Below are 68,527 nucleotides of genomic sequence, written 5' to 3' on the forward strand. Positions count from 1 at the left end.
AAATTTAGAATTCAAGACTTTTGAATCTCTTGAAAGTTAGTGATCACTATTTGGAAAGCTTATGGATGGGAGGATAATTGACAATTCAACTCCTTTTACTAGTGGGCATATCTCATGGAAAAGCTCGACAAGGGTTGCAAAGATTTCATCTTGGGCTCACAAAAAGAGATAATTTTTAAAACACCTTTTTTTATTGAAAACGTGATACTCCAATGTGAGTCAAAACTAGCCATTACTTTTCAAACAAGATTTGAGAAGAAGATAAGGCTGGCCATTTTTTTTTTAAAGAAGGTCTTTAATGGGTATTGGTCCTTCAAGAGGCTTTGTATCGAGACCTTTTATTTCGAATAGAACCTTGGAACTATGAAATTCATTATGAGGCCTCAAAAATGACTTTAGCTCTAAACTGCCCTTTTGAGGTTTTCACCTTAGAACTATATGTATATATATTTTTATCAATGAAGAATTCAACAAGTATATACAAATTCAAAGATATTGCTCTTCAATCCAAGTATCCACATTTGATCAAAATGGAATTTTTAGGGTGTGTAATGTAGGCTGAGGTTAAGGGTTCTGAAAGAATGGATAAATAGGCTCAAAATATGTTATTCAGGGTGATTAGGCCAAGGATCCTGATGAGCACTCTCTGACTTTCTTCTTTTGCCTTTTTTTTTTGGAAACATTTGGCTTTAATTTCATCAATTTTACTCACCCCTTTTTTTTTTCCTTGAATTCTCATTTTCAAGGTACATATTTTCTCTCTTTTTTTTTATTTAATTTTTTTCGAATTCTAAATGAAGCTTCAGATTCTTATCTCTAAGGTTTCTTTGTTTTGCCTTAGAAATACTTAACTTCATCTTTGGCTATTCACTTTCTTGAATCTTGAAATTTCAATTGAAGTCTTGTTCACTTTTTACCCCAGACTTTCACCTCCGAAGGGCATGTTAGACGCTTTCAATATCGGATACTTTTCTTGAAGTTAATCTTGAATGTATCCCAATTTTGCCTTCTAATGTAGAAAATGATCCTTGGCTAGGGTTTATTTTGGAATAAAAAATTTAATAGGCTCAAATGGGTAGCAAATGGATAATTTTTATTTACGAGAAGGATAGAAAAAGATGGCCATTCATCATTTCAAACATGATCACTTGGCTAGAAGAGCAAATCATTGAATATGTCCCTTTTTTTGCTTGTTTTGTTTTTTTTGTTTTTTTTAATGCCTCATCTTTTTTACTCAAGGTTCCAACGACGACCAAGTCCATAGGATCGATCGCATAGTTCAAAAGGCTCTTTGGGCTCTAAAATGTTTTGTCATTTTCTTGGTGAAAGGAAGAGAAAAGGTATAAAGGTATGAAATAAATTATCTTAGGTAGAAAGAGATTCTTTTTTTTTTTTCTCAATGTGCCTTAAAATATGGAACAAAGGTTATTTAAGAAAAAGGTTCAAGTGTTTTTGTATCTATGGTCATAGCAAAATTTTGACACACATTGAATTATCAATTGAAAAATTTGAAAGAATATCTAATTTTTGAAATTCAAAACAAACTTTCAAAATTAATCTCTTTTGTTCTTTACCCAGGAAAAGATTATCGGCCTTTTAAGGTCTGAACTCAAACTCACATTCCCTGAAAGGTTATGGTTGATGAGTCCAATCATTTAAGTGATTAGGGATATGAAAGTATTTGAAAAGGTGTGGAGGTATTTGATGAGCTTTTTCCTAATAGTCATCACCATTTCTTTTAAGAATCCTTTCATCTTTATTGCAAAATAAAACTTCTTTTTCTCTTTTTTCTTTTTTTTTTGAAAGTTACTTATGTGGGACTTTTATCCAAACAATGCATAAAGAGAAAATTTCATGAAAAAAAAAATCCAAAGTATTCAATTCTTCCAAAATAAGTTAAATAACTCCTAGAGATACAATGCACATGTCCTACATACATAGTAAAAAAAAAATCATCCTATCATGATTTTCAAAACTTGACACCTCCCTCTTCATCTCAACTTCTCACATCTGACAATTGAATGGAGTCAACAACTTCCATTGTTCTATTGCCTTTGGAGTCAGAATACCATTCTTGATAAGATCTTCAACCTTTTCTTTTAATTGCCTGTATTTTTCAGTTGAGTGGCCAATTGCCCCCATATGGTAATCACACTTATCATTGGGATTGTAACTCCTTGCTGATGGATTTGGTGTTGTTTTTAGAGGCACAGGAGTAAGATATCGACCTTCTATTAGCAAAGGCAAAAGGTAAGAAATAGGGATGGGTAAATTCTCTTAATCATTTCTTGGTCTCTTTCGATTCTTTGTTGGTCGGGTGGTGGATTCAAATATAGAACAAGATCATGAATAACCACTTGAGGATGAGAGTTTGCTGGAAAGCTCAAATGTTGGCTTGGTTGGTAAATATATGGATTTTAAGAGATATGGCTTATGGTAGGGTGATGGAGTTGATAAGCAAGATAAGGATTGTATGGGATAAAGCTATTAGGTAGATGCCCCTCCAATGTGATTGCTTGCACCTCTTCTTTATTTTATTCTGATATACTTTCTTCTTTAACATCTGTCGCATCTTTTAACTTAATCATGCCACTCTTAATTGCATTTTCCATAATTTCACTAGAAATCACCATGTCCGAAAAATTTTTGGAAAGATTCCTAATCATTTTTTCATAATAGGGAGTGTCTAAAGAATTGACAAATAGAACAATAATTTCTTTCTCTGACAAGGGTGGTTGTACTTGAGCTGCTATGTCTTTCCATCTATATGCATATTCTTTGAATGTTTCAGTTAATCTTTTCTTCATGTTCTGTAAAGACAACCTATTTGGCACCATATCTTCAACATGCTTGTATTGTGCTAGAAAAGCCCTAGCTAATTCATTCCAAGAGTAAATCTTACCTTGGTCTAACTGGGCATACCATCTTGCTGCAGGTCCAGTGAGACTATCTTGAAAGTAATGGATCAACAATTTATTATCATGAGTGTAGCCTGTCATCTTTCGATAGTACATGGTAATGTGTATTAAAGGGCATTTCGTTCCATCGTACTTCTCAAAACTTAGGGCCTTGAATTTTGATGGAATAACATGATTAGATACTAGACTAAGTTCACTGGCGTCAACATTCTCGTACACATCGTGGCTTTCAATTGCTTTCAATCTCCCTTTCAACATATCATACTTATCTTTGATCACTATATCTTTTGATGGATCTGGCACCCTTTTTAATTTTTTCAATTCTTTATGATCATCCACATTAGGCACAGTAATGAAGTCGTGAGGAGTATGCCCAGGATTGACATTTGTCTGAACTGATGGTAACTTGGCAAAATGGCCAATATAAGGTTGATGAGTTGTTGGAAGTGCTTGTGACACATGGGGATCTTGAACATATGTGAACCTAGATGGATACAATGGTGTCTCGACAGCTGTTTCCTCCCTTATCCTGTGTGTTTCAACAACTTCTTTTTCTTTTGTCAATTTCACTATCATCTATTTTAATTCTGCCAATTGTCTATTCACGTTTTGTTACATTCCCGTAACTGTTTCATCGATCTCTCCTTGGGCCTTTTCTACTCTGTCCATTCGACTGGCACCTTTATTTTCATGATTATGGTACTGGCTCGAGTGCTATAAATATGTAGACTCAACTGATCTTGTTTCCTAGAATAGCTATCCTTAAACCTTTTATTAATTACCAAAAGTCAGAAATACATGGCATGAATTCTATTATATATATAAAAAAAAATTGCTTCGAAGGTTTGACAAAAGTATATTTATAATTATCATTCCTTATCCTTAGCTGGCATGAAAAACAATGAATTCAAGCAAATGATGCATGATATGCAAGTCAAATTTTGTTACTTTGGTGAGGGGAAACTTGAATTCCATCCTATATTCAAAATGGGTCATCTAGATATATCCCTTCTGTCTCAAAAGTTTGGTGAAAGCATACTTGCAACCATCATTCTTTCTTACACTCTTTTAGGCATGCCAATAAAATAAACAGATGCATTAATTCATAAAAAATCTAGGTTAAAAAAATGTTTTCATTCATTTCCAAAAGCATCAAGTTTACACATCATGAACCATTCTAGGACTGAGGCCAAAAAGTGCCAAACATGCTCCCACTTCCCTTTGTCTTTCCTAAAAAAATAGTTGACTATGATTACTAGGAAGGATAACTCTTTGCTTAAAAAGCTTTTTATTCATCATTCTGACCAACTTTACTGTTACCTGCAGCACTGCCTACCATTTTGACATGGATCAAAGAAGGGTTTTCGTGAATAACTGGCTCTATTTTGGCATCAAAACTCATATATCTGGCTTTCATCAATCCTTGCACCCTATGTTTCAAAGCTGTGCAATCTTCCAGAGAATGGCCCACAACACCAAAATGGTATTCACATTGGGCATTAGGGTTATACCATTTAGGGAAAGGTGGTTTATGAAGTTCAGCAGGGATAAGGGTAATAAGGTAGTTCCCTAGGAGCAGCGAGTATAACTCTGTGTAGGACATGGGTATTGGATCAATAGGAGCTTTTCCTTTAGTGTTACCAGAGTTTTTCTGTCCTATGGTTGGTTTGCTTTGCTGAAAAGGTGCTGGTATAGTTGGTCTCGAGGTGAATTGAAAAACTCTGGGTCGAAGATCAGGTTCAAAAGGTAGTGACGGGATAGCATGCTGAACAGACGATTGTGAAATATAAGATGGTGGATATGGGTTCAGGTGTGAAATTCTTAGTGGTTGCATGAAAATTGGGGGTTTAATCCTAGGTGCTTAGAAAGGAGGTTGAAAATGGTCATAATGAGGATTGAGGTATGGGTTAGAACTTGAGATAATTGGTAATGGTTGTTTGAAGCTAGGTGACTCCTTATTGGAAATCAAACTCTTGAGCTCAGTCATTTGCGTGGCTAGTTCAACCATTCCTCTCTTAAGTTCACCCAAACTTCGATCACTGTTCAAATCACCCAATGCTTTAGCATACTCTGGTAGAGTGTAGAACTAACGGGAGCTAATTGACCTTGACTTGATGGTAGTGACAACGGTCTTTGAGGAGGAACAAACTCAACTCCATCACTACCTTTAACCATTTCTATCAATTGAGCCATCTGTAGTTTCATCTCTCAAAGCTCAAGCCATAATTCCTCTTGATTCAACTCCAAGGCACTAATCCTTGCTTCCATTTCATCTCTCATTTTCGTCACTCTGATTCCCACCAAGACAGACATTTTATTCCAGAACTTATACCAAAAATTTTAGACTATTACCCTTATTAAATGAATATCACAAAAACAATGACACACAAAGTATGTTTATGAACACATGAATATGAGAATGTCACAGAATGCATATATACTTATGACAATGGATTTTTATATGTATAAAGACCCAAATAAAAATTTTCATCAACCATGAATGTGTATGCAAAAAAAAAAAAAATGCAATGTTATGTTGCAAGAATGGTGGGATATAAAATGCAATGTATGTTCCATACGACCCTATTATTCATGAATCTATATGCATGAAATGCAATGACATATTTACGTGAATGATTAGATGTATTCCTATGACTAATGTAGCATACTTGTATGGAATGCACGGACCTACTGTATGTATGAGATATGTATGTATAAAATGCAGTGTATGTGTTGTGCTAGCTTAATAAGGTAAACACTGCCTTAAGATATGTAACAAGATAGAATGCATGTACTACTTGTCAAGAAGTGCACGGGATGCATGTGCAAGAAGTAAAATGTGTGTGCTACCTATTGATATGGATATGATGGAATGCACATATTATCCTATTATAATGCACAATGGGTGAGATACATGTATAATGTATGAAATGCGAAAGATGAAATAACATATGAAATTTTTTATTTTGAGAAGGAAAAAAGAAAGAAATAAGGTTTGAAAATTAGTCTTTATTCGGCCAATAAACAAAGGATTTAAGAAAAATCGTTAATCTTTGAAAATGTTCTTTTGTCTTTTTTTTTCTTTTCAATGATTGACCTAAAATAAATACCACATATTCAAATATAATGCACACAATAAAATAAAACAAAATAAAATAAAATGACTCAAGAATTCAAAACAAACAAGTAAGAAAAGTAATATAATAACCATACAACAAAATAATATAACGTATAATGTCCTAATTTTTGGTAATTTTTTAAAAGGTGGCATGGCTCTATCCTAGGCAGGCTTTCTATGGCTCACGATATGCTGGGTTAGGATTTATATGTTTAAAGGTTCCCAAACTATTCCTCACATCATTGTCCATTATAGACTAGTAAGGTTCCCCGATCTTTGCCCATTATGGGTTATTAACGGAAAGGATTCAATTTAAGTGGAAGTGTTTTGCTAGCAAATGCGGAGGTTATCACCTCACAAGAGCGTAGCTACTTCACTTCCTCCTAAAAAGGATGGAGCACGGGTATAGAGCTCATACATGCGAGTGAATATGCAAAGTGTGTGCAAAGTAATGTATTGATCAAAATAATATGAATAAATCGTAACCACAAAATCAAAATAAATTAATAACTAACACATAATTTATTTTATTTATTAACATGAATGTTTTCGAAAGATAAAATAAAAGAAATTAAATTAAATATCAAATAAAATCAATTAAATCCAACCATTGTCAATAGCACATAATTAAAATTTTGGCCTGACTCTCAAACAATTCCCCAGTGGAGTCGCCAAGCTGTCGTAAAGGTTTTAGGACCGCCAGATGTAAAAGATGATGTTTTAAAATAAAAAATAATAAAAGGAAAGACTCACCACCAATCTTTGTTATGGTGTGATTGGTCACCCAAAAGTTTATCCTTTTAATAAAACTATAAAAATTGGTTTAAAGTTTATCAAAAAGATAAATTTTGGTCTATGAAAAATCAGGTTGGGTCCGGGAGTCGGTTACGTGTGGGGAAGGATTAGCACCCCCACAACGCCCATAAATTGGTACCATTTAATTATGTGTTATTTTCGATGTTGGATAAAAATGATTTTAATTTGAAATTTAACACTAATTCCCTTCATTTAAAAAAAAAATATTTTTGCTACAATTTTTATTTAGGAATATTGAGAAAATCTTTAAGTTAAAGAATTATCTTGAAATTCTCCAACATCTACGGAGAATTTGAAATAACTCTTTTCACTTAAGATTTAACACAACAATCCTTAAAATGAAATAACACTCTTTATAGAAAATTGTTGGTGACTCTCTAACATCTAGGCAGAGTACCAAGAATTATTTTTTTTGGAATGTTATTTTTATTTTATTTTGTAATATCATAATTTTTTTTTAAAATAGTACAAATAAAAATTAAAGACAGAATAGTACAAATAAATACTAATAATAACATGCTAATGTGTGTATGTCAATGAATGTTATGTAAAATGAAATGTCATTTAAAAGTTGGATTCTTAAGTATAATGAGACCACCCTAACTCTCCAACATCTGGGCAGAGCTTAGGTGCGATTGTTTATATTTAAAATCCCAATTTACTATTATACTTTTTATTTATTAATCTTATTATTAATGCAAATTAAGAAATCGTGTGGAAAGACTTAACTAAGTAAAATTTCCTAAATACCCCATAATCTAGGCAGCATTTGGGAACAAATTACTTCAAATGGAATTTTCACACGTGTCATTAGGATTTTTAGAAGATTTTGAGTAAGGGCTTGAGTAGAGGTTTTGAAGGTTTGGTTTTAAGGTTTAAAGGGTTTTAAGGCTTGAATTTTAGGATATGGAAGGTTTAGGGTTTTGATTTTAGAGTTTGGAGATTTTAGGGTTTGGGTTTTGAGGTTTAGGGTTTTGATTTAAAGGTTTGGATTTTAAGGATTTTGGATTTTGGGGTTTGGATTTAAAAGTTTAAGATTTCGGATTTCGAATTTTGGGGGGTTTTGGATTTTAGGGGTTTTGAATTTTAGGCGGTTTGGATTTAAGGGATTTTGGATTTTTAGGGGTTTCGGATTTTAGGATTTTGGATTTTTAAGTTTCAGATTTTAGAATTTTGAATTTTTGGATTTTGGATTTTAGGAGATTTTGAATTTTAGGGAGTTTTAGAAACCTAGGATTTTGAAAATTAAGAATTAGTGTTTAAAGGTTTAAGTAAAACGTGAATATCTCTAAAAATCCCCACAATCTATGCGGACTTTCGGAGCAAGTTCGATTTTAATGATTTTTGAAAATTAATTTAAAAGTTTATTGTATTTCTTTTTATGAAAATTTATTAATAATAATTCTCCAACATTTAGGTGAAATTATTTTTTTAGAAAAAATATTTTTTATTCCCTCCAACATCTAGGCAGGGAAAATAATAATAATAATAAAATATATATTTTTTAGCATTTTTAATATATATTTTTAATTATTACTTGTTTTCAATTTTATTATTATTAAAACAATTAAACATTTATTCTAACAAATTTAAAAATTTATCATGCATAAATATAAAAATATACTTAAAATAACAAAAATAATAATATAAAAAAATTAGAAAATTTAAAAAATATATATTTTTTTACCTAATCGGACCAGTCAACGGTCTGGTCAACGTTGGTCTGGACCGGTTCTGCAGTTCAATCAACGGTTCGGGTGATCCAGCGGTTCAGACCGGTTTACTGGACCGGTTCAAAGTTGGCTGAAGTGGGTTGGCGGGTCGGTTCACATAGATCTCGGGTCGAATTTGGGTCCACGCGCGGATCCTCCTTAGTTAAAATGGCGTCGTTTTGGGTTTTTCCCTAAACGACGTTGTTTTGAGTTTTGCTTTCCTATATATAGCTAAAAAAAAATTTTGGTTCATTATTTTTTATTTTAGAAAAAAAAAGAGAGAGAGAGCTCTTGGGGGAGAGCTCCGGCCTCTCGCCGTTCGACCGTCGGAGCACCGCATCGGCCGCCGCCTGGTCCATTGTTACCGGTGACCAAAAATTTCAAAAAGTGACCAGGAAGCTGCTTTCAACGCGATCTTTCCAGATCCGAAGTTCATTTTACCATAAACAGCCCCGATTTACGTAGTTCAGGGTTGAAGCTTTCGGTTTCTTTTCTTTTCTTTTTTTTTTTCAAAAACTGACTTTTTGTTTTTTGGTTTTTGCAGGGCTTGCTCGCGCGCTGATGGTTCCTCACCGTAGGTGAGGACTGTGTTGTTTTTTTTTTTTTTTTTGTTTTCTTTGGTTTGGGTATTTGTTTGGTTTTCTGATGGGTAGGAGGTTTCGTGAGAGGTTTGGGTTTTTCTGAGTATGGAAGGCTAGGATTTTGGATATTCAAAAGCTTGTTCAAAAGAGGGGGGCTGTTGTCCAAAAAAGCTTTCGAAAGGGGGTTCCAAAGAGCGGTTGAAGGGGATTCGAGTTGTTGATTTTAAAGAGCTTCAATTAGGGGGATTTGGGTGGCTATAAGGTGGTTGTAGGTGGGCTGAACAGGAAGCTGGTCAAGGGGTTGGTCAGGAGGCTAACAGAGGGTTGGTCCGGTTATAGGGCGGTTGGTCGGGGGCGGTAGTAGCGCCAGCCACCCTACTTTTTGTTTTTTTCTCTTTTTGTTTTGTTTTTCTTTTTATATGTTTTTTTTATATAATTAATAATTATATATTTTTTAAAAAATTATTATTATTATTAAAATTAAAATAGTAGACTAGGACAAAATCGGTGTCTACAAATACTACCAGTGTATTGGAGTATTTATAAACAAATTTTTAATACAATAAAATTTTCTTTTCTTGATAAAAAATAAAATTAATTAATTTAAATAATAATATAAATAAGAAAAAAGAAAATTTTATCCAATAATGGGATTCTAAAAGTATTCGGAGTAGAGATGCTTTACGAAATCTCTAGGTGAGAAGATTTTTTGTAAAATATTATCAGCGTATTGGAATATTTGTAAAAAATCTTCAATATAATTAAATTCCTTTTTCTTCAAAATTTCAATTTTAAATAAGAATATTAATAAGATAATTAATAAAATTTCTAACAAAGGAGAATAAAATGTGTGTATAAACATGGTAACATTTTTGCATTACATGCATGACATTTTTTTACGAAAAATAAATTCGAGCCACCGAAGATGAGATTCTAAGGTATTCCGAGAAGCGATGCCTAAGAAATCTCTAAGTGAAAAAAAATTCTTCTAATGTTACCAACGTACTGAAACATTTTAAGAATTATTTCAATAAAAAGGTTTTAATCGAGAATAAATTTTTTTTAATAAATAAAACAAATCAAGGAAATTATTTTTCGAACACCAAAAATTGGACTATTTTTATCAAAATCAAAGGATAACATGTTGTTAATTGGTACCGTTTTTAACGGGCGCTGTGGGAGTGCTAATCCTTCCCAACGCGTAACCGACTCCCGAATTCAGACTGTTTCGCAGACCGTAAAATTATCTTTTTAATTAATTTTAAAATTTTTTTTAAAAGGATATGTTTTAGTAGCTGGTCAATTGCACCTAGCCAAAAAAGATTGGTGGCGACTCCATTATTTTTTATTTCGTTTCTAAATTCGTCGGGCGGACACAAAACCATTACGATATTGATAATGTTAAAATGTTAGACCACTTACATATAATTGATAATGGGTTGGTTTAGCTTAACATTTCCCATGTTAGGGCAAACAAGGTCCCTTATTCACACTCACTACCCATCTATAGAATTAGAGATATTATTATGTCTCCAGATATAGTATGGACATTATATTTTATTCACATGATATTATATAAATTAATATCGTAAAACATTAATAAAATTTTAAATTGCTCAAATTTTTTAGTAAAATTATTGAGAATCATATATAATAATAATAATAATAATAATAATCTTATTCTAAAGAGAAAACTACAAGTGACTAATTCTAGCAATTAAGGGTTGGGATAACAGACTGGGGAGTATTACTGCCTACTCTGACCATCTTTTTACTATGAAGAAAGACCTAAGTTTTAATTTTCCCACACGTATTCAGGGAGTCAAATTCAAATGACAATTACGGCTTAAGCAATGACCCAGCGGGTTGAGGCCCCAAGGTGCCCTTTCGAGGCACCATTGTTGGAGATCTAAGGACAAAATATGAACTTGCGTTTCTATAGATTTACATATAATAATTGTTAGATATCGTACCTGTTTTACCAAAAGAAATAGTATAAAATTGAAAGGTAGATGCGTAGTTAAAATATTATAATATTCTAATCATCCTAATTAATTTGCCTTAACTTTCCATCCTAACTCTTCCTAGCCATGATACTCGACCGAGTCCCAGCTGTCATACTTTTGTTTGTGAAATGGCACCACCATGTTCCCACTTTGGGCTTACATCAATGGTGGATACACTTACATAGTCATATTCATCTTCAATTCAGAATTTTGTTTTCAAGATATCCATGATATAAAAATTATTGATAGATTTATTAATTTTATCGATTAAAAATATGTCCAAAATTTTTTTTGAAGATATTTGAATTTTATTAATTTTTTAATTTTTAAAATAATCATAAATAGTTGAATACTTTATTTATACATATGAATCTGTCATTGTCCATCCTGATAATGAGATATTTAAAAGAAATCAAACTAATAGAGTTTGCATTGGATATTTGTTTCAATTTTGCAAATTCTATTTACCTATAACAATCATTAACACCAAATCACCCCCAACCCCACCTTTATTTTTTAATTTTTTTTATCTTTTTATTAAACGCATCATCCTTATTAAATCAACAATTATCATAATTTACCCTCCCATTAAAAACACGTATGAAGTTCAGAAAAATCTCTAACAAATTGATCTTCAAAGAAATGCCAAATCTTACATCCTTTTGCTTAATACTGATGCATCCTTTCATCCCTTTCACAAGCTTCCTCAAATCCGTACCCAGAAAAACCTTCCTCAAGTCAAACTCTAAAACAATTTCACAGAAACATTTTGGCTTCAAAAGAAAAAAAAAAAAAAAGACTTCTTTTTGTTCTAATGCTTCTTACTTTTTTATATAATTTATTATAAAAAATTATTTTATACATAGAAAGTGAAACTATGTTATAATTTAAGATTAATTCTGTTAATAAGGAGATGAGTTTCATTTTCTTGTCAATTAAATATCATTCATTGTGAAAAGTACTTCGAAAATAAAATTATAAGTGTATCAATTGACGTGAAAGAATATACTCGTAAAATTATCTGTAAAGAGGATTAAATTCATGTAAACCCTCAAAATACGATCGTACTATCAAAATCAAAATATTTTTTATTACGAAAATCTAAATGGATTTATAACGTGACTTTGGAATCCTTTAAAAGAAAAACGATGAAGGTTTTTAACCATATCAGCAACTATAATCCCAAGTTCTAAACAGATTAACTTGGATAGAGAAAAGTTCAAATGAAACCCAAGATAAACTCAAGTCAAGCTCAAATTCAGGTCCAATCTCAGAATCCAATAATGAGTAAAATTACACTGTTTGACCTGGTAACTCTTCTTCAAATCCTCAAGGCTAATTTGGCTTGAAGGTTATTTGAGGTAAGATGGAAAAAACGAATTCCAAAAGTCCATAATTTTTAGTAATGCTTTTGCTTCTGTCAATCTGTCTGTTACTAATGCCCAGTATCTCAATAATCAGTGACATTTATTACGTTGTTCTTTTTGTAAATTTTGATTTCATGAATGACAATTATATGGATGTTGCTTCATAGCTCATACCAATTTGACAGGTACCTGTAAGTTTGTAACAGTTGGTGACATTTTTAAAATTTCTGGTAGAACCTTGACATGGTGGTGACACAGATTTAAATTATCTGTGGTTGTAATCTCTTATCGTTAATGTCATCTTGCAATATCGATGGATTCAGAGCAGTTGTGGAAAGACATCTGGTTTGGATCGTGATGGCCAGCCTATCAAAGTAGATGCTTCAGGGTGGCAGGCACGCATTTTGCAGCATGATCAGTGCGATCATTTGGGTGGAACGCGCTAAGATGGTTCCTATAACTTTCAAAACTGTTCAAAACTTGGAGATGCCTCTTGCTGAAGCTTGGTGCCCGCTATCTCATATTTTTACAGACAAATCCAGTCGGAGGATGATGCAAAACAAATGAGGCATATATAAAAGCTAGTCTATGAAGCTTCAAAGTAATAGATTTGTTATTTGGGAAGATCTCTGGTTCGAGTTGAAAGCATTGTAGTTCTTTGAATGGAATGCAAAGTCCATTCATTTCACGGCATTCTAAACAGTTCGGTTTGAGTTGTTCATTCACTGCGGCTAGCGCTTGAATGCTCTTACCCCTAAATTCATGGTTTGTACTTTCGTAAGTAAAGTTTATTGAAAATACACTTTCCATAATGTAACTTGATCATATTTTCACATTAGGCGGAACTAATTATATTCTTAATTAAAAGTACTAAAGCCATTGACTTTTGTTCATTGCCGGCGTGATAGGCTAAATATACATGGCTGCAAAGACATTTATCATTGCCATTATCTTCTTCGGTACAAGGACAATATCTTTTAATTAAGATTGATAAAATTACAGTAGTTGAAATTTGAGTTTTGCATTTGTTATATATTATTTTTTAAAAGTGATTATATATCTCAATTAAATTGATGGGTTAATTATGATTATTTCATTTCAAACAACTTAAGATCTTTATTAAAATCCCATTTCATTTCTTTTACCACTTGATTTCGCACAAGTGCATGGCCACTATTGCAATCATCTATCATTATCATAGAATGAAAGTTAGCAACTTAAGTGGTGTAGTGGTGACATATGTTGACAAAGACACATAATTTATCAATATTTAAGAGTAGTATTGCGAGAAATATTGAGAATTAAATTTTGGGACCATTTTTGGATGTTTAATGATTTCTTTTTGAACTTTGTGTTTGGGCTTTCGTTATTATTTTTCTTCTTATTTTGAATAGAATTTTATACTCTATAATTTTTTGTTTATTTAATGTTTTAATTTTAATTTTTTTATAATTTAATTTATCTCCATATTATTTTTTTTTAATTGACTCATTCCAAAAATGATGATTTTTCACCTAAAATATGTTGATTCATGAAGAGATATTTTAAATATTATTTGCAGTTTATAAATATTTTTATTAACGTTCATTTAACATAATTTTACGTCTTATCTCTTAAAATTTAAATCATTATCTCTCATATATATTCATGTGTGTTTATGTGATTCATGTTTAAAAAATTCTTGAAATGTAATGCCGAATTTCTTTAACTAAGCACTATGTCATTGGAATAACGATTTTAATAGTCAATTTGTATTATAGTGAGAAAACTATTATCCTAGATAAAATTTCTGAGAAGTGTCTTTCCTAAATTTCTTCCTTTCTTGTTCCTATGGGTTGCATTAGTAGCAAACCATCACTTACAACATTATCCCTAGTCATTGTTTCTACTTTTTTTTTTTTCCCTACGATTTTGAAGGTACACTCATCTTCATGGACATGATGCATTTAAAATTATACTTTTTTTTTTTTGGTGTTGTTATGATTAGATGAATTTGATTGAAAGAAAAGCAGGTGTAAAGTAAGTTACAAATAAATATGTTACGGCATTAAGGTTGTAATAAAAATGTTTTGAAAAAACTAATTACAAACTCCAATGATAATACCATTTGACATTTAGCATTTAGCATCTGTCGGGGACATATATGGCTAAGAATTTATCAGTTATGCATATTTAGGATAGAGTAGGATTGGCCTGATTGTCTTTTTCCTTCAATTTGGAGAACAATGGTTGCCTACTTGCTTTCAGCACACGTGAGAGAGGAGGCAACTCTTTTCTCTTTGTTGCTTTTGTTTTATCAATTCAATTATTAGAGGTGGACATCATGTCAAAATGAAAAAGCAAATATCCCCTCAATAATGCAAAGTATTGTTATAAATGTTGCTATAATAGAGAATGATATATTGGCATAAAAAGAAAAAAAAACGCAAATAATTCTAGATAAAGTGATCGTATTTAAATAAAGCATTAGATCTTATGAGGTTTTGGCTTAGTGAGTTAATGGCAAAAATGAGGTTTTAGAATCCTGAAGTCCTAAGTTCAAGTTTCATTGTATGTAAGTTTTGTTCAATTTTATATTGAATTTGTTTAATAATATTCTAATTTATTAGTTGATTGTTTATTATTTTTTATATATAAATGTAATATTGAATTATAATTATAAATTTTCTTCGATTGATTAATTTTCATTGAAAAAATAAAGCATTAAAAATTAAAAAAGTCTATGTATATAAAAAAAAAAAAGTTGATAGTGCTTCTCTATCCATTTGTCATAATGCTTGACTTGAACCCTAAATTTGCAACTTACTCATTGCCTGAAATAAACATATTATTGTAGTAATAATTTCCACCTAAGAAAACTAGACTATGAACATCTTTCCAACAGAAGACTCGAAAACATTTTTTTCCCTTTAGGATGTGCTATGTGAACAAAAGGTATTGGGTGGATTAAAGTTTCACTTTGATAAAGTAAAGCACCACTGAGATTAGTTTCATTCGAACAGAATAAATTTGAAATTAATTTCAGAGCTAGCTTTTTATAAATTAACAGAATAATTTTTTAATTCTAAAACGAGATTAAGAGACTAACATTAGTTTTTTTTAATATATCCTATAAACTGAGCTTTAGATCAATTGATATGTCAATAGAACTGATGTTTATTGTGGGTTCAAAAATGTTTATGCGCAAAATTTTTTTTAACCAAGTAAATATTATAGTAAAGAAAATTTACAGATAGATTAGGGATCTCAAAAAATATTAATATATCCTAAAATATATATCATATTGTTAACCCCATTTATAAAATTTAAAAACTTCACTTACAATGGATGAAATAATTTCTTCTAGTTTCAAGAGTTCTTCGAACTTTTGTATGAATTGCTTTAACCAGTTTTTAGTTAATTATAGGATTGAAGATTGGAGTTTTTATGGCAAAACTTGTTAGGTAGTTAAGTTGGGTTCTACAAACTCCTTAGTTAAAAAAAAAAATTTTTTAAATGAATTCACAATTTCTTCAGCTTTGGAAGAAACAATATAAAGAAAAGAAGGCATTCAATAATTCATAGATTATTCTATCAAAAAAAAATTCATAGATTAACCTAACCATAATCTTCTTTTCTTATGGCTCGAAAATACCCTTAATCCCCTTCCTAACCAGTGGCCAGTGGACCTTCAAGGACATCTCTGAGATGCTAAGAAGTAACTTTAATGCATGTAAAAGAATTAAGAGCAAATTGGGGGCAAGGGTCCATTCCCCCATATTTGAAGATCCCCTGAATTCCTGAAATTTTCTGCCAGAGAATAACAGAACAGAACCGGGGAGAGATTCTCTTGTAAACTTACCCTTTTCCCACAAAATGAGACTAGAGCTCCCCAACACCCCAGGAATTTTGAAACCTACTAGAAAAGAATCTTAAGGAATCCAAAGGAAAAAGAATAACCCAAAAAAAATAAACTTTTGTTCTTATTCGGGAAAACACAAAAATAGAAGTAAATCAAATCAAACCCAAGATGCCAAAAGTGCCTTACAATGAGAAAGAAAGAGAAAGGAGAGTGAAATCAAGATTTTGCCTTTCGTACATGTGAAAATTATCTCAAGAAAAACCAAATAAAACATTTACAGATTAATTTAATTACATCCACCCAAACCACAAAATTCTGAATGAAACAGAAACAAGAAACATTATCAGAATAAAAAAAAAATCAAAACTTTAAACATCCCCTTAAAAAAAAGGCATCCAAAGGCATCCATCTGTTTTTTTTTTTTTTTAAAAAGAAACTTTAAGCTTTAAAAGAATAATCTTTTTTTTCCTTAAGTCCCACATCTCAGTTTATTGAGTTGGATTTAAACTTAAACTTAAACCCCCTATGTTCACCGGAATTCCTACCTCCGGTCACAGGAAAATACGAGGAAAAGAACAGACAAAAACCTATCTTGATCTACGCTTACCAGGCTTTTTTCCTATGAATATGATTCTTGGTTTGTTTCCCGAAAGCACTGCAAAAACCACAAGCTGAAACCTTTGGAAAAGGTGGCTCAATAGCAACGGATACCTTACTAGTACGGTAACCTCGTCTTTCTCCATTAGATTGGTTTCTTTCAATGGTATTGATCGGTTCAATGTTTCTTATCGGCTTAACATCCTTAATAACTGTTAGGAAAATAGGTCCAGTTTCATGTAAGTGGTTTTGGACCAAGCAAAGGCCATGGGTCTTGATCTTTCATTTTACACAGAGCCCTAGCTACTTAATAAAAAAGAGGTGGAGTTATTTTAAGTGTATGTTGAAAACCAAGTAGAGAAAGAAGAAAAGCCCGAAAAAGTAGAGAGAAAAAGGAGAAGGGAGAGTTGGTTGAACGGAAGTCGATCCGTAGTCCGATTGAATTGGAACCTTGTCAGAAGGTTTATGATTCAGAGTTCTACATTCTGAACGGTGAAGATCGGGTTTGAAGCTCTCTAGGAACAAATCCAGGGTGTATTTGTTGAGTCACTTATTTGGCGAGATTTCTCCAATTGTTTCTCTAGTTGTTTAGCTCTAGTTTTAGCTAGAGAAGAACATTGTATACCTATTATTTGATAGTGAAGATTTTTCTGGTGGTCCGTAGTTTTTTCCCTCTACACTGGAGGGTTTTCCACGTAAATCTTGGTATGCTTTGTTTTTCTTGCGTTTTTTATTATTGATTGTTGTCTATTGCTTCTATATTATTGTGATTATTGCTTCAAGCGCAACAATAACATCAATCTTTTCTGGGTTATTGTCTTGCAGCTATCCTTGTTCTTCTTGCTGTAGTTGCTTGGTTTCTTCTTGTTGTTCTTGTTCTACTTGGTTTATCTCCTCTGACAAAAACCTGCCGTCCCAAACATGCCCTGAAGATCCTTGCCTCCTAAAAGACACTGCAGATCTTTGCAAACCAGCCATGGTAGATGACAGCTGGATTTTTTTTCTCTTTTCTCTCGCTAATGAAATTAGAAGCTTTCCTTCTATAAATTCCAATTCGCTGTAAAATTTAAATAAACCTTTATATATAAAGAGAGAGAGCAGGATAAAGAAATCTTGAAGATTTAGTTAAGAAAAAGTCATACTAAGGCAACTCAGTCAATATTTCCAAGTTTTTTCATAAAAATAATTTTCTGTCAAGTGTTACCGTTGATCAGTAAATGGGATTTGGTTAAATTATGAATTAAAATATTTAACTAATTGCAAAAGTTCATAATATAAAGTTGTAAACACCATTTTTTATTTTTATTATTATTTAATTTTTTTACCGTTTTCTATTTTTTTTCTTTCTCTTTTTTCTTTCTTCTTTCTTTCCTTCTTTCTTTTTCCCTTCTTCTTCATCTTTATCCGGTTCAAATCTAGTGCATTAAATGCACAATCCCTAAAGTCCAAAATCATCGTCGCTAGCTGCCAGCGGCCGACCGACAAGCCGCCAATCACGAACGGTAAACCTGAATTTTCAGTTGAAAAAATGGGATTCAAATCCCAGAAGATCTGGGATTTGAATCCCAAAAAGCTCTATAAATAGAGCTTGTTATCTGCAAACGAAATAAAAAAAAAAAAGAACTGAAAAAAAAAAAAGCAAAAAATATTTTACAAAAAAAAGAGAGCTTCTGTTGAAAATTTTTTTTTGCAGAAACACAAAAAAAAGTAAAAATAGTCCCTTGAAACAGGGAACCCAGTGCCAAAATATACCTACAAAAACATACAAAAAAAAAAACCAGAAAAACACATAAAACAAAAAAAAATTTTTACGAAACTTTGAAGGTCGATCTGGGTCGTTTGTGATACTTTCAGGAGAAACCAAGCCCAGATCTGTGTTTAGAGGGATGAGGAGGATTTTTTGGGTTTTTTCAACCATCGGTGACGATGACCTGTGATCGGCGAATGGTGGCGACGTGGCGGGGATGACGGTCAGTCGATCCCTTTATTTTTTTTTGCTTGAGAGGAAAAGCGGAGATTTTTTTAGGAGAGAAGAAGAAAAATGATCGAAAAAAAATTTTGGTTTTATATATACAGTCAAAACCCAAAACAACGTCGTTTGACTAATGCCCAAAACGACGTCATTTCACTAATGCCCAAAACGATGTCGTTTTAACCTCTAAAGATCTGCGCGTCGACTCGTGACTCAACCCGGGATCCGTGCACCCGACCTAACGACCTGTTTCTCCTTCAAGCTCTAATCGATCCATCTGAACTGGACCAGACTGAACCAGACCATGCTTGAACCGCTGAACCGCCAGACCGAACCTTGTCAATCGGACCCGCGTTGATCGGACTGTTGACCAGTTCGATTCAAGTAAAAAATTTTTTTTTAATTTTTTAAAGATTTTTTAAATTATTATTAATATTTATATATGTAGAAATGTTTAAATTTATTAAAAATAAATTTTTATTAATACAAAATTGATAAAAAAACAATAATAAGAAAAAAAAAATTTATCCAATGATGAGATTTAAAGGTATTCTGAATATTGATGCCTACGAAATCTCTAGGTGAGAAGAATTTTTTTAAATACTACCAGTGTATTGAAGTATTTATAAAAATTTTTCAATATAATAAAAATTTTCTTTTTGTTAGTAATAAATAAAAATTGATTAATATAATAAAAATATAAATAATAATAATAAGTAGAAAAAAATTTTTATCTAATGATGGGATTCTAAAAATATTCCGAGTAGAGATGCTTTAAGAAATCCCTAGGTGAAAAGTTTTTTTAAAATATTACCAATGTATTGGAATATTTATAGAAAAACTTCAATACAATGAATTTTTTTCTTCAAAATTAAAAATAAAAAAAATTAATAAAACAATTAATAAAATTTTTGAAAAAGAATAAAATGTGTGCATCAATATGTTATTATTTGCATTGCATACATGACATAATTTTTTACGAAAAGTAAATTCGGACCTCCAAAGATGAGATTCTAAGGTATTCCGAGAAGTAATACCTAAGAAATCTCTAGGTGAGAAAGAGTTGTTCTAATGTTACCAACGAACTGGAACATTTTAGGAATTATTTCAATAAAAAGGTTCTAATTTATTTTTCTCAATTAATATTTGAATATAAAAACAATAAACAAAAAAAATCAAAGAAAATTATTTTTCAAACATCGAAAATAGGACTGGTTTTTATCAAAATCAAAGGATAACACGTAGTTAATTGATACCGTTTTAAACGGGCGCTATGGGGGTTCTAATCCTTCCCCATACGTAATCGACTCCCAAACTCAGACTGTTGCGTAGACCCTAAAATTATCTTTTTAATAATTTTTAATTAATTTTAAGATTTTATTAAAAGGATATGTTTTAATAGGTGGCCAATCGCACCTAGCCAAAAAAGATTGGTGCGCGACTCCATTATTTTTATTTCGCTTTCAAATTCATCGGACGGACACAAAACCATTACGACAAAAGTTAATCATGCAAAATTATAATATAATTATTTATATTTTGTTGACTTTTTTAGTATCTAGTATAATTCATATTAATAGGTGGATCTAAATTGTGATTAAGATAGTAATTAATTTTTGTAACATTGATGGTCTGACCTTAATTCACAAAAATTCATTTGAGTGCTCGATTAAAAGGCTATCATCATATTAAAAAGTTCACTTTGCAACTGGACATCCATCCATAAAATGCAGCAAAAAATATAAATATAAATAATTATGGGGAATATATTTATAGGGGTAGTTAACTCTAAAAAGGATACTATTTTAATTTTAAGTTGATGTTCGGTTTACGAGATTATAAATTGAATAGAATAAAATTATATATGATAAGATTATATTAAATAATATTATCTTATTTCATATTTATTATGTATAAGGATTAAAATATAATAATTTTATTTATTGATCAAAATTATTTTTTAAAATTTATACAATTTAAATTATTGATGTAATTTTCAAAGATATAATTGGATTATTAAACCTCCTTACAATTTTATCCTTTTTTTTAAATACAAACTAAATATAACATAATATAATTATCATTATATCCTATCATCATCCTATATACTAAACATTACCTTAATTGACTATAGTAAAGGATTGAAGAAGATACAAGATATGTTTATTTTATTGTTGGGAGAGAATATGAAATTTTGGATCATATAGAAGAATTTGGAAAAATCTCAACCTAAATGAAACCTAACATATTCTACCCTTCACTTCTTTTTAGTTTTATGATTGAAAGCTTAAATTTAAGTTTTATTCTGTGTGAATTTGATTATTTAATTATATTTTAATTTGTTAGTTAATTATTTTGTGATTATAATTTAATTATAATATAGTAGTTGATTATTTAATCCATTATATGAATGTAATATTTTGTAACAATCTAAAAAAAATGCATGATCAAAGGGTAATATTTTTATTGAGACCATGCCATCATGGTCCTCAAGCGTGCTTAATTGATCATGACACATATATATACAAGAGATCTTTTATTTTTTAGTAGTTATATACAAGAGATCTTGTTTACAGACCATCTCATTAGGGGAAAATTATCTTGAAAGAGATATAGTCAAAAGTCGTTTGCTAATGGGCACTAACTGTCGAACTAATCTATACTCAACAAGTCAACTAATTTAAGCTAAAACAGAAATTTAAACACTAACTTCTAAGTGGGTTCAGTTGAAACCTACTGAACTGAAGGTGTCCGAGCCACTGCTGGAGGGAGGTGACTTTGTCGATGCCGCCTAACTCACTGGTAGTTGTTGGCTTCATGGTGGTCGGTGATGCATTGAAGGGGATTTTTTGGTCGTTAGAGAGACACTTCCTCTCTATTTCCTTTTTTGAATTGAAATTAGTTTTTTTCTTGATGGGTCAGAGAACTACTTTATAAGAAGGAAAGCGGGAGTCCATTGTTAGCAAATCTTACACTATCCCATTATGAGTATATACAAAAATAACTTAGGTCATACTTTAATTAAAATCATACTACATGATTGGATATGTCATAATATAGTATCACTATAATTAGTAATTGATTTGATATTAACCAAATTTAATCCGGATCTAAATAATTTTGGTAGTCCATCAACATGAGATTACTATAATACCAACTTGACATAGCTTACTTCCTACGTTAATAAGTTTTGGCACATTGTTAATGCTTAATATAATTGCTTATAGCTCTAGTAAAATATCAAGAAAGGAAAAACTTGGATTATTCAGTTCGTCGAATAAGCCAGACTTCTTATTTAATTGTTCTAAAATTTTTATGTGGTATATTGGTTGGATATGATCAATTCATTGTACAAAATGCCACCCAAAATTTGTCTGTGAAACACGTTATGAGTTCAACTTTCATTTATATACATGTTTTGTTTGAGGACAACAAGCAAATCAGCATGTGTTGCGCCTGAAGCAATAATCACAACAATACAGAAGCAATAGACAACAATCAATAATCAAAGACGCAAAAAAAAAATAAAGTACACCAAGATTTACATGGAAAACCCTCCAGTGTAGAGGGAAAAAATCACAGACCACCAGAAAAATCTTCACTATCAAATAATAGGTATACAAAGTTCTTCTCTAGCTAAAACTAGAGCTAAACAACAACTAGAGAAACAATTGGAGAAATCTCACCAAATAAGTGACTCAACAAATACACCCTGCATTTGTTCTTAGAGAACTTCAAACCCGATCTTCACCGTTTAGAATGTAGAACTCTGAATCATAAACCTCTTGACAAGGTTTCAACTGAATCGGACCACGGATCGACTTTCGTTCAATCAACTTTCCCTTTTTTTTTCTCTCTGCTTTTTTTGACTTTTCTTCTTTCTCTACTTGGTTTTCGACACACACTTAAAACAACCCTACCTCCTTTTTAATTAAGTAGCTAGGGCTCTGAGTAAAATGAAAGATCAAGGCCCATGGCCTTTACTTGGTCCAAAACCACTTACATGGGGCTGGACCCCATTTTTCTAACAATCTCCCCCTCCAGCCCCATTAGGAGGAGATTCATCACCATAGCAATTTCATTTGGAACTTACCTTGGCCAGGGAACTCACTCCAGCCAAGTTACTGCAAAGCTCAAGCTTTTCCCTTGGAAGTATCTTGTTAACATATCTGCTATATTCTTATCAGTATGGACTTTCTTTAATAACATCTGCTGTTCTTCAATCACTGAACGTAACCAATGATATCTAACATCAATGTGCTTTGTTCTAGCATAGTACATGGTATTCTTACTCAAATCTAACGCACTTTAGCTATCACAAAATATCGTATACTCTTTTTGATTCAACCCCAATTCAAGAAGAAAACGTTTCATCCAAAGCATTTCTTTACATGCTTTAGTTGCTGCAATATACTCAGCCTCTGTAGTTGACAAAGCAACACACTTCTGCAACTTAGATTGCCAAGATACAGCTCCTCTTGCAAAAGTGAACAAATACCCTGAAGTAGATTTCCTACCATCAAGATCACCTACCATGTCAGCATCAGTAAATCTTTCTAGAACTGGTTGTGAAACTCCATAAGTCAAGCATATTTTTGAGGTACCCCTCAAATATCTAAAAATCCATTTCACTACTTCCCAGTGAACCTTCCCTAGATTAGAAAGAAATCTGCTTACTACACCAACTGCATGAGCAATGTCAGGCCTTGTACAAACCATAAGATACATTAAAGAACCGACTGCAGAAGAATAAAGAATACTAGACATAGCTAGTTGCTTTTCCTTAAACAATGGACAAGATTTCTTACTTAGATGAAAATGGTTGGCAAGTGAACTGCTAACTGATTTAGCATGTTGCATGTTGAATCTACCAAGCACTTGTTCAACATACTTTTCCTGTGACAACCACAGCTTTCCAGCTCCCCTATCCCGGATAATGTCCATACCAAGAATCTACTTTGCTGGACCTAAATCCTTCATATCAAAGGACTTGGACAATTGTTCTTTCAACCTACAAACCGTACTAGCATCTTGTCTTACAATCAACATATCATCAACATATAATAATAGGATAATGAAGTTACCATTAGAGAATTGTTTAACATACACACAAGAATTAGCTACTATTCTTTTATAGCTATGACTCACCATAAAAGAATCAAACTTCTTGTACCACTGTCGCGGAGCTTGTTTCAAGCCATACAAGCTTTTCTTCAATTTACAAACTAAGTGCTCTTTCCCTTTCACTTCAAAACCCTCAGGCTGATTCATATAAATGTCCTCCTACAAATCACTATGCAAAAATGCATTTTTAACATCAAGTTGCTCAAGCTCAAGATTCAAACTAACTGCTAATCCCAGTACCACTCGAATAGAACTCATCTTTACAACTGGAGCAAAGATCTCATCAAAATCGATGCCTGATTTCTGAGAAAAACTTTTTACTACCAATTGAGCTTTGTACCTCACTAATTTGTCACCATCATTTTTCAACTTGAACACTCATTTATTCTTTAATGGCCTCTTCCCTGTTGGAAGTTTAACAAGATCATAAGTACCATTCTTTTATAATGACTCCATCTCTTCTTTCATTACTTTTAACCAGTGCTCTCTATCCGAAATAGCTTGCACATCTTGGAAGCTTTCTGGCTCCTCTTCACTGGTAACTAAAATAAAATCTGAACTTGGATACATGGTAGATGGCCTGCACTCTCTAGTGGATCTCTTAGGCTAAGACTCTACATCACTTGATGCTGAAGGTAGCTCCCCCTGCTCAATACTCTCAGGTAGAGAAGATTGCTCTCTCTGTTCAAAACTAATTACATCTGGCTCATCACCTACTGTGGTAGGCTCATTCATATCCTCAAGTTCTGTTTCTTGCTCATTTCCACCATCTGTGGCTCTTTCCTATGGAATCCCTGTCGGTGTTGAAACATCACACTCAACAGTAACCCGTGTAGTCTTCTCATTTTTCTCAAGGTCTACTATGGTTTCTTTTTCATGAAAGATCACATCTCTGCTTCTGATTGTTTTTCTCTTTACTAGATCCCATACCCTGTAGCCAAATTCCTCATCACCATATCCTACAAACACACACTGTGTGGCTTTACTGTCAAGCTTTGATCTCTGCTCTTTCAGCATATGCATGAATGCTTTACAACCAAAAACTTTTAAGTGAGAGTATGAAGTATCTTTCCATGTCCACACTCTTTTTGGAATGTCAAAGCCCAAAAGAACTGATGGTGACCTGTTAAGTAAATAACAAGCTGTGTTGACTGCTTCACTCCATAATGGCTTTGGTAATTTTGCCATCCTCAACATACATTTGACTTTTTTCATAATGGTACAATTCATTCTTTCAGCTATACCATTATGCTGCGGTGTTCCAGGTTCTGTCATCTCATGCCTGATCTCATGCTTTGAACAATACTCTTCAAAGCTTTTAGATGTGTATTCCCCACCATTATCAGTTCGAATACACTTTAAGGGTAACCCTATCATCCTTTCAACCATGGCATGAAATTTTTGAAAATATTACAGTACCTGACTTTTGTATTTCAACATATACACTCAAGTCTTACGTGAAGCATCATCAATAAAAGTAACAAAATATCTGCTACCACCTAATGACTCAACCTCAATGGGACCACATATGTCAGAATAAATTAATTCCAATCTATTTTCCTTTCTCTGAGAACTTTTATGAAAAGAAACTCTATGATGCTTACCAAATAAACAATAATCACATGAATCGAGAGACATACCTTTGGTCAAAGGAATGAAAGACTGCCTTGCCAAAACCTGTAACCCTTTTTCACTCATGTGTGCCAGCCTCCTATGCCATAAGTTTGCTGAAACATCATTTTCAACGATATTTACCTGGTTATCGTTCAATTGCATCCATGTCTTATACATTGTGTAGCATAGTTTTTCCCTTGCAACTACCATAGATCTTTTGAGAAGCTTCCACTGTCCATTCTTTTATCGGCTTTCATATCCCTCATTATCAAGGACATTAATAGCAAGCAAGTTCATTCTCATATTTGGAATGTGTCTGACATCCCTCAAAGTCAACATGTAACCTGTACTAGTTTGTACAACAATATTACCAATCCCAACAATCTGTGACACACTCTTGTTTCCCATCTTGGTACAACCAAAGTCTCATATTTTGTAAGTTGTAAACAACTCTCTCTTAGGAACACAATGATATGTCGCTCCTGTGTCAACTATCGACTCAATGCCAGGATCACTAACATGATTACAATCACCATGTGTACAAATCAAAGTAACTGAATCACTATTTGAATTTACTGTTGCAATATTGCCATCATCTGAACTCTTGCCTTTCTCATCTTTTCGCTCTTGCTTCAAGATTTTACAGTTTTGTTTTATATGACATGCCTTACCACAATAGAAACACTTCACTTTACCTCTAGACTTGGATCTATGTTTAGACTTACCACGGCCTTTTGAGTCTTGACCACTGTTGATGTTTCTACCCCTGTTCTTTGTGACCAGAGCTTGATTCTCAGGGTCTACATCTTTTCGCCTTGCTTCTTCATTAAGCATATTGTCCTTTATCATCTCCAATGTCACCTTATAATCAGGAGCTGAATTAAGAATAGTCATAACTAGAGTATTCCAGCTATTTGGCAATGAACCCAAAAGAAACAATACCTTCATTTCATCATCCATCTTAAGCTCTATAGTAGTCATCCGATTAAATATATCTTGAAAATCACTCAAGTGCTTTGTAACAGATCGTCCATCCCTATACTGTAAAGTTGTAAGCTTTTTAACAAGCATAACTTTATTTATACATGTTTTTCTCTCATACAATGCTGTCAATTTTTTTCAAACAATGTGAGCATTTGACTCATGTGCTACATGATGAAACACGCTGATATCAACCTATTTTTTTATTGTAACCAGCGTCTTTCTACCTAGCTTCTTCCAGCTTTCATCTTTTATATCTACTGGTTTAGCTTAATTACCTAATACTGGCTCATATAAATCTTCGCAGTATAGATGATCCTTCATCATAGGCTTCCAAATTGAATAATTTCGATGTTGTCAATTTTATCATGGAACATGTATCACCTTCCATGATCTTAAACAGAATTTACTTCTATCCTGAGTTGCTTCTGTATCGATGTCTCAAAATAACCCTCGTTCTGATACCACTTGTCACTGGTTGAGACTTAAACTTCGAACCCGTGCGATTTCGAGACCTGGGCATCCACTCATCCGACATCCCAGATCAGCCTAACCGCCACGGTTCACACCTTCGTGAGGTTTTGTCCACTTTGGCCCCTCTGGCCTCACGATTTTATCCTATAAAAGGTACCTCACAATGCGGAGGTGATGTGAACCCTTACATACGCTAGTGACCCTCCTATTATGTTCGATGTGGGATTCATGACTCCTTCTTAGGTCCATGACATTCTCTCGCACCCAACCTCGTGACGCCCTTGTCATAGAGGCTGGCCACCTTGCCTACCTCCCTCGAGGTGCTTGGCGTGGATCGAACGGTTTAGGGCTGGCTCTGATACCACTTGTTACGCCTGAAGCAATAATCATAATAATACAAAAGCAATAGACAACAATCAATAATAAAAAATGCAAGAAAAATAAAAAGCATACCAAGATTTACGTGAAAAACCCTCCAATGTAGAGGGAAAAAATCACGGACCACTAGAAAAATCTTCACTATCAAATAATAGGTGTAAAAAGTTCTTCTCTAGGTAAAACTAGAGCTAAACAACAACTAGAGAAACAATTGGAGAAATCTCACTAAATAAATGACTCAACGAATACACCTTGGATTTGTTCCTAGAGAGCTTCAAACCCGATCTTCATCGTTCAAAATGTAGAACTTTGAATCATAAATCTCTTGACAAGGTTTCAACTCAATCGGACCACGGATCGACTTTCGTTCAATCAACTCTCCCTTTTCTTTTTTTTTATGCTTTTTTTGGCTTTTCTTTTTTCTCTACTTGGTTTTCGACACACACTTAAAATAACCCCACCTATTTTTTATTAAATAGCTAGGGCTTTGTGTAAAATGAAAGATCAAGGCCCATGGCCTTTACTTGGTCCAAAACCACTTACATGGGGCTGGACCCCATTTTCCTAACAGCTTGCTCTGTCAAACCCAGACTTGAAAATTAGCTAAAGAATTGGCAACTAGGTTTTGAAACATGATAATAGATTTCTAATTAGCTTGAAAAGTAAGTAAAAGAATTGATATATCAGAATTTAAGTATCTGAACCTGGTCGGTTAACTATGGTAGATAGAGTTTATGCATTAATTTATTGGTGATTGCCCTTTAGTCGATAAATGAATTGAGCTTGAGATGGTATTAGGTTCACAATTTGTTAAATGAAAAGAAGATTGTGGTTTGAACAAAAAAAAAAGATTGTGCAGCATCAGAGATGACAATGTTGTTGGTTTATAACACATTGATTAAGGCTGTTGTCTTTATTTTTTTGGGTATCGCATTATAAAAGCTTCCTAGTAAGAGTACATGTTGCATTTTTGAAACAAGCATGCAGATAATAATTTGTATTGTTTCTCCTAACATCGAATGTAAAATTTATGATGTGTTCAAGACTTTAAGTATGTTTTAACAAGTCACACTTTAGTTTTATGGTGTGGACAATCATAACACAGCACATGTATGTTTTTTTCACTTTAATATTTGTGTGTGTATGCCTTACAGAAAAAAGATAGATATCAGTCCATGAAAGTTAAAGATTAGACCTTGACTATAAGTATTTTTTTTACTACTTTCTAAACTGTCTTAAAGATTAAATTTCAAGCCCTGCATAACCTGATGATGAATAAAGTTGCATGAGCATAGAAAATTTCCAATCATGTGGTTTATTACAGCACAAATTCAACCTCTGTGAGTTCATTAAAGGTATGATTCTCTTACCAAAAGAAGAAAAAAGATAAGCTTGCAACAAACATGCAGATTTTTCATTATCAAGGAAAAATAATCCATGATGAAGAGAAGCAATCATTTGCAATTCGAAGCTGGTCTTGATATTGTAGTTCTTTGCACTTGTAAGTCACTATGGGGAGATGTTCAGGGGCTTAGATTTGAAACAAGGAGCAAAAGCATTCCTAGTTGTCTCATCCTTTCATTCTAATTCTTTCCACCAAAATTCCCATCCATGAATGGTAATGCCATGTCCTTCAGCATTCTTTACATTGACCGAAAGCTTTTTCAGTTTTGGCCACCAAAATATGGAGATTTTCTTGAGACTTAAAAATTGAAAGGGTTCCTAATATATGCATTTTAGTTCTGGTAGGTAAGACAAATGAAAAACTTCAAGCTTTTCAAATGGCTTAATACTTTCCTACTTTATTTAGAAGTCCTGCACATTTGGCTGTGCTGATTATTTCTTTGATTTGGGAGCATATTGATATGAAAAGACTAGCAAGGTTTGGGGCAAGCATGAGCCATGTCAAATCCCCTAATTGCATACAGTTGTCTACACTTACTCTTTAAAGGCCATTAAACCATCTGTCCTTTAAAATCATAGAGCTGTGGAAATCAACAGATGTTAGTTTTTTTCTTTGTTCCTGCAACTATGTTTTAGCTTTTCTAAACTCTTACAGTCTAAGATATCTAGCATATTGAGATGCTTCATATCTACTAAACATGAAATATTTAGAATATTTGAAGCACTTAAAAACTAAAAGCATAGGTTTTGAGTGCAACTTTTGTGTGAGAGCTTAAAAATCCTTCAAGTGCAAAGGCACTCCTTATTATGAGACTCAACATACTCAATTGTTTCAAACACTGCAATTCCTTGACAAAGCACTCATTTATTTCCCCTTAATAAAATATTACTTTGCATAATCATATCAGATGAACCACAATTAAGCATTCTCAACACTTTTAAGAATGGAAAGATGGATATCAGTTGGTATGGAATTCTATTTAATACAAATGTATAATCCAAGTTCAAATATTTTAGCTTTTGGAAGGACTTGAGCTCATTTGGCAACTGGCTTATACTTGTCTTGGATAGATTGAGATATTGTAGGGAAATAAGTTTTGAAATTCCCTGGGCCAGTTCAGTTATGCCACTATTACAGGATAGGTTTAGCACTCTTAGATTAGGCATAGATTGGAAGAAGTCATTTGTGATTGTCTTTAATGTGTTTTCATTGAGAAACAAGGTTAGCAGGTTGGGACATGAAGTTGTTTCGATTAAACTCCCAAAACAATTTGCCATCAGTGATATCTTTCTTACTGCTTCTTATTTTCTAATCTTTGGTGCTTCAATGAATCAAACACCTTCCTCAAAATTATTGCATTCATTGGCTATCCACAGAGCCATATCACGAATCACATCATGCATTTTCACATAATGACCTTCTTTTTGCAATAAACATGCATACACAAGTGTCCCAATTATGTCATACCTTTGGTTTTGAGCTCCATTTCTGTCATTACATTCATCTAAAAAACCCTCACAAATCCAATAATCTATTAAGTCAATTTTGTGAATAACAAATTCTTTTGGAAATAAAGTACACTATAAGAAGCAAGATCTCACTTTCTCATTAGGTAAATGATCAAAATTGAACTTTAAAAGAGGAAAAACCTTATCCCCCATACTTGAAAATTTTAAGGCACATTTTCTTAAAATCTCAATTACCTAAATCCATTCTTGTGGTGTCTTCTTACAGGTTACGGCTCGACCAATGGTGATAAGTGTTAGTGGCAAACCAACATACTTTTTGGCCATAATTTTCACTAGCATAGGAATATCTGGATACAGGTTGAAAGTATCATTTCCAATATTCTTCTGAAACAAATAGCAATTAAAAGATGGTGGCAAACACTCAACTTTGAAAATTTTGTGGGCTTCCATCAGACCACACACCTTTTCGAAACATGTAGTGAAGATTACCTTGGAGTTATTTTGTTGGTGTAGGATAAGAACTCCAATTTTTGTTAGATCAATTTGGTCCCATAAATCATCCAACAACAAAACAAATTTCCTAGTACTTAAGACTTTGTACATGTCTATAGCATTTTGCTCAAAACTTTTATTTCTCCTCCTATCTTCAGAATATCCTATCTTTTCCCCAATCTCTTCTTGAATCTTTTCAGGTTCTAGGTCTTTAGAAGCCATTGCCCAAATCACAAAATCAACATTGCTAGGATGGCTGAGGAGCATGTTGTTGATTTTGTTGGGCCTAAAGTAACAAACACAACAACGCAAAAGTAATATATCACAATAAACCAATAGCAATAGACAACAATCACTAATCTAACAATGCAAAAAAAATAATAATAATAAAGCACACCAAGATTTACATGAAAAGCTCTCTAGTGTAGAGGGAAAAAACTTCATATTATTAAAAAAATCTCCACTATCAAATAATAGATATATAAAGTTCTCCTTTAACTAAAACTAAAGCTAATCAATAACTAAAGAGACAATTTGAGAAATCTTACCAAACAGGTGACTCAACAAATATACCCTGATTTTGTTCCTAAAAAGTTTTAAACTTGATCTCTACTGTTTAGAATATAAGACTCTAAATCATAAACTTGCTAACAAAATTTTACTCAATCAAATTACGAATCGATTTTAATTTAACTAAGTCTCCCTTCTCCCTTTTCTTTCTATTTTCCTAGATTCTTTTCTTTTTATTTGGCACCACACTCTATCATTCTACTCCAAAAACATAGCCCCCTTTTTTTATTGTTAAAGGCTTTATTTTAGGTTAAAAGTCAAAAGCCCATGGCCTTTAATTGGCTAAAACAATTACATGGGGTTGGACCCCATATATTCTTAACAATCTCCCCTTCTAGCCCCATTAAGAGGAGATTCAACACCATAGTAGTTTTCATTTGGAATTTACCTTTGCCAAAAAACTCATTTTGACCAAGTTACTACAAAGTTAAAGCTTTTCCTTAAGAAGTATCTTAGTCAATATATCTACTACATTCTTATTAGTATGGACTTTTTTCAGTAGCATTTGTTATTCCCTAATCACTAAATGTAACCAATAATATCTAACATCAATGTGCTTCATTTTAGCATAGTACATAGCATTCTTACTCAAATTTAAAGCACTTTAGCTATAACAAAATATCATATACTCTTTCTGATTTAACCCCAATTCAAGAAGAAAATGTTTCATCCAAAGCATTTCTTTACATGTTTTTTTTATTGCAATATACTCAGCCTCTATAGTTGACAAGACAACAAACTTTTACAACTTAAATTGCCAAGATATAGCCTCCTGCAAAAGTGAACAAATACCCTAAAGTAGATTTCTTACCATTAAAATCACTTGTTATGTCAGTATCAATAAACCCTTCTCAAACTAGTTGTGAAACTCCATAACTCAAGCACATTTTTGAAATGTTCTTCAAATATTTAAAAATCCATTTCACTACTTCCCAATACACCTTTCCTTGATTAGAAAAAAGTTTGCTTATCACACCAACTGCATAAGTAATGTCAAGCCATGTGCAAACCATAAGATACATCAAAGAATCAACTACAGAAGAATAAGAAATACTAGATATAGTTGCTCTTTCTTAGTCACTGAAAAAGATTTCTTACTCAAATAAAAATTGTTGGCAAGTGGACTGCTAAATGATTTAGCGTATTGCATGTTCAATCTACTAAACACCTATTCAACAGACTTTTCCTGTGACAACCACAGCTTTTTAGCTCTTTTATCTGGATAATATCTATATCGAGAATCTATTTTGCTAGACCTAAATCCTTTATATCAAAAGACTTAGATAATTATTCTTTCAAATATGCAAACCATACCAGTATCTTGTCTCACAATCAATATATCATCAATATATAATAAGAGAAAAATGAAGTTACCATAAATTTTTTTTTTTAATATACGCACAAGGATTTGCTACCTTTCTTTTATAGCTATGGCTCATTATAAAAGAATCAAACTTTTTATGCCACTGTCGTGGAGCTTGTTTCAAGCCATACAAACTTTTCTTTAGTTTGCAAACTAAGTGCTATTTCCCTTTTACTTCAAAGCCCTTAGGCTGATCCATATAAATGTCCTCTTGTAAGTTACCATGCAAGAATGTAATCTTAACTTCAAGTTGTTTAAGCTCAAGATTCAAACTAATTGTTAATCTTAGTACCACTTGAATGGAACTCATCTTCACAACTAGAGAGAATATCTCATCAAAATTGATGCTAAATTTTTTATAAAAACCTTTCACCAACAATCGAGCTTTCTACCTCACTAGTTTTTCACCATCTTTTTTCAACTTGAACACACATTTTTTCTTCAATGGCTTCCTCTTTTTTTAAAGTTTAACAAGATAATGTGTATTATTTTTTCACAATGACTTCATCTCTTCTTTCATTTATTTTTAACTAGTGCTCTCTATCCGAAAGAGTTTGTATATCTTGAAAGCTATTTGGTGCCTTTTTCACTAATAACTAAAATAAAATTTGAACTTAGATACTTGGTGGATGGCCTATGCTTTCTAGTAGATCTCCTAGGCTAAGATTCTATACTACATGATTTTGAAGGTAGTACCCCTTGCTCAACACTCTCTAGTGGAAAGGACTGCTCACCCTATTTAACATTTTTAGGTAGATAGCATTATTTTTCCTACTCAAAACTAATTGTATCTGGCTTATCACTGATTATGGTTAGCTCATTCATATCTTCAAGTTCTATCTTTTGCTCATTTTTATCATTTGTGGCTCTTTTCGGTTAAATCTCTATCAATGTTGAAATATCACACTTAACAGTAACCATGTAGTTTTTTCATTTTTCTCAAGGTCTATTATGGTTTTTTTTTCATGGAAGACCACATCTTTGCTTTTAATTGACTTTTTTTCACTAGATCCCATATCTTGTAGCTAAATTCTTTATCACCATATCCTACAAACACATACTATGTGGCTTTACAATTAAGCTTTAACCTCACTCTTTTCGGTATATACATGAATACTTTACTCCAAAAAACTTTTAAGTGAGAGTATGAAGAATCTTTCCTTGTCCACACTCTTCTAGAATATGAAAGCTAAAAGGAATTGATGGTGATCTATTAAACAAATAGCATGCTGTGTTGACTACTTCATCCCATAATGGCTTTGGTAATTTTGCCATCTTCAACATAAATTTGACTTTTTTCATAATGATGCAATTTATCCTTTCAGTTACACCATTATGCTACTGTGTTCCAGGTTCTATCATCTTATGTCTGATCTCATACTTTGAATAGAATTTTTCAAAGTCTTTAGATGTGTATTTTATACCATTATTAGTCCGAATACACTTCTAGGGTAACCCTATCATTCTTTCTATCATGGCATGAAATTTATGAAAATATTGCAATACCTAGCTTTCGTTTTTCAATATATACACCCAAGTTTAAGGTGAAGCATCATCAATAAAATTAATAAAATACCTGTTATCACCCAATCACTTAACTTCAATTGGACCACATATTATGGAATGAATCAATTCCAATCTATTTTCTTTTCTTTGAGAACTTTTACAAAAAAAAATTCTATGTTACTTGCCAAACAAACAATGATCACATAAATTGAGAGACATACCATTGGTTAAGGTAATGAAAGATTACCTTGTTAAAACCTATAATCCCTTCTCACTTATACATGCTAGCCTCTTGTGCCATAAGTTTGCTGAAACATCATCCTCAATGGCATTTATTTGATTACCGTTCAATTGCATCCATATCTTGTACATTGTGCAACATGGTTTTTCTTTTACAATTACCATAGATCTTTTGAGAAGCTTCCACTGCCCATTCTTTTATCAACTCTCATATATTTCTTTATAAAGGATATTAATCACAAGTAAGTTCATTCTTATATCAAGAATGTGTCTAGTATCCCTCAAAGTCAACATGCAACCTTGTTGATTTGTACAAAAATATCATCAATTCTAATAATGTATGACACACTCTCATAATCTATCACCAAAGGCTTCTGCTTTGTAAGTTATAAACAACTTCCTTTTAGGAACACAATGATATGCCGCTTCTGTACCAACTATCCACTTAATGTTAGGATCAACAACATGATTAGAATTACCATGTGTATAAATCAAAGTAACTAAATCACTATTTGAATTCACTGCTACAACATTGCCATTATCTAAACTCTTGCCTTTTTCATCTTTCCACTCTTGCTTCAAAATTTTGCAGTATCACTTTATATGGCATGGTTTACTATAATGGAAGCACTTCATTTTATCTCTGGACTTGGATCTATATTTAGACTTACTATGGGCTTTTAAGTTTTGACCTCTATTGATTTTTCTACCCTTATTCTCTATGACAAGAGCTTGATTCTCAGGATCTAAATCTTTTCACCTTACTTTTTCATTAAGCATATTGTCATTTATCATCTTTAATATCACCTTATAATCAAGAGCTGAATTAAGAATAATCATAACTAGAGTATTTTAACTGTGGCAATAAACCCAAAAGAAAGAATGCCTTCATTTCATCATTCATCGTAAGCTTTATAATAGTCATTTAATTAAATATATTTTGAAAATCACTCAAGTGCTTTGTAATCAATCATCAATCCCTATACTATAAAGTTGTAAGCTTTTTAATAAACATAACTTTATTCATGCCTATTTTCCTTTCATACAATACTGCTAATTTTTTTCAAATAGTGTAGGCATCTATCTCCTGCGCTAAATGATGGAACATGTTAATATCAACCCATTTTTTTATTGTAGCCAACATCTTTCTACCTAACTTTTTTCAACTTTCATGTTTCGTATCTGCTGGTTTAATTGAATCATCCAATATCCGCTCATACAAATCTTTGTAGTATAACTGATCCTCTATCATTGGCTTTCAAATTGAATAATTTGATGCTGTCAATTTTATCATGAAACATACATCACCCTCTATGATCTCAAACAGAATTTACTTTAGTCTTGGGTTACTTTTGTGTCAATGTCTCAAAATAACTTTCACTTAGATACCACTTGTTAGGCCTAACAAATACAACAACACAGAAGCAATATATCGCAATAAACTCATAGCAATAGACAACAATCAATAATCCAACAATGTAAGAAAAGTAAAGCACACGAAGATTTACATGGAAAACTCTCCAATGTAGAGAAAAAAATTAAGAACCACAAAAAAATCTCTATTATCAAATAATGGATATAGAAAGTTTTCTTCTTGCTAAAACTAATGCTAATCAATAACTAGAGAGATAATTAAAAAAAACTCACCAAATAGGTGACTTAACAAATACACTGTAGACTTGTCCCTAAAGAGTTTTAAATCTGATCTTCACCATTCAGAATATAAAACTTTGAATCATAAACCTGTTGACAAAATTTCAGCTTAATTGGATCACGAATTGACTTCTGCTTAACCAACTCTCCCCTATCCATTTTCTCTCTATTTTTCTTGTTTCTTTTCTTTCTATTCGGTGCCACATTATGTCATTCCATGCCAAAAACACAACCCCCCTTATTTTACTGTCTAATGCTTTATTTTGGGTTAAAATTCAAAAGCCCATGGCCTTCAATTGGCTAAAACAATTACATGGGGCTGGACCCTACATATTCTTAACAAATTTGAGTCATGAGAGTAGTTTTGCTAATGCCTCCCATTCCATATAAACTAATGATTCTTGTTTGATGTTCATTGAGGCAGTTCCAAATAGTAGTAAACATGGACTCCATGTTACATCCTGAAACCAAGACGTAACACTGCCATGTTACCTTAAAGTAAACCCCAAAGTAATACTAAGTTTTATTTCTTAATCATTATAAAATTCTTCAATAAACTAATATAGTCTGTCAAGTAAAATTCATATATTTAATCTAACTAATGATGCATCTTTATATATCCAAATACAAATCATGTACAAATACAAAACTATTTCACAAGATCTCATTGGCCAACATTGTCTCTGACGACTAAGCAATCTTTCCCATTTGATCTTCTAGCTTTCACAAGACTAAGAAAACTTATCACTTAGTCATTTGTAAATAAAAAGTAAAAAGGGAATGAGCAAACTATAGCTCAGCAAGTATCGACTGATACACCTTATTGGATCAAGTATCGTTTCCATACATATCATATAGAGTATTCAAAATAATCATCAAATCATAATGTCGAAACATTTCAAAGATCATTACTTTGTCAAATATTTCATAAATTCATAAATCAATGTCAAAATATGTCACTTCATAAATCATTGCAAAATATGCTATCATTCAAATATCGTAATCAAACCAAATCATGGATCAATTATTAAAAATCATTGTAAATCATCATCATCATAAATCATCATTAACATTCATTTAACGTTAGCTACAGTCATTGTTATAACCTGTGACATTGGTCGTATTGACAATTTCATCCTCATGATCATTGCTAACTATTATAACCCACTAGCTAGAGCTTTATGCTAACTACTATAACCCATTAGCAGGGCCGTATGATCATGTCTATGCTAACTACTATAACCCATTAGTTAAGGTCGTAGAACTAGTTCTGTGTCAATGATCCCACTTTCTATGGATGTAAAAACGTCGCTATCATAAAATCGTTCTTTAAACATAACTAATTTTCTTAGTTCATTCATAAGCATGATCCAACATTTATATAGTAAAAACATAAAATAATCATATGCTTGATCCTATTTTCATATATCAAAAATAATAAAATAAAACATTTACTCATTTAGAAACATATATATATATACATAGGTTCGAAAACAAGCAAAGTGTGTGAGATTTTACTTACCTCATTTCGATTTCAACACTTAGTTTTTCTCCCCAAATAATTAATGGCCTATTTAAGATAGTTTCAATATAACAATAATTAATCAACCTATTTGAGACCACTTATACCGAAACAATTAAGTTAAATAAGAATTAACTCAAGAAACTAATTCTAGCAGCCTACACTACTTTCACTAAAATGACCATATCTTAAGATATGCAACTTAGAATTAAAATCTTTTTAATGCGTTAGAAACTAGACTCAATAAGCTTTCTAATCATATATGGTCCATCTCGTGATTCCTTGTGGATTAATTCTAACAATTTTTTCTATCCACATCATATGCTGCTGCTAGATAACCTGCATTCCTTCTCATAAAAATTACATATTTATTCGTAAGAAACTCCAAATTCAATTCCGTTTGTTTCATTGGAAAGTAGACTCAATAGTATTTCCAAATATATTTGGCTTAATTTGTAAATCCTTGTATAAAAATTAAGACAACTTTTGCAATTAAACCCTGATGCTACTACCTTACTGCCTTCATATCCTTAAGCTAAAATTAGGTAACTCTTCATAGAAAACTCATATTTGACTTCCATTTTTTCATTAGAAAATAGATTCAACATGCTTTCCAACGATATATAATAATCATAGCAATAATTTATCCATTAATACAGAATCCTATTTTAATTCACTATTGCAGATTATGGCATCTCATCTAAAAACAGAATTTCTCCTTCAATCTTTAAAAGCTCAAATCCATACTTTTAACCTTTAAACTCCATTCAATAATCATCAATAAATCTTAAGAACATAAAATAAACAAAGCCCAATAATTTACCCAAATAGATCATGAAGATTAATGAAAGATTTCATAATTTTTTTTGGTTTTGCTCTCAAAACTTCAACTCCAAATAATAGCAAACAACTTGACATTTCTTCTTAAATAAAAAGAGGGCATATACTCACCTTTAGGAGATTAACTTGATTGTAGCCTCTAATTTTGAATCAACAACTTGATTTTTCATATTTCTAACCCTAGGAAGATGAGAAAGAAGAACTCCTATTTCTTTTTTGTTTCTCGATAACTAGGTTTTCTTTCATTTAATAACTCAGCCCTTTTTTCTTTTACTAATTAATCTCTTAATGAATTGATGGGTTTTGGTATTACTCTAGCACAATTATTATTTGGGCTGGGGTATCACATTATCCCCTCCTTATGAAAAGTTTTGTCATCAAAACTTGATTTATATTTACATTTTATTCCTCCATTTCTATAATCACATTTCTTGCCGTATGATTGTTTCATTAAACTTTGACAAAAGTAATCATTTTGCCTCAAAACTTATTCTTGCCATTTAACCATTCAAAAAAGATATTTTCAATATGTTAAAACCCATATCATCTTGAATTTCCAAATACTCATATCCAACCATATAACTTCTACCAAGATAGTCTCTTAACATAGATTCATTATACACACTAGACATCGAGGTGACTATATTCTTTATTTTGAATTTCTTTCACTTTACCAAGAACTTCAAATGTCCTTACAATGCAAACTTAACCTTCCTTACTTTATAATCCTAATTATGAGTAAAATGATTAACCACTCGAAGCTATAAATCATATCTCCAAATTCTAGTATAATCCTTTTGCTTATTTTAAATCATTCTTTAATCAACCAAAATTTATCAACCATTTGTTCCATAAATTCAAAAAAAAGTAAAAGTTTTTCTTCTTTGTCCTTATCCCATTAAGTTTAAGACTTAGATCTACTTTCATACAAAACCTCAAAATGAATCATTGGATATTTGTCTTATAACTATTGCTACATTAAAAAAAAAATTTTTTTCTCTTGAAGTCATAAGATAAGCACTATTTAAATGAATGTCTATCAATGATAAAGCTCCAAAACTAGAAAGAACACAAAATATTCTTATCCAAAATCCGTTAGTCCTTATTTATTAAAGATTCATCACTTTCCTCACTAACAATAGCATAAAAAACTTAGAACTTAAAAAAAATCAAGATTCCACTGTGCACTATGATATTTTGTTCCAATAAAATTCAGACAAAATAAATTTCAGAACATTGTTTCATAACAAGAAAAAAAATATGTCCACAAATTTTCATGTAATTCGCTTTATGCCAGGTATTCAATCCATAACAACCTTGAATAACAATATCAACAAATCCTTTAGTCACCAAAAAGATATCATATAGTACTTATAATTTTTTTTTCTTTTTTTTTTCTCCATCGACAATATAAAATTTTCTATCAATTAACTGTTATAAAGCATATGAAATTGATGCAATAAATCATATCCATAAATTTACATTATGTAAATTTAAACATAAATCTTTGGTTACCCAAGTTGTCTCCAATTTTGAATATTGTTCGTTCAATTTAATAGACTAATTATCATATAACAATTGATTTTTCATAATTCCCACAAACATCATAATGTCTCAAATTTTCTTTTTACCAAATATATTACTATCATCTCCAAGTCAAAGTCAAAACCTACGCATCATAATCCATAAGTAAAATTCTCGTATAAAATTTAAACAATAAAAACTCCAAATACTTGAATTCATGCTGAAAGTATAGTTATGAAAATAACCAAATGCATCACATTATTTCAGAAGTTCCTTTTTTTTTAATTTTAAACTTCTCTAAAATTGAATACATGTTCAGTATCACCAACTGCATAAAATCATCACTTGTAAGATTTCAACAAATCTTTTGCCCTTTAAGATTTCAAACAATCATGCTTAGCCAAAACATATATATATTTAGTAAATCGATTACTCCTTCAAAACCAACTTCCTTACTAAATCATCTTAATAACCACAATTTCAATTTTTATTCACAAATTTAATTTCTTGCTAGGTACACAGCCTTGTACCCAATAGGCAATGTTCTCCATAAATATAAAATTTGAAGGAATCCTATAGTATACTTCAATTAGAAACTATAACCACAAATTAATCACTTTAGTCATTAAAAAAAATCAGTACACCCCAAATAAGAATTTAATGATCAAACTTCAAATTAACTATACAAATGTCCAACTTGCATAATCAAACCTTAAATACTTTCTCAATAAGAATGTATAATCAAATCAAATGAATATCCTTCTTTACGTATATTAAACTATTTACCACAATTATCACATTTTAGACTAAATCCATCAAGACAAATTCTCAAACATTATAACGCATAAATAATTATTTCAAAATTTTGACATATCATTTCATTCCAACTCCAATATTCTATACTTTTAATTCTAACAATGTACACTATTATTCCAATCTTAATCCATGACTAATGATTCATTTAACACTTATCAAATAATTTCAAAACCTCATTAAGTCGAAGATCTTTTTCTCTAACCCATAGGATCTCCAATGATCAAATCATTCTCTTAAATAATCGATTAGCTCATAGGATATGTCTCATAATAAGTCATATCAAAAATCTCTTCAACTTATAAAATCGCACTATATCAATGTAATTACACTTTCTCTTGACTACAAGATCCAAAAGCAATATGTAATATCAACCAAAATAATTACTCCATGAATTCATTGAATTATTGATTCCTTAATATTTATTGAAACTTTAACTACTCAAAACTTCATCGAATCATTTACTTATACTCACATTATAGTCTATGAATCCAACTTATGTCCTTGAAAAATCATCACATTATCCAGAGGTCATCATTTAAATTCTTAAAAATCTCCACATAGGATATGGATCATAACCACACTCATAAAATCTCTTTCAACCCAAAAATCATAAGTTATATTCTTGGAAAATCACTGTTAATCTAATTATTATAATCTAACTTCTTAGAAATCTTCAAAGATCATAATCGTAATTCTAAAAATATTTTCAAAATCATACTATAAGCTTTTTAACATCCCACATAGTTTAAAATCAAAACCTAAACTCCAAGAAAATCTCAAAGAATCATAACTTAAGCTTTTAAAGAAAATCTCATCAAAGTCTAACTCTTAAAAATTTTCCAAAAATCATAACTTAAGTTCGATACTACTTTATGTCACGCCCAGAGACCAAGATGCAACACGACCATATTACCTTAAAGTAAACCCCAAAGTAATACGAAACCTTCTTTCTTAATCATTATAAAATTCTTTAATAAATTGATATAGTCTGCCAAGTAAAATCTATATATTTAATCTAACTAATGATACATCTCTATATATCCAAATACAAACCATATAAAAATACAAAATCGTTTTATAAGATCTCATTGGCTTACATTGTCTCTGACGACTAAGTAATCTTTTCCATTTGATCTTCTAACTTTCACAAGACTAAGAAAACTTATCACTTACTCATCTGTAAAGAAAAAGTAAAAGGAAAATGAGCAAACCATAACTCAGCAAGTATAGGCTCACACACCTTACTGAATCAAGCATCATTTTCATACATATCATATAGAGTATTCAAAATAATCATCAAATCATAATGTCAAAATATTTCAAAGATCATTACTTTGTCAAATATTTCATAAATTCATAAATCAATGTCAAAATATATCACTTCATAATCATTGCAAAATATGTTATTATTCAAATATTGTAATCAATCCAAATCATGGATCAATCATTAAAAATTATTGTAAATCATCATCATCATAAATCATCATTATCATTTTTTTATCATTAGCTATGGCCACTGCTATAACCCGTAACATTGACCGTATCGACAATTTCATCCTCATTATCATTGCTAACTATTATAATCTGCTAGCTAGGGCCTTATGCTAACTACTATAACTTGTTAGTAGGGCCATATGATCATTTCCATGCTAACTATTATAACTCGTTAGCCAGAGCCGTAGAACTAGTTTTGTGTCGATGATCCCACTTTCCAGAGATGTAAAAATGTAGCTATCATAAAATCATTCTTTAAACATAAATCATTTTTTCAGTTCATTCATAAGCATGATCCATCATTTATATAGTAAAAACACAAAATAATTATATGCTTGATCCTATTTTCATATATCGAAATAATAAAATAAAACATTTACTCATTTAGAAACATACATACATATATACATAGGTTTGAAAACAAACAAAGTGTGTAAGATTATACTTACCTCTTTCCGATTCCACCACCTAGTTTTTCTCTCCAAATAATTAATGGCCTATTCAAGATAATTTCAACATAACAGTAATTAATCAACCCATTTGAGACCACTTATACCGAAACACAAATATGTTTCAAACATGAGAAGGGAAATGTGTCCCAGTAAATGCTCTTCAACTCTGGCAAAACATGCAAATAAAGAGACTCGAGTTTTCCAAATAGGCTTAAAGTTTCCACTAGCTGAGCCACTTGACTCAGTTTCCTCTCATTGATTATTTCCTCCATATTGTTGCAGTACATCACAGTAAGAGACCTCAGGTTTGGAGCTAGAATTAGCCATGTTATGTCCTTCAATTTTGTCAATTTATAATATCCATTTATTCTTACATAGCGAAGGCTTTTGAGGCAATGTTTGCTAGCAATCACAGAGGTTTGAATGTGGCTCTGCTCTTTTATCATTCTGCCTTCTCCTCCCCACTCCATCTCTACCTCTTGCAAACTTTCGCTCCCCAGAAGGCGTAGACTGTCTAGACTCTTCATATTCGCTAAAGATAAAATATTCAATCGCTTTAAGCCCTTGGATAAGTAAAGTTCAATTCGTACAGTGCAGCTGCATAACCTTTCAGTATCAAAAGTCTATCGAGAACCAAAGCACTCGTTATAGTGACAGTCAACAATTTCAAATGGTTCAAGCACTTCAATTCTTCCACCAAGCATTCACAATTATCTTCCCCTTCCTGGCCCAAAGAATAACCACAGCCTAACATTCTCAATACTTGCAGCTTTGAAAAAGCAGATATCAACTGTCTTGGAATTCTTATGGCAGGACTAAAGCATTCCAAGTTCGAGCATTTAAGCTTTTCTAAAGCCTTCAATTCAATTGGTAGCTCTCTTATCCCTGTATAGGAGAGATCGAGACATTCCAGAGACACCAATTTCGAAATTCCCACTGGAAATTCTTTTATATATCTATTGTCTGACAAGTTTAGAACTTTTAAGCCACACGTAAATTGGAAGAAGTCATTATTGATCACCTGCAACTGATTATCGTTAAGAAACAGAGTTTGGAGATCAGGACAGTTAGGTGCTTCTACTAGATTTTCAATCCTGTTCTTCAACAATGACATCCTGCGTATACTTCCCCAATTCTGAACTTCTGGTAACTTAGTTAATTGATAACCTGCCTCCACAAAAAACCTCCACTTTTCTTCTTCACACTTACATGTGTTGGGATTTGCCTTGAATCTCGTAATCCCACATCGAAATTTATAAGAGTTTTCAATTTATTTTTTATCTCATATCGAGAGTTTATTAAAGGTATAAAGGGTTTTACTCTTATAAATAATATGTTTTAGGTTTAGTTTAATAATCTCATATGATTAGATGCGAAAATCCCATATATTTAATCACCAAGAGAACAACTAGGTAAGTAGGTTATAAAAGAGTGTAATTGAGTTTTGAGTTAAATTTTGAGTAAAGAGTTTTTTGTGATTTTTCTTATTTTAAAAGTCTTTCAATTGTAAAGATTTATTTGATAGTGAATTAGGTTCGGAGTAAATTATTTTAAGTTTGACCAAAACAAATATATTTGTATGTTGTTATTCTTAATTTGAATTTACTATTTTATGTCTAGGTGCTGTGGTTGATTTCCCAACAACATGCTATCCACAAACTCATGTCAAGAAACATGTCATGCATCTTTATGCAAAATTCATTTATTTCTTCCAATAAACATACATGAAGAAGACAAACAATGATGTGGTGGCCTTGGTTTTGAGCTAAACTTGTATTGCCACGTCCATCCAAAAACCCCGCCCCTATCCAGAAATCTATAAGCATATCTTTTCTAATTTGGTAATCCTTCGAGAACAAACTACAGTATAAGAGGCAAGTTCGAATCATGTCATTGGGAAGAGAATCAAAACTGAATTTTAGAAGCGGATATACCTCTTCATCCACGTCTAGTAAAACAGAGGCAGATGATCTCCGACACACTTCAATTGCATATTTACATTCTTCAACTGTGTTCTTCCAAGCCATGGCACGAGCAATGGTGACGAGTGCGAGAGGCAGTCCTCCACACTCTTTGGCAAATTCATGAGCCAACTCACGAATACATGGATTACTTTCAAGTGTTTCTTCACCAACTTTCTTTGAAATAACTCCCAAGCTTTTTCTTCAGGCAAACACCGCACTCCAATCTTCTTATGAGCTTCCATTTGGCCACACACCTTCATAGAACAAGCTGTGAAAACTAGTTTGGAACCATTTTCTTGAGTGGGGAGAGGTATCCGAACCTTAGATAGATCAACTCGCTCCCACATATCATCTAATAACATAACAAATTTCTTTTCCTTTAAAACCCTAAAGATGTTTTGAGCTTTTTCCTCTGGACTTTTGTTCTGCCATGTTCCACCAGCTATTCCCACCCTTTCAGCAATGTCATCTTGGACCTTTCCGATATAAAACCCTTTAGATACTACTATCCAAATAACTACATCAAATCGATTTGGGGGTTCATAAAACTTGTTGTGGATTTTGTTCAGGAGGCATCCCATGCCATGCAGGCCAACAATTCCCACTTGTTCAGCTTCAAGGATGCTCCAAGCCTTGTCGAATTTGGATTCCAAACCAACAGTATGCTCAGGAGGTCATTCAGTCACTAGAGGTGTTGGTTCTTCCTCAGCCACCTTGTCAAAAACTCCCTTGCTCTTATGATCCACAACATTTCGGAGCATTTGGGCAATTTGCTTCCCAAACTTCAGGTTGGACTTGGGACTCATAGAACAACAACCTCCTATACATAATTTCTTAATTTCCTGAGGACTTTCCACAATCAACAATGAGCTCCCTTAATCAAAGTTTCTGCCCTCGAAAGCCAGCATTGAACTTGGTCTAGCCGCTTCAGCTGTTGCTGATCTTCGGCTATTTTCACACTTCTGATAACATCATCCCTTAGACCAGTTCAAATATTTCAGCCTTTGTTGGGACTTGAGCTCAGTTGGCAACTGTCTTATACTTGTCTTGGATAGATTGAGATATTGCAGGGAAACAAGTTTTGAAATTCCCTGGGTCAATTCAGTTATGCCACTATTGCAGGACAGGTCTAACACTTTTAGATTAGGCATAGATTGGAAGAAGTCATTGCTGATTGTCTTCTATGTGTTTTCATTGAGAAACAAGGTTAGTAGGTTGGGACATGAAGGTGTTTCGATTGGATTCTGAAGGCAATTTGCCATTAGTGATATCCTTTTTACTGCTTCCCATTTTTTGATCTCTGCTGCTTCAATTAATCGAACACCTGCTTGCACTAAAATACTTTCCTAAAAAATATTGCACCCATTAGCTATCCACAGAGCCATATCACGAATCACATCGTGCATTTTCACATCATAACCTTCTCCTTCCAACACACATGCAAATACAATTGTCCCAATAAAGTCATACCCTTGATTTTGAGCTCCATTTCTGCCATTACATTCATCTAAAAGTCCTTCACAAATCCAATAATAAATTAAATCAGTTTTGTGAATGACAGTCTTTTGGAAATAAAGTACAATATAAGAAGCAAGATCTCACTTTCCAATTAGGTAAATGATCAAAGAACTTCATAAGAGGAAAGACCTTATCCTCCATACCTCAAAATTCTGAGGCACATTTTCTCAAAACCTCAATTGCACGAATCCATTCTTGTGGTGTCTTCTTGCAGGCCATGGCTCGACCGATGGTGATAATTGCTAGTGGCATACCAGCGCACTCTTTGGCCATAATTTCCGACAGCATAGGAATGTCTGGATGCAAGTTGAAAGTATCATTTACCTATCAGCTTGTGTTGGAAAGAGAATAAGCGAACAAAAAGGATTGTAAGTTTGAAAATTCTAATCAGCAATCTGGAATGTTTGTAATTTAGCGTAGCAACACAATGAGAACCATCATTCAATATTTTCCGATTGAAGTATTGATTTCATCACTGCTTCCAAGCTCCAGCCACTTCCGATGAGAAAAATGGGCATGAGCATCAAAGTAGTTTTCAGATTTCACAATAACGAAACGAAACAATATATATATATATATATAATAAAATTGAGTTAGATTAATGTTTTTATAAAGCTGATTAATGTAACTACCTTAATGAATTAAGCAAAATATATTAACTTTCTATATTATCAATTTGGTGGATAGTTGGATCATATTGAAACAAGCAGCTTCAATTTTTTCTTGAACAAAATGTCGGAACAAAATCCACACATTACACAAAAATTAATTTATAGATTTTCACCGATCATTGCATTTATTAAAAATATTATAAATGAAACCTACTCGCTGATCTAGTAAATTTATCTTGAACATTGTTTATTACAAATAAAAAAATTTTACGTGCGGTAACGTACGAGACTATTTCTAGTTCATGTTAATAAAGCAACAGTTCCATTCATTTACCCTGAGATCATACATATATTGTTGCTATGAACCATTGAATATTCTTTGTTGCCCAGAAGTATGGTTTGCCTGATCCCTCGTTATAAATGTTTACATCCTCTTTCACTCCCCATATCATAATTTTTGGACTTTTTAACTGTTTAAGTGGAAGTTTTAACACCACGAAATAAAAATAAATTAGACTAACAAAAAAGAGAGAAGTTGAGAAAGCTCATAACAGCTTCCAAAGAGCATTTGCAACCACAATAATTAGATTGTATCAATACTAACTTAATAGAAATTAGAAACTTCTGAGTAAATGATATAAATTTGAAATTTTTAGTATCTTCTACTCGTATAAATTACAATACTTATAGTGTATTAATTTTTGACATATGCGTAATGTATATGTCATTTTTATATTTAAAAAATTCAATTAAATAATTTTTTTTTTGTTTCTATATAATAATGATAAATACGAACAATTTAATTTTAATTTTGATAATTTTTTATATATTTTGATAACATTTGTTAGAACTTTGATCACTGTTCATAAATTTTTGGTATCTTCTATACAATTTTGTTAACTTTCAGTATTTAATGACTTATTATATAATTTTGGTAACAATTGATATAATTTTAATACTTTTTGATAAAATTTTGATAACCGCTCGATGTAATTTTGATAAGCTTTATGATATACGTTGACTAAATATTTAATTTGAGAGATGAAACATTTATATGATTATTCAATTTAGAACTAAACATTTTATTTTATATGAATAAAAATTAAATGCTATGGAATGTTTATAATTAAATATATATTTAGATGAAAATTTGTGAGTGTTTCACACACACTCTTAACTCTAAAAAATAACAATTAAATGAAAAAATCAATCATCTATAATTTTTTTAGTGGTTAAGTATTATTTTAAATAAAAAAATTAAAAATAATCCTAAAATAGAGATCTATTTTTTAGGAAAAAATTAGAAAAAAAAACATTTCATTTTTTCTTACTATTTTAAATACAGTTTAAAAACAAAAAGTAAGAAAATAAAAATTAAAAGTTCTAGTATTTTTTTCACAATCATTAAATTTTCAATTATTCAACATTAATCTACAAAAAAAAAAAATCACCACTCCATACTATAATACTCATGAAATTCAAAACCCAAAACTAAACCCTATAAATAAAAAACATTTCATTTTTTTTATATTTTAGGAAAAAATTAAAAAAAAACATTTCATTTTTTCCTACTATTTTAAATACAGTTTAAAAATAAAAAGTAAAAAAATAAAAATTAAAAGTTCTAGTATTTTTTTCGCAATCATTAAATTTTCAATTATTCAATATTAATCTACAAAAAAAAAATCACCACTCCATACTATAATACTCATGAAATTCAAAACCCAAAACTAAACCCTATAAATTTTTGTTTGTCTAAAAATTTTGAATTAAAACATGTATGAAAAAGACAAAAAACTGAAACCAATGATCTAACATCACCCTAATTATAGAGCTCAAGGATCATAAACCCCTTCAAAAATCATCAAATCCAAGGAATATCCCATGATCCGAAGGGAAATTACCTGAACCCATTGTCAAAAGATCTAGAAACGACCCGTCTTTAGGTAATTCACTGTTCAACTGTACTGTTCCGTCCAAAATCAAGCGTGATGGGGACTCCGCTTGAAACTCAATGGTGGATTGCTCCGAATGGGTCCTGGGAGGCTCTGAGTTTGCAAACTGGGCAACAACTGCTTGGATTTCGAACACACACTTCCCCCATTTTCACTTTCGAACACCCTTGAATTGCAAATTGCTTTTCTCAGCTGCAGGTTTCTCGCTTATGTGTTTCACTATATTCTTTTCCTTTTCAAATCTCTGGGATTGTCTTGGGTTCTCTTTCTCAGTTTTGTCTTTAAGCTTATTAGGCACACCTCATAACCCTCACCTCCCCTTGATTCATTTCTTCGAGACACCTTTTCCATCTCCAACTTCTTAATTATAAAATTACAAAAAGAGATTCATTGATTAGGTGTTTGTTAATCTGGTTTTCTTCCAAAATTTCAAATTTGGCATAGATTGAGCATGCAGAACCTTTTAACGGCTCAACAAGGCAAGGTTTAAAATTTCTAGTTTTTTTATATTGTAAATAAAGGAGTTACAGCTAAAGAGAGAAAGTGAACACTAAGAGAAAGTAGTTGAATGGAGAAAAAAATTGAATGAAAAAAAAAAAAAAAGATAGCCCTTTGCAAGAACAGAACAATGGGAGGCTTTGTAGAGAAACAAGAGTTGAAAGGAGAAAATTTTGAAGTTAAGATAAAAGGAAAAAAATTTGGAAAGAAAGAAGAAAGAAAAGTTGTTGTGTTCTTATAAAACTGATGTTTTTATTATCTTTTAATTTTTTTGGGGTTTTAGGGAATAAATTAGTATAATACACAACTAAACAATGCAGTTAAACCACATGGAGAAGACACGCACAATTTGTCATCTAAATATATCCTTAATTGTAAACGTTTAATAATGTTTAATCCTTATTTATATTCTTAATTGTAATCATTTAATCTTAAATTGAGTAATTATGCAAACATTTAATCCTAAATTGAGTATTTAACCTATTTTTTTTTGTAATTATTGATAAAATTTATGCCATCATATATTAAATATTGGATTCCTACAATAAAGTGTAGGCTTCATGTTAGTATAAGATAATTTTCTTTTTTATAAAGTAACATTATTGCTTCATTTAAATTTAGATTTTCTTTACTAATTTTTTTATTAAATAAGCTCATGGTAGATTTATCCTAGCCTCTTAAGATAAAAGTTCTAGTTTTGTTTTTAATAGTAACCAAGGTTCAATACCTGACAACTTTGAATATAAAAAAATTATCAAATATTGATAATTAAGTTATCAATGATTTACTACTAAGTTATTAATAATTTATTACTAAAATAACATTAATTTACAACTAATTTATAAATGATTTATCACTAAATTATAAATGATTTAACATTAAATTATTGATAATTTATCACTAAATTACTAGAAATTTATTATAAAGTTATAACTGATTTATTACTAAGTTATAGATTATTTATTACAAACTTATCAATTGTTAACTAATTTATTGCTAAATTATCTCTAATTTACAACTAAATTATCACTAATTTATAACTATGTTATTAGTGATTTATTACTAAATCCCCAATAATTTACTATTATACTATTATGCATTTATTACATGTTATCATTGATTTAATACGTAGTTTTCGATTATTTACTATGAAATTATTATAATTTATTATTAAATTAATCATGATTCACCATCAAGTTATCACTTATTTATATTAAATTATCCATGATTTACTATAATATTACTAGTGGTTAATTATTAAGTTATAGATTATTCAAAAAAAAAAAATTAAGTTATCGATAATTTACTACTAAGTTATATTGATTTACTTTCAAGTTTTTAATAATTAACTACTTAATTATTATTGATACTATTAAGTTATTTATGATTTAATACTAAATTTATCATTGGGATAATGTTACAAATGACTCTTGAATTATAGTGAAATGTTTAATGTGGTATTTAAATTTTAAAAATCTTTAATGTGATACTTAAACTATGAATTTGTTAATTAATATGGTACTTATCCCTAACATAATTAGTTTCAAATGATGATACATGGCATACAAGCAACTTTTCAAGTACTGCATTAGTTAATAATTTTATAGTTCAGGTATCACATTATATATTTCACTATAGTTTAAGAGCCATTTATAACATTAACCTTTTATCAATTAATTACTATTAAAGCAAAATTGATTTATTGTTAAGTTAGCATTGATTTATTGTTAAGATGTATATGATTAACTACTAAGTTACTATTTATTTTTTATTAACATATCCTTGATTTATTAATATGCTACTATATATTTACAATTATGAAATATGGAATTTAAAAAGTTACTGGCAATATATAAGATAATTTTATTTTTATACGATAATATTATTATTTTATTCAAGTTTAAAAATTTTTTTACTAAATTTTTATTGAATAGATTTGTGATAGGTTTATTCTAGCCCCTAAGATGAAAGTTTTTTATTTGTTTCCGCCATGAACCAGGTTCAATCCCTAATAATAAAAAAAATTATCAATGATTAATAATTAAATTATTATTTATTTACTATTATGTTATTAATCATTTATTACTAAGCTACCAATAATTTACTACTAAATTATCAATAATTTATTACATATTTATAAATGATTTATCCTTAAATTATGAATTATTTATCGCTAAGTTTTTGATAATTTATTATAAAGTTATAACTTATTTATTATTAATTTATGAATGATTTATTATAAAATTATCAATGATTAACTAATTTACTGCTATATTGCTACTCATTTGTAGTTAAGTTATTAATAATTTATTATTGCGTTATTGACGATTTACTACTAAATTATCAATGATTTATTATTATATTATTATATATTTACTATTATGTCATAATTGATTTACAATTTAATTTTTGATTATATACTACAAATTATTATTAATTTAGTATTAAATTATCCATGATTCATTATCAAGTTATCATTAATTTATATTACATTATCCAAATTTACTATTAATTTATCATTGATTAACAATTAAGTTATTGATGATTTACTATTAAATTATATTGATTTACTTTTAACGTAATGAGTAACTATTAAATTATCAATTATTTAATATTAAGTTATTATTCACAATATAAAAAAAGTTATTTATAATTCACTACTATTAATTAATTACTATTAAAATAAAATTGATTTATTATTAAATTATCACTAATTTACTATTAAGTTATTATTAATTTATTATTAAGTTATCAATGGTTAACTATTAAGTTGTCACTTATTTTTCATTAAATTATTCTTGATTTACTACTCTCTTGTTATTCATTTACAATTATATTACAATTAATTTATTACTAAATTATTATGCATTTACTATTATATTATTATTGATTTATTACTAAGTTATCAATTATTGACTATTAAATTATTATTCATATATTGATTTATGCATGATTTACTATTAAGTTATTACTGGTTAATTATTAAGTTATCAATAATTACTATTAAGTTATACTGATTACTTTTAGCTTTCATTGATTAATTACTAAATTAGCAATCATATACTATTATGTTGTCATTAATTTGCATATATTCAAAAAGAAAGCAACCGCAATGAATGCTAAATGATGTAATTTATAAGATAGAGAAAGAAGTAAGAAAATGTTTAAACGTAGATGACTTGAAAAACAAAAAGTAAATGCTCTTAATTTGCTATTTGTAGTTTAGCATATAATAATAAGTTAAAATCCTAACTTTTTATACTAATGTAAGTATCAAAGCAAAGTTAAATTAATGTATAATATATATTAAGTTAATATTTTTAAAATATTCTTTAAATTTTTTAATTCATTGTAAAATAGTACATATTAAGATAAGTTTTGTTAATAATTTGATTGAATGATTTGTTATATATTTTTATACTTGTTAGCGAAGTACAATTTCTTATAAAAGATTGAAAAAATTGAAGTATTATGCCAACAATGAAAATAATAAACTTTACCTTATGTTTCCATCTTTAAGTATATAATTTTAGGTAAAATTTAATTATGCAAAAGCAATGAGAAAAAATTTACTAAATAAAATTTTTAAAAAATAAATAGACAATAATTTTTAAAAAATTAAGTTTATAATAATTACTTTCACATTCTCTTTCAAAAATTTCTTTTATTAAATGAAAAGATAGTATATTTCTAATTGTTATTTCATTGTTATTACTATCATTCAAAATGCATTTTTTTTATATATATTTTGATGTAAACCAACTTTTTCATTTGAAAAGAATAAAGATTATAAGGGGTCATAACGACCCAAATAATATATAACTGTATGTTATCTTCCTAAATAAGTTTGAACTATAATATCTACTTCAAATGAAATGTTTAAGTTGTTTCCTTCAATCTATATCACAGCAACTTGATTACCAAGACTTGGGCATAAGAATTTCAAAATCCTTAAAAGAAGATATATCATTTAATCTTTGCACAATTTGGGTATATGAATTTTCTTCTAGAATTATCATTAATATTTCCATAACTTTTGCACTTAAATTTTTTTTTTTCATTCTATTTTGAAATTTAATACCAATGTCATAAAAGTATAATTAAAAATAATATGAATTAATTAACTCAAACTTGAAATAATTCAAGACTCATATTGAGTATACATAAAATTTTTACGCTTTTTGAATTTTACTATAATTAAAAATAATATAATACACATAATTATAAAAATAAACAAATTTCACTTGATTCAATTGATTTTAAACAATCAAAACCTTAGTGGTTATTTAAAATATGAAATCACTGAACCCAAATTTTGAATTGACATAGCAATACAATCAAAATCCAACATTTTTATTTATTTGAATTTAAGATGATTTTAAATCTGGCTTTTTAAAGAACGAAAAGTTTGCATCAATTATTATGTCAAATTTATTCAAGTGATAAGTGAATAATTAAGTATACAATAAATAGAAGCAAATAAAACTTAACTCAACCTAATTGATATTGATTCTAAAATTAAAACCCAACTTGAAATTATTAGTCAAAATTCAAAATAATTGAAATACTAGATACATAATTAAATAAAAATTTATCGAAAGAATTTTCTTCATTAATGCTTTTAAATCACATTTAAGTTTAGTTAAATTATAATGTATAATAATATTTTTATATTAAATATAATAGTGATAATTAATTTGATGAATTTCAATACTTTTGAATAAATATTACCCAACATAGTAACCTTAAAATTTTTTATATAATCATGAACATTCTTTAACTTATATAATGAAAAGAAAAATGAAAGCTATACAATGTTTTTCCTAAAAAAAGAATTTTATATTGATCCTAAAAGAATTTGAAATCATTAAAATTATATATTTTTCATTGAAATATCATATAGCACTAACCTTATTGATATGAATAAGATAGAACTATGTATAATCAGTCAAATTTTTCTCTCATTTTTTTGCTTTGGAAAATCTTTTATTGGTGCTTCCATCAATTAAATGTAATTCTACATTCTACCAATTAAAAACATAAAATTTCTTTTATTTAAAAATTTTATTATACATAAATTTTGATTATATAAAAATATCACAATACATAATTTAAAAATTACAATGAAATAAAAAAGATTTAATTAATTTCTTTTTTGAATTATTTCAAGCGACTAAAAAGATTTAATTATATAAATTATCAACTCATAAAATATACAAATAATAAAATTATTAACATACATATATAGCTAGTAAATCAATTAAAATAAAAACTTGAAAGGAAAAAAAATAGAAATAAAACAAATATGCTTTAATGATTTGGGAGTCTAATAATGAAAAGAAACTTCATTTAAATTAAAATTTATAAAAAACTTATTATGGTACTTTAATCAATCATTTTTAACATTGTAGGAATTAAAAATTTAATAAGGATATTTTAATCAATCACTTTTAATACTTTTTTAGCGTAATTATAAAAAATTTAATAATAAAAAAGAAAATTAATTTAAATTAAAAGTTATAAAAAATTTACTAAGAATATTTTAGTGAATCATTTTTAATCCTTTTGGAATTAAAATTTCATAATTTTAAGCAGTTTAATTTCACAAAAAATCTATTTTTAATTTTAGTTGATTTAAATTAAATTTAAATTAATTAATAAAAATTATATATTTAAAAATAAATTTGTTAATTTAAAGATTTATAAAAGTATTTAAGTCAATCATTTTTAACACTATTAAAATTCTAGACTATCAAAATCATTTATAAAAGATAATAATTTATAATTAAAGAAAGACGAGAAGAATATAAATAGTTACTGCACGTATTTAAATCAAGAAAAAGTTGGTAGCATAACATGTTAGCTGACCATAAATAAAATCAAACAAATTGAGATATTTAGGTTGAAGCTAAAATTATTTACTCAGCATTAAAATGCAGCCTATATTTAAATCCATATAAGCAAAAGATTCACCAATAACTTAGTCAATTTAATGAACATGATACAAATCAGAAAATCATCCACGATTTTAGAACACACCGCTACAGCTTCAAACACAACAATTATAACTGTGGCAAAAGGTAAAAGTAACATGGTTACTCTGCAATTTCAGTCATCAGACGTAAAGCAGGGAAGAAAATCGTTTAGAGCACATTCATCCTCCCATTGAAGCTCTTTCCACCATTCTTTCTCTCCCCTAATGCTGATTTTGTTTTCCTTTGCACTGTTGGAGTTGAGTGGAAGTCTTTTCAGCTTTGGGCACCGATGAACATAAATTTCTTTCAAACATGAGAAGGGAAGTGTATCCCAGTAAAGCAGGGAAGAAAATCGTTTAGAGCACATTCATCCTCCCATTGAAGCTCTTTCCACCATTCTTTCTCTCCCCTAATGCTGATTTTGTTTTCCTTTGCACTGTTGGAGTTGAGTGGAAGTCTTTTCAGCTTTGGGCACCGATGAACATAAATTTCTTTCAAACATGAGAAGGGAAGTGTATCCCAGTAAATGCTCTTCAACTCTGGCAAATACTGTAAGAAAAGAGACTCGAGTTTTCCAAATAGGGTTAAAGTTTCTACTAGCTCAGCCACTTGACTCAGTTTTCTCTTATTGATTATTTCTTCCATATTGTTGCAGTCCACTACATTAAACTGCCTCAGGTTTGGAGCGAGAATTAGCCATGTTATGTCCTTCAATTTTGAACATTCGTATATAAATACTTCGCGAAGGCTTTGGAAGCAATGTTTGCTTGCAATCACAGAGGTTTCAATGTGGCTCTGTGCTTTTATCATTCTGCCCACCCCTCCCCACTCCATCTCCACTTCTTCCAAACTTTCAGACTTCCCAAGGTCTAGAAATTCTAGACTCTTCATATTCGCTAAAGATAAAATATTCAATCGCTTTGAGTCCTTTACCAGTAGAAGCTGAATAGCTAAAGTGCAGCTGCATAACCTTTCAGTACGCAAAAGGCTATCGAGACCCAAAGCACTTGTTGTATTGACAGTCAACACATTCAAATGGTTCAAGCACTTCAATTCTTCCACCAAACATTCACTATTATCTTTCACTTCCTGGCCCAAAGAATAACAGCGAAACATTCTCAATACTTGCAACTTTGAAAAAGTAGATATCAACTGTCTTGGAATTCTTATGGTAGACTCAGAGTATTCCAAGTTCAGGCATTTAAGCTTTTCTAAAGCCTTCAATTCAATTGGTAGCTGTCTTATCCCTGTATAGGAGAGATCGAGACATTCCAGAGACACCAATTTCGAAATTCCCACTGGCAATTCTTCTATACCTCTATTGCCTGACAAGTTTAGAACTTTTAAGCCACACATAAATTGGAAGAAGTCATTATTGATCACCTTCAACTGATTACCGTTAAGAAACAGAGTTTGGAGATCACGACAGTTAGGTGCTTCTACTAGATTTTCAATCCTGTTCTTCATCAATGACATCCTGCGTATACTTCCCCAATTCTGAACTTCTGGTAACTTAGTTAATTGATAACCTGCCTGCACAAAAAACCTCCACTTTTCTTCTTCACATTCACATGCTATCCACAAACTCATGTCACGAATCACATCATGCATCTTTATGCGAAATTCATTTATTTCTTCCAATAAACATGCATGAAGAAGAGAACCAATCATTTGGTGGCCTTGGTTTCGAGCTAGACTTGTATTCCCATGTCCATCCAAAAACCCCTCTCCTATCCAGAAATCTATAAGCTTTTCTTTATCAATTGGGTAGTCCTCTGAGAACAAACTACAGTACAAGAGGCAAGTTCGAAACATGTCATTGGGAAGAGAATCAAAACTGAATTTTAGAAGTGGATATACCTCTTCACCCATGTCTGGAAAAACAGAGGCAGATGATCTCCGACACACTTCAATTGCATCTTTCCATTCTTCAACTTTGTTCTTACAAGCCATGGCACGAGCAATGGTGACAAGTGCGAGAGGTAGGCCTCCACATTCATTGGCCAATTCATGAGCCAACTCACAAATACATGGATTACTATCAAGTGTTTCTTCACCAACTTTTTCTTGAAATAATTCCCAAGCTTTTTCTTCAGGCAAACACCGCACTTCAATCTTCTTTTGAGCTTCCATTTGGCCACAAACCTTGATAGAACGAGTTGTAAAAACTAGTTTGGAACCATTTTTTTGAGTTGGGAGAGGTATCCCAACCTTAGATAGATCAACTCGCTCCCATATATCATCTAACAATAAGACAAATTTCTTTTCCTTTAAAACCCTAAAGATGTTTAGAGCTTTTTCCTCTGGAGTTTTGTCCTGCCATGTTCCATCAGCTATTCCCACCCTTTTAGCAATGTCATCTTGGATCTTTCCGATATAAAATCCTTTAGATACTACAATCCAAATAACTACATGAAATCGATTTGGGGGTTCACAGAACTTGTTGTTGATTTTGTTCAGGAGGGTTGTCTTGCCAACCCCTCCCATGCCATACAGGCCAACAATTCCCACTTGTTCAGCTTCAAGGATACTCCAAGCCTTATCGAATGTGGATTCCAAACCAACAGTATGCTCAGTAGGTCGTTCAGTTACTAGAGGCGTTGGTTCCTCCTCAGCCACCTTGTCAAAAACTCCTTTGCTCTTATGATCTACAACATCTCGAAGCATTTTGGTAATTTGCTTCCCAAACTTCAGGTTGGACTTGGGACTCATAGAAAAACAACCTCCTACACATAATTTCTTAATTTCCTGAGGACTTTGCTCAATCAACAAATGAGCTCCATTAATCAAAGTTTCTGCCCTCGAAAGCCAGCCTTGAACTTGGTCTAGCCGCTTCAGCTGTTGTTGATCTTCAGCTATTTTCACTCTTCTGATCACATCATTCCTTAGATCCGTCAATTCTGCTAATGCAATTTTTAAAGCTTCTACGTTTTCTTCAAGCTTGCATACAAACTGTGCTTGTCCGGCAACACAATCACAGCAGCGGGTAATGACAGTGTCGCATGAAGCTGAGATCGAGAAGATGTTACCCATAGTTAGGCTTTGGTTTTAAAGGGGGAGTTGAACAATTTCTGGAAAGGAGAAAAATGAACGAAATCAAAGATGCTTTTTGGAATATCAAGCCAAAGGGTGAAAAAATGAAAGAAAGATATGCAGAAGGGAACAGAAGGCAGAGAATATCTCCTGGAAGTTTTTTTTTGTTTGCTAATTCTAACTTAACCAAGGGTGTTGGTAGTAGTTGCTGTGGGATTACTACTATTTGCCACTTTCTACTTGTTTACTCCATTAAAAATATTCTGTTTGCTAACCGATTTAACTGGTAATTATACCACAACCTACAGAGAAAAACACATCAGACAATTTACATGTAACGATATGATTTTTTTTTTTTAAGTTTTTGGTAGGATCAAATAATAAGTATGTTAAATTGGTTCTTGTAACAATCATGCATGTATTTTTTCCGAGCAAAAGATGGCCTTGGGGCCGGGGTGGCTTTTGGCATCTACCTTTCGGCAGAGGCGGTCAAGAGGAAGTTGCACATCAAAACAATGCATTATACTTAGTGACAAATTAGTCAATAATGACTTTAAAAAATTAATTTAGTGGGGTGGGTTTTCTGTTGTGTGGAATATGCACAAACTTGGTCCAATTTGGCGTGCACATCGACGACTAAATAAACCAAATCACTTTCCTTTAAGAACATTGGTTAAAATTTTTACCTTTTTCACTGGACCTAAAGAAGAATAATTAGACAATTGAAATATCATATGTGGAAAAATAGTCAGTCATTTCGAAGAAGAAAAATAGAAAGAATGAGTTTTTAAAATCTTAAAGTTTCAAATTTAAGTTTTATTGTATTTGAATTTAGTTTATTTTATGTTAATTTATTTATTTAATAATTTAATATTTTTTTATAAACGTATGAAATATGTGATTTTTGAAATTATTTGATTATAATTGAAATTTTTAATTGTAATTACATTCAATAAAAAAAGATGGTTCCTCCGAATACTAAATTTATCAACCTTGGTTATGGAAACTTTGTTTTGATAATTGAAGCATAGTAAGGGTATTTTGATCCATGTGCACATAATTAATCTCTTATAGAGAGATAAAATTGGCCCAATAATCCTTTGATTTGGGAAAAAAATTTAACAGATTCTACGTTTTTTTTTGTACGAAGGAAAGGAATTCAGTATGAGAAGAGGTTTCGGGGTCTTTGTCAAGAATTGGATGTTGAGGCTGCCATTGAAGCATCACTGAAAACCTTCATTTTGTAGTTTCAAAACATACATTATTTGTGTAAAAGGTGCGAATTAAATTGAATTTTCCATGTTAGAAAATTCATGGAATTCAATTTCGAAGGCAGCTAAGCACCTGTACTGATTGAAATAGGGTGAGAGGAGGAGGTGTTTTGATTGGAGCTGGGAGCTGTCTATCCTTGACAAAAGCAAAAATTGGACGCATAGCATATGCTTGTTAGGCAAAGGACTTTTACAGGGGAAAAAACAACTTATGAGAAAAGGCCATGTAGCTCCAAGATTTATAAGACTCTTGAAATTTTCTTTGCTGTTTACTATAAAGCCAAAAATTTTCAATAACATAAAAAAAAAGAAGGAATTTCATTAAATTTTTTATAATATCAATAAAATGTTTGTATATTTTTGGAGTTACCAGTATTTTACATTGCATAGGCGGAATTGTTGTTTATAAGTTTAAATTGTGAATAAATTCAATATATTCAACTTAAAAAAAAAAAACCTTTTTGACATGTTCTTTCTTCTTTTCCTCCATTTTTCTTGATAATTAATTCTTAAAGCTTCATTGACATATTCACCCTTTTAGATGGCAATTGTGTGTTCCATTAAGCGGTTGGGTTGTATTCTATATAAGATTTTTATTTTTTGTCAAATGTGCGTTCTACATATATTAAAACGGTGTACAATCCATTAAAATAATAATAAATTTCATTTTTATAAATAATATCAATAAGTCTTGGGAGCATTTGATGTGGGAATTACTAGTATTTGCAATTTTCCACTAGTTTTTTCCATTAAAAATATTTAGTTTGCTAATCAATTTAACTGGTAATTATACCACAACCTACACAGAAAAACATATCAGACAATTACTAGTAGATATAATCATATGATTATGTTTTTTCTCAATAAAAATTATAGGATCAAATAATAATTAAGTTAAATTAAATTAAAGTTGGTTTCTTGTCACTATCATGCATGTATTTTTCTCAGCAAAAGATGTCTTTTGGAGCTGAGAAGGCTTTCCTTATGGCATTTTATATTGGCCAAAGGAAGTGAAGAGGAAGGTGCACAATAAAACAAAATAATTTATATTTAATGTATTATTAACGTATAAATTTTATATAATATTAATAATTCAGATGATATCATCTCATTAATGCATAAATATTAATTCTCAAAATAAATATACAAAAATTAACATTTTAAAAAAAATTACTCATTAATGAAATGGTATCATCTAATTTTCTTCATTAATGAGATGGTATCGTCATATTCATTGATAGCATATAAAATTTATACACTAGCAACACATAAAAATAAATTTTTATACTTTCATTGGCAAATATTTTGGGCATCAATTAGTCAATAATGAGCTTAAAAGATTAATTATGTAGGGTCGGTTTTCTGTCGTGGTTCAATTTGACGTGCACATCTACGACTAATTAAACCAAATCACTTTCCCACAACAACATTGCTTAAATTTTTTTGCATTTTTGTGAAGACTAATTAGATGTCAATTGCAATATTTTTCATTGAAAAATGGTTAGTCATTCTTCGGCCAATCAAATCTTATCTCAATACTAAGGGTCCGTCTAAAATCAAATAGGGGTCCAGTGGAGATTTTTTTGTATGAAAATTATGCCAAACGTATCATGTATGCATTCGGTAAACAATATTAGTGCAACTGGAGTTGAGTTTCAACGCGTTATATCCCTTTTTTTTTTCGCTGCCCATGAAAAATTCTCCTCCCCACCACAACATCCTTTTCTATGATGCCCGTACTTTCTTTTCTTTTTATCTTTTTTACCCGTTAAACAATAGTGAAGGAACAAAAATGTCCCTTAGCTTTAAGTTTTGTTTTTTTATTATTTTTATTATTTGTTATTTTATACAAAAATAATAAATAAAAAATAGTTTTTAAATATATAATAATAAATTATTATTTAATATAAAAATAATTTTAATATTTTTTATTTTATTAATAAAATATTATTTGATATAAAATCATTTTAATAATTTTTAATTATTTATTAATATCACAAATATCAAATATATTTTACAAAATTTATTATATGTAAATTTTAATTTAATGTCTTTAATAATTATTTTATCTTTTCATTATAATTTACCTCATTACTATCGCTGTGTTTGCATTTAAATATATATTCTATTACTGACTTTAATCTTACTATTATAATAATCAATTTTACTATTATAGTAACAAATCTTATCTCCACCACTATTTTTAATCTCATCAAAGCCAATCTTATCATTCATCTAAATGGACTCTAAGAATGAGTTTTTAAAATCATTAAGTTTCAAATTTAAATTTTATTTCAAGTGGATTTAATTTAATTTAATGTTGATTTATTTAATTAATTTCTTTTTTTAATAAATGTATGTGTGTAATATGTGATATATGAAATTATTTCATTGCGATAAATTTTAATTGTAATTACAATCAATAAAAACGATAATTCTAACAAATTCATTAACTACATGAAAATTTTGTTTTCATCAACTTATTTATTTTTGTAAAATATAAAAGATAATGAAAACAAAACCAATGAATTTAAATAGAGTATATCTATATCATATTTTTATCAAGTCAAACATATGTAAAACATAAAAAATTGTAGCATCAAATTTGTATAGCGCCCAATAGAAAAAGTTTTTTTTTTTATCAAATCCATATATAATTTTTACTAAAATTTTAAATTATTTAGCTTTTATATTTTTTTCATATTATTTTTATTTCGTATTTAAAATTATCAAATCTAAATTTAAGCTTGGCAACAATGTTTTGATTAGTTTGCACATGACTAAGCTCTCACAGAGAGATACCATCGAAAAACATAGTAGTCAAGCATATAAACATTTCTATTTTCTAAAATTGAGAATTAACCCAAATGATTCACTCTCCTTAAACAAGATAAGATAATAAGGTAAAAATATTAATGATATTATATCATGATTAAAATAAAATTTTAGACAAAAAAAGGTTATTCTCATGAATTATGAAAGAAATAAAACCAAATCTAAATTATCTAAAGTTTGGGAACATGAAGCAATAGTACAAGTTTTCAAAACCAAGAAATTAAAGATGAATTAAGTACATTGGTTATGCATAATTACATATAATAAAGTATGTAGATTCATGTCATATTGAAAGAATATATATTCAAGGTAATTCATCAAGTTACTAAAAAAAAAAATTCATATGAACTTGAAACAGAATTCTTCTAAATCGAAGAATATAAAAACCTAATACATTTTAAAATATAGAGTTAAAAAAGTAAAATTATGTTTTAAGTTTTTTATTAAAATAATAAGAATCATATGACTCATATTTCTTAATGATAATTGTTTTAAGAACAAGCTGCCTATAAACCTATATAACAAGGTTTGTTATGAAATCCAATTTTAATGCTTTGTGGAAACAAATGAAATTCAAGGAATAGCATTCTCAAAAGAAATTATAAATGATTAATTGTTTTACAGTTATGGTTAATAATATATATATGTGTGTGTGTGTGTGTGTTAACAGCTTAATTTTTTTGTTGCAAACCAATAAATTACAAAAGAAACTTAATAGAAAATAAAAATTGATATAATTCTGGACAAACACTGAAGCTAAGTACTGTTTAGAGAATTTACACAAATATAAAATGATTTTCTTGATATATTTACACCATAAAAAAAATTAATTACTACAAAAAAAATTTATAGCATTGATGTTAATTCACCAAAGGAAATGAAATTCACATCTTTATAAAATGATGAATTACACAAAAGGATGTGTGTGGAATAACCTTCTTCAAGAAAAGATTATAAAAGCACGTAAATTAGTTAAGTTCTTAATTAAACTTAATAAACTCCTAAAAAAATTAAAATTTGATGAGAATTTTGACTTATAATATCATGTAATGAATTATACAATTAAATATTTTTATAATAAGTTCAAAAGATTATCATCATTTGACTATATAAAGACTATATGTTTAGTATGGATCAAGAATAAGTTAAAAATATAAAATTCTTGTGAAGCTAAAGGGTACTTGCAAATCTGAACCTTTGATTTTCTAACTCAAATTATGAATATTTGAGTTTCCATTACAAATTTCATCAAATCTGATCTATGACTCTTCTAGACGTGATTGTCGATGAGTGTTTTGTTAGGAAAATGGGGTCCAACCCCATGTAAGTGGTTTTGGACCAAGTAAAGGCCATGGGCCTTGATCTTTCATTTTACACAGAGCCTTAGCTACTTAATAAAAAAGAGGTAGGGTTGTTTTAAGGGAGTGTCGAAAACCAAGTAGAAAAAGAAAAAAAGCCAAAAAAAGTAGAAAGAAAAAAGAGAAGGGAGAGTTAGTTGAACAAAAGTCGATTCGTGGTCCAATTGAGTTGGAACCTTGTCAGGAGGTTTATGATTCAGAGTTTTACATTCTGAACGGTGAAGATCAGGCTTGAAGCTCTCTAGGAACAAATCCAGGGTGTATTTGTTGAGTCACTTATTTGGTGAGATTTTTTCAATTGTTTTCTAGTTGTTGTTTAGCTCTAGTTTTAGCTAGAAAAGAACTTTGTATACCTATTATTTGATAGTGATAATTTTTCTGGTGGTTCGTGATTTTTTTCCTCTACACTAGAGGGTTTTCCACGTAAATCTTGGTGTACTTTATTTTTTTGCATTTTTTTATTATTGATTGTTGTCTATTGCTTCTGTATTGTTGTGATTATTGCTTCAGGAGCAACAAGTAGTATCAGAGCGAGGGTTATTTTGAGACATCGATACAGAAGCAACCTAGGATATAAGTAAATTCTGTTTAAGATCATAAAGGGTGATACAAGTTCCATGATAAAATTGACAATATTGAATTATTCAATTTGAAAGCCTATGATGAAGGATCATTTATACTATAAAGATTTGTATGAGCCAGTGTTGGGTGATTCGGCTAAACCAATAGATATGAAAGATGAAAGCTAAAATAAGCTAGGTAGAAAAACGCTAGCTATAATTAAAAAATGGGTTGATATCAACGTGTTCCATCATGTAGCGCAGGAGTCAGATGCTCACATTGTTTGAGAAAAATTAGCAGCATTGTATTAGAGAAAAACATGTATGAATAAAGTTATGCTTGTTAAAAAGCTTGTAACTTTACAGTACAGGGATGGACGATCTGTTACAAAGCACTTGAGTGATTTTCAAGATATATTTAATCGGATGACTACTATGAAGCTTAAGATGGATGATGAAATGAAGACGTTATCTTTTTTTGGGTTCATTGCTAGACAGTTGGAATACTCTAGTTGTGACTGTTCTTAATTCAGCTCCTGATTATAAGGTGACATTGGAGATGATAAAAGACAGTATGCTTAATGAAAAAGCAAGGTGAAAAGATGTAAACCTTAGGAATCAAGCTTTGATCACAGAGAATAGGGGTAGAAACATCGACAGAGGTCAGGATTCAAAAGGTTTTGGTAAGTCTAAACATAGATCCAAGTCTAGAGGTATAGTGAAGTGTTTCTATTGTGGTAAGATAGGTTATATAAAATGAAACTGTAAAATCTTGAAGCAAGAGCGAAAAGATGAGAAAGACAAGAGTTCAGATAATGGCAATGCTGCAACAGTGAATTTAAATAGTTATTCAGTTACTTTGATTTGCACACATGGTGATTGTAATCATGTTAGCGATCCCAGCATTGAGTGGATAGTTAACATAAGAGCGACATATCATTGTGTTCTTAAGAGAAAGTTATTTATAACTTACAAAGCAGGAGATTTTGGTTGTACCAAGATGGGAAACAAAAGTGTGTCGTAGACTGTTGGGATTGGTGATATTATTATATAAACTAGTACAGGCTGCATGTTGACTTTGAAGGATGTCAGACACATTTCAGATATGAAAATGAACTTACTATTAATGTCCTTGATAAGGAAGGATATGAAAGTCGACAAAAAAATGAACAGTGAAAGCTTCTCAAAAGATTTATGATAGTTTCAAGGGAAAAACTATATTGTACAATGTATAAGACATTGATGCAATTAAACGGTAACTAGGTAAATGCCATTAAAAATGATGTTTCAGCAAACTTATGGCATAGGAGGCTGACACACATGAGTGAAAAAGGGTTACAGGTTTTGGCAAGGCAGTCTCTTATTCCCTTGACCAAAGGTATGTTTCTCAATTCATGAGATTATTGTTTGTTTGGTAAGCATCATAGAGTTTTTTTTCATAAAAATTCTTAGAGAAAAGAAAATAGATTGGAATTAATTTATTCTGACGTATGTGGTTCTATTGAGGTTGAGTCATTAGGTGGTAGTAGATATTTTATTACTTTTATTGATGATGCTTCACGTAAGACTTGTGTGTATATATTGAAATACAAAAGTCAGGTACTGTAATATTTTTAAAAATTTTATGCCATGGTTGAAAGGATGACAAGGTTACCCTTGAAGTGTATTCAAACTGATAATGGTGGGGAATACACTTCTAAAGGCTTTAAAGAGTATTGTTCAAAGCATGAGATCAAGCATGAGATGATAGAACCTGAAACACCGCAGCATAATGGTATAGCTGAAAGAATGAATCGCACTATTGTGGAAAAAGTTAGATGTATGTTGAGGATGGCAAAATTACCAAAGCCATTCTAGGGTGAAGTAGTCAACATAAATTGTTACTTACTTAACAGGTCACCATCAGTTCCTTTGGGCTTTGACATTCCAGAAAGAGTGTGGACAGAAAAAGATACTTCATACTCCCACTTGAAAGTTTTTGGGTGTAAAGCATTCATGCATGTGCCGAAAGAGTAGAGATCAAAGCTTGACAGTAAAGCTATACAGTGTGTATTTGTAGGATATGATGATGAAGAATTTGGTTACAGGGTATGGGATCCAGTAAAGAAAAAGACAATCAGAAGCAGAGATGTGGTCTTTCATGAAAAAAAAAACTATAGCAGACCTTGAGAAAAATGAGAAGACTACACGAGTTACTATTGAGTGTGATGTTTCAACACCGACAGGGATTTCACAGGAAAGAGCCACAAATGGTGAAAATGAATAAGAAACAGAACTTGGGAATATGAATGAGCCAACCACAGTTAGTGATGAACCAGCAAAACAGATTTTTGGTATGGACATTATCCGGGATAAGAGAGCTGAAAAACTATGGTTATCACAAGAAAAGTATGTTGAACGAGTGCTTGGTAGATTCAACATGCAACAGGCTAAATCAGTTAACAGTCCATTTATCAACCATTTTCATCTAAGTAAGAAATTTTGTCCTATGTCTAAGGAAGAACAACTAACTATGTCTAGTATTCTTTATTTTTCTGCAGTCGGTTCTTTAATGCTTATCGTTTGTACAAGGCCTGACATTGCTCATACAGTTAGTGTAGTGAGCAGATTTTTTTCTAATCCAGAGAAGATTCACTGGGAAACAGTGAAATGGATTTTTAGATATTTGAGGGATACCTAAAAAATGTGCTTGACTTATGGAGTTTCACAACTACTTCTAAAAGGGTTTACTAATACTAACATGACAGGCAATCTTGATGGTAGAAAATCTACTTCAGGGTATTTATTCACTTTTACAGAAGGAGCTGTGTCTTGGCAATCTAAGTTACAGAAGTGTGTTGCTTTGTCAACTACAGAGGTTAAGTATATTGCAGCAACTGAAGCATGTAAAGAAATGCTTTGGATGAAATGTTTTCTTTTTGAATTAGGGTTGAATCAAAAAGAGTATGTGATATTTTATGATAGCCAGAGTGCTTTAGATTTGAGTAAGAATGCCATGTACCATGCTAGAACAAAGCACATTGATGTTAGATATCATTGGTTAGTTAAGTGATTGAAGAACATCAGATGCTATTGAAAAAAATCCATACTGATAAGAATGTAATAGATATGTTGACTAAGATACTTCCTAAGGAAAAGCTAGAGCTCTGCAGTAACTTAACCAGAATGAGTTCCCTAGCCAAGGTAAGTTTTAAATGAAACTACTATGGTGATGTCTCTCCTCCTAATGGGGCTAGAGGGGAGATTGTTAGGAAAATAGGGTCCAGCCCCATATAAGTGGTTTTGGACCAAGTAAAGGCCATGGGCTTTGATATTTCATTTTACACAGAGCCTTAGCTATTTACTAAAAAAGAGGTGGGGTTGTTTTAAGGAAGCGTCAGAAACCAAGTAGAAAAAAAAGAAAAGTCAGAAAAAGCAGAGAGAAAAAGGAGAAGGGAGTGTTAGTTAAACAAAAGTCAATTTGTGGTCTGATTGAGTTGGAACCTTTTCAGGAGGTTTATGATTTAGAGTTCTACATTCTGAACAATGAAAATTGGGTTTGAAACTCTTTAAGAACAAATCCAGGGTGTATTTGTTGAGTAACTTATTTGGTGAGATTTTTTCAATTGTTTTCTAGTTGTTGTTTAGCTCTAGTTTTAGCTAGAGAAGAACTTTGTATACCTATTATTTGATAATGAAGATTTTTCTAGTGGTCTGTAGTTTTTTTTCTCTACATTGAAGGGTTTTTCATGTAAATCTTTGTGAGCTTTATTTTTCTTGCATCTTTTTATTATTGATTGTTGTATATTGCTTCTATATTGTTGTGATTATTGCTTCAAGAGCAACACGTTTTACTTTTTAAAGTTGTGGTGCCTCTATTTAGAGAAGCATTTTATTTTTCAAAGTTATGGTGCCTCTATTTAGAAGAGTATTTATTTTTCTCAAAGTCGTTGAACCTTTGTTTAGAGGAACTTTGTTTAATTAAAAAAAAAAAATAAGAAAAGTGTCAAGTTGAGTCTTGATTGGGTGTCTACGTCTTTGTACAATTCCTATTTCATAGAAAATGCCCAAAGAGGGGTAGCTATAGACACCTTAATTTGTTTAAGGTTCTACTTAGGTTAATTT

At 30.8% G+C, this 68,527-nt stretch overlaps 2 protein-coding genes and 1 pseudogene across 2 annotated transcripts; all 3 read right to left on the minus strand.

The window, feature by feature from the left end:
* Positions 1–16,824: 16,824 nt before the first annotated feature.
* On the minus strand, positions 16,825–18,003 carry LOC149510767 (MAPK kinase substrate protein At1g80180-like; annotated as a pseudogene).
* Positions 18,004–43,401: 25,398 nt separating this feature from the next.
* On the minus strand, positions 43,402–49,244 carry LOC111280627 (disease resistance protein RPS5-like). Its single transcript, XM_089757082.1, has 8 exons — positions 49,194–49,244; positions 48,843–49,032; positions 46,502–46,623; positions 45,496–45,651; positions 45,064–45,441; positions 44,780–44,983; positions 44,570–44,692; positions 43,402–44,070 (listed from the first exon to the last, which is right to left on the minus strand). Exons 1-8 carry the CDS (start codon positions 49,242–49,244, stop codon positions 43,402–43,404), a joined length of 1,893 nt encoding a protein of 630 aa, XP_089613208.1.
* Positions 49,245–55,287: 6,043 nt separating this feature from the next.
* On the minus strand, positions 55,288–58,740 carry LOC149510768 (putative disease resistance protein At1g61300). Its single transcript, XM_089757460.1, has one exon. The coding sequence runs from the start codon at positions 58,397–58,399 to the stop codon at positions 55,673–55,675; it is 2,727 nt and encodes a 908-aa protein (XP_089613586.1). The 5' UTR covers positions 58,400–58,740; the 3' UTR covers positions 55,288–55,672.
* Between the last annotated feature and the right edge of the window lie 9,787 nt (positions 58,741–68,527).

Source organism: Durio zibethinus, chromosome 28 (assembly GCF_047325235.1).
Source record: "Durio zibethinus cultivar Kanyao isolate XHJ-2024 chromosome 28, ASM4732523v1, whole genome shotgun sequence".
NCBI lineage: Eukaryota > Viridiplantae > Streptophyta > Magnoliopsida > Malvales > Malvaceae > Durio > Durio zibethinus.

Bases quoted from the DNA above. Each gene is read 5' to 3' on its own strand.
- LOC111280627 (XM_089757082.1), bottom strand. From the start codon at position 49,244: ATGGAAAAGGTGTCTCGAAGAAATGAATCAAGGGGAGGTGAGGGTTAT. The intron at 45,652-46,501 runs GTTTTGAGAAAA...GAAAGTCCTCAG, and splicing joins AATGGATTCGTGCAATTGAG to GAAATTAAGAAATTATGTAT. The intron at 45,442-45,495 runs GTGACTGAATGA...AAATTCGACAAG, and splicing joins AGGAAGAACCAACACCTCTA to GCTTGGAGCATCCTTGAAGC.
- LOC149510768 (XM_089757460.1), bottom strand. From the start codon at position 58,399: ATGGGTAACATCTTCTCGATCTCAGCTTCATGCGACACTGTCATTACC.